The sequence below is a fragment of the Rattus norvegicus genome, chromosome 15 (genome assembly GCF_021556685.1).
Source record: "Rattus norvegicus strain SHRSP/BbbUtx chromosome 15, alternate assembly SHRSP_T2T, whole genome shotgun sequence".
Lineage (NCBI taxonomy): Eukaryota > Metazoa > Chordata > Mammalia > Rodentia > Muridae > Rattus > Rattus norvegicus.
Genome location: NC_141548.1, coordinates 27,721,916 through 27,794,004, shown reverse-complemented (window position 1 = coordinate 27,794,004; position 72,089 = coordinate 27,721,916). Strand labels below are relative to the sequence as shown.

The 72,089-nt window shown below is 39.3% G+C and overlaps 3 protein-coding genes and 3 pseudogenes across 4 annotated transcripts; 1 reads left to right on the top strand and 5 right to left on the bottom strand.

Annotated features, from left to right (window-relative positions):
* On the bottom strand, positions 2,322 to 3,263 carry Olr1623-ps (olfactory receptor pseudogene 1623; annotated as a pseudogene).
* Positions 18,986 to 22,920, bottom strand: Or11h23b (olfactory receptor family 11 subfamily H member 23B). 2 transcript variants are annotated; one of them, XM_087586360.1, is made up of 2 exons: positions 22,826 to 22,920; positions 18,986 to 19,934 (listed from the first exon to the last, which is right to left on the bottom strand). In XM_087586360.1, the coding sequence occupies exon 2, from the start codon at positions 19,922 to 19,924 to the stop codon at positions 18,986 to 18,988; it is 939 nt and encodes a 312-aa protein (XP_087442486.1). In that variant the 5' UTR covers positions 19,925 to 19,934; positions 22,826 to 22,920. The 2 variants fall into 2 exon arrangements, with proteins under 2 accessions (XP_087442486.1, NP_001000838.1); NM_001000838.1 differs by lacking the exon at positions 22,826 to 22,920 and having other exon boundaries at positions 18,986 to 19,924.
* A 10,961-nt stretch (positions 22,921 to 33,881) lies between these two features.
* Or11h6 (olfactory receptor family 11 subfamily H member 6) lies at positions 33,882 to 36,433 on the bottom strand. Its single transcript, XM_087587201.1, has 2 exons — positions 36,412 to 36,433; positions 33,882 to 34,828 (listed from the first exon to the last, which is right to left on the bottom strand). The coding sequence occupies exons 1-2, from the start codon at positions 36,431 to 36,433 to the stop codon at positions 33,882 to 33,884; spliced, it is 969 nt and encodes a 322-aa protein (XP_087443327.1).
* Positions 36,434 to 48,563: 12,130 nt separating this feature from the next.
* On the top strand, positions 48,564 to 48,860 carry Cycsl3 (cytochrome c, somatic like 3; annotated as a pseudogene).
* Positions 48,861 to 52,988: 4,128 nt separating this feature from the next.
* Rfk-ps2 (riboflavin kinase, pseudogene 2) lies at positions 52,989 to 53,644 on the bottom strand (annotated as a pseudogene).
* Positions 53,645 to 55,126: 1,482 nt separating this feature from the next.
* On the bottom strand, positions 55,127 to 56,101 carry Or11g2 (olfactory receptor family 11 subfamily G member 2). The gene has a single exon (NM_001000097.1). The coding sequence runs from the start codon at positions 56,099 to 56,101 to the stop codon at positions 55,127 to 55,129; it is 975 nt and encodes a 324-aa protein (NP_001000097.1).
* Between the last annotated feature and the right edge of the window lie 15,988 nt (positions 56,102 to 72,089).

Below are 72,089 nucleotides of genomic sequence, written 5' to 3'. Positions count from 1 at the left end.
TGCTTTGCTCACAGGCTTCATATGAAATGACTGCTTTCAATACCCAACTAGGTGTGTTATTAAATAATTGTATGCATTAAATAATTGGATAAAATATAAAAGTTAAAATTTATTTAATGTCTGAGGATCTAAAAATTGTTTATGGGTCTAGGAAAATGTTTGAGATTGAGAAGTGCAAGTGGTGAAGGTTGGACAACATAAAAAAACTTAAGTGGTGAAAGAAAAATCATCATTTGTGTCTTCCCTTGGTACTCTTTTGCTTTGGTTGGCTTGTTTTGTCCAACATTGATGTGATAGGTTTTAGGCACACACATGCATACAGGTATGTGCACACACATATAGACACACATGACATAATGCATCCCCCACAAACACACACACACACACACACACACACACACACACACACACACACACACACATTTAGGTGAGGAACTCAGACAGGGACAGTGCTTTTCTGGTTGGCCACTACTTGCTTCTTTCATTGGTCTTCTCTCTGGTGACCTACTCTGCATGAACTCTCTTTTGGGATTGCTTTATTTCTCCAAGTAAAACTTCTGGGTAGAATCCCTTTCAAGATGGTCAGATGGGGTGCTTTTTATGTTGTGGAAATGTGGCTGATTGTTTCTTGCTATGCCCTTAGAGCCAGCTCAACGCCTTCTTATTCCCAAAAAAGTATATGAACCTCAGACCATACAGTGATTCCTCAAACTATGGAGAACAATGTTGAACCATATGAGTGGTTAAAACATCTGAGCCTAGGGAGCAGTCTCAGTCTCATTCAAATCACCACAGAGGTTCTTTGGATGCACTCTTGTTTCATTAGGAAATCGCACACTTAAAAACTTTCACTAAAGTTTTTAAATAGTTAAAACTATTCTTATTTGTGGCTTCAGACTAATTCTGAATTCCTCTTACCTACTGTTGGTTAAGTTGAAATAATACATGTGAAATATATATATATATAGTCTATATATTTCACAATATTTTAATATTGAATCCAAAATGATGTTTGTTAGTTAAATATACTGTTGCTGCTGAAACACCTTGACCAAAGCAATTTAGGAAAGAAAGGGTTTGTTTGGCCTACACCTCTAACACTATAGTCTATCATTGAAGGAAATCAAGGCAGGAACAGCCCAGGAACCAGGAGTCAGGGGCTGATGAAGAGGGGGCATGGAGGGGTGCTGCTTACTGGCTTGCTCATCATAACTTGCACAACTTACTTTTTATAGATCCCAGGACCACCAGTCCAGGGACAACACCACCCACAGTGAGCCGTGCCACCCCCTCGATCACTAATTATGAAAAGCCGTACAGCTGGATCTTATAGAAATAATTTCTAATCTGGTTTCCCTCCTTTCAGGTGATTCTAGATTGTATCAAGTTGACATAACATTAGCTCACTCAACTGACCACGTGTCACCTTGACAAACAAACATATCACTGTTAAGTCAGAACCTCTCCTTTCTTGTTTATCCCCAGGATCACAATTAACATGAATGTTCCAATATTAAACACTTCATAAACATTTTTTTCTTTGTAACTTTTAATGTTCCACAGTCTTTAAATTGAAACACTTTTTTTTCCTTTTCTTTTTTTCCAGGGCTGGGGACCGAACCCAGGGCCTTGCGCTTGCTAGGCAAGCGCTCTACCACTGACCTAAATCCCCAACCCCTGAAACACTTTAAAATTCAGTCCCTTTCAAAATATGAAGTCTCATTTAAAATCTAAAATCTTTCTAAAAATTAGTTTCTAAACTGTGGGCTTCTGAAAAATGAAAAGTACGTTAATACTTTCTTCCTTCAAGAAGGAAGAACCCTGGCACAGTCACAATATGAAGACAGCCAAGTCAAACTCCAAAAGTGTAAATAACTCATTATCTAATATCTGGGATTCACTCACAATCTTCTGGGATCCTCCAAAGTGTTTGAGTCACCTCACTGACTCTACCCTTTGTAGCATATATAGATTAACTTTCAGATTCAGGATGGCTTCATTCTGAATATGCCTTCCTTGACAACTTTTATTTTTTTGGTCTTTTGAGACAGGGTTTCATTATCTATTCCTGTTTGACATTGAATTCACATACCTCTATCTTCTTCTGCTTTCAACCACTTAGATTAAAGGTACACACCACTATGACCCGCTTAGATTAAAACAACAACAACAACAACAGCAGCAACAACCAACAAGAAAACAAGATTAATTTTTATATTTATTTATATATATATGTGTATTGGTGAGTATGTGTCACATTCATAAAGGTGGCCTTGTAAGTATTGAGTGTCCTATAGTTGTATTTAAAAAAACTCTGTTTATTAGTTTTTCATAATCCTCTTCCCAAAGAAGACATTATGGAGAGCATATTTCATGTCCTTGTTACGCAGGCTATAGATGAAGGGATTTAAAGCTGGTGTCACCACAGAGTATATCAGTGTGATAGTTTTATGCATGTCAACTGAGTTGCCAGATGTGGGGGTCACATACATCACCATTATGGTTCCATAAAACAGAGACACCACCAGCAGGTGGGACCCACAGGTTGAGAAGGCCTTTTGTCATCCATCTGAAGAAGGAACCTGGAGAACAGCTCTGAGCACCAGGATATAGGATGCAAGGATGTACAAACCAGTGAGGGTAATGAAAAGAGTACTTATTGAATAGAACACATGTTTTACGATGGGTGTAGGGGTACAGGAGAGCGCCATTAGTGGGTCCACATCACAGAGAAAATGATCAATAATATTGGGGCCACAGAAAGGCAATCGAGAAATGAAGAAAATGGGAATCAAATATAGAGAGAAACCAATGATCCAACAGAAGGACATCAGAATACTGCAGAATTGCCCAGTCATGATGGAAGGATAGTGCAGTGGGTGGCAGATGGCTAGGTACCTATCATAAGCCATGGCACAGAGGAAGAAACATTCAGTTGTACCCAGGGAGAAGAAGAAGTAGAACTGAGTAAAGCATCCAGAGAAGGACATAGTCTTAGTTTTGGATAGAAAGTTGACCAGCATGTTGGGGACTGTGCAGGTCACATACCAGATTTCTAGGAAGGAGAAGTTGGCCAGGAACATGTACATAGGGGTGTGGAGTTGTTGGTTCCACCTCACCGCACAAATGATGGCCATATTCCCAGTCAAAGTTATCATGTAGACCAGCAGAATCAGTGAGAAAAGTGTGATTTGAATCTTCCAGGGACCAGGGAAGCCCAATAAGACAAAATATGTCACTGTGGATGCCTCTGACTTATTCATGACCACCAGACTGTGGGAAGAAGGTAGATCATAATGATATACTTTGTTGGTGAAATATCTTGAAGCTTTTCTTTGGACAAAGAGATTGACTCATGCAGACAAATGCATTGAATATTTTAGAACATTGAATAAGTTTTATCCTATTTCTGAGTATGTCCCTTTTGCTCCAAAGTTAATCTGTTTCTACAAAATAAATACTAAGTTTTGTGAATTTTCAGTGGCAGTAGAGAATCAATTAAATTTGATTTTTGTCATTTTAGTGATATACCACATTATAGCATAAGGCCCAGGGTTTGGTTTCTGCACCAGCAAAACAGGTGCAAAAAAAAAAAAAACAAAATCAAAATATTGAAATAATGGCACAAATGATCATCCCCCAGCTTGGTTTTCAGTGAAAGTTTTTCAGACACAACCAAAGTGCCATCTTTTTTTTTTATTATTATTAACTTGAGTATTTCTTATATACATTTCGAGTGTTATTCCCTTTCCCGGTTTCCGGGCAAACATCCCCCTCCCCTCTCCCCTTCCTTATGGGTGTTCCCCTCCCCATCCTCCCCCCATTGCCGCCCTCCCCCCAGCAGACAACTTCACTGGGGGTTCAGTCTTAGCAGGACCCAGGGCTTCCCCTTCCACTGGTGCTCTTACTAGGATATTCATTGCTACCTATGAGGTCAGAGTCCAGGGTCAGTTCATGTATAGTCTTTAGGTAGTGGCTTAGTCCCTGGAAGCTCTGGTTGCTTGGCACTGTTGTACATATGGGGTCTCAAGCCCCTTCAAGCTCTTCCAGTTCTTTTTCTGATTCCTTCAACGGGGGTCCTATTCTCAGTTCAGTGGTTTGCTGCTGGCATTTGCCTCTGTATTTGCTGTATTCTGGCTGTGTCTCTCAGGAGCGATCTACATCCGAAGTGCCATCATTTTTAATCTGAGGACATGCATGCTATTATTTTCAATAGACTTTGTATAAATTTCAATGGTTTATAATTTGACATTAATTTAGATTGTTTTTGGAACAGTTATTATTAAGAGAATTTATTTTTGATTATGTTGAATAATGACAGGAGAGGTAAGTAAATAATAATAAATAATTTTATGCAGCTTGCTTTTTCATATTTTAAGATATTGTATAAGGACTGTTCTTTTATAATTTTATAAATATTTCTTTGTTTTTAGCAATAAATGCCTCTATTTTTATTCAGTTTAATTTCACATGTCAATTTATCATTTTTAAAATATTTTTTAGTTTATCATTTTTTATTCATTTAACATTGTTATATTAAAATGGACATAATGTATGTATTTATGAGATTTTCCTCCATAAAGCACTTTTATTAGTTCTAGAATTTTCCTGAAAATTTATTGTTCACAGCCTATTTTCATTTATTAAGTTATATCTGATATTCAAAAAACAAGGCACAAAAATAAAAATAGTTGTTTCTAAATTTAATTTACTTACATCCCAAAATTTTCCCCCCTCTTTGTAGAACATAGTAATCACAGATAAATTTGTCTTCTTTATAAGAACATGTTAAATGTATATAATAAGATATTTTACTATGACACAGTCTCATGAATATAATACACCTCTATGGCTCTCACTTCTCCTCCTCAATTCATCTTTTCTCCGAATCTTCATTTTTTTCCTCTTTTATTATATTTTTCCAAGGAAAAATAATTTTAAAAATCAAGCTGGGATGTAGGTAGTACTTACCTAGCATAAATGATGTTGTGGATTTCATTAACCTATACCATAAAAAGATACAATAAAAAACTGGAAAAAAGAGAAAAACCGTCAAAGCTCAGGGGAAGAGCACAGGGATAGATTCAATGTATCAACAAAATCTTTTAAAATTCCTCTTTAAAGATGATGTTTTAGTACGTACAGTACTGGCTGGCCTGAAACTTGCTATTTAGCCTCTTAGGCTACATTTTGAACCTTTCATCTTCCTGTCTTAGCCTTTTGAGTGGTAGATATTGTTATGAGAACTATGCCTGGCTGAACAAAAACGATTTAAACTTTTTATGAGGAAGAGCATTATATATATATTTTAATAGAAATAGCACATATAGCACTTATAGTATTCATTGAACATAATATAAAAGAAAACATGGAGATGATATTAGATAAGATAGATATACTGGTGATGGTGTACCTGTCCCAGGAACAACAGTTTAGTAATAGCCCAAGTGAATGGTTCTAATTGAGCAACATAGCTTCTATATTTTTAGACAAGAAAGCTATGAAGAAAAGAAATATGAGAATGAAGAGATTTTAAGTTTTTCAAACTAAGATAATTATTAAGAATTAAACCAACCCATACTGATTCTCATTTTGATAGAACATCAAGAAAGACCCATAGCTTTCTACAGCCACACTACACATTTTCCACGTTTTCACATAAGAAACCTCTCTACAACAGGGTGCCGAGCCGTCCTTTCCCCTGGAATGAAGCAGCAGCAATGAGTCTGAACCCAGGTCATAGATTTTGATGCCAAATCGAAATATGTAAATCTGAGCCACATTACAGCAGCTGTAGATTACGTTTGTTGACATTAAAGACAACAGAGCAATGTGTGCAGATGAAATGTTAGTCCTAGGAGAGGATGGCAGATGAAACCACAGATAACTGCCAATGTTAATGCAAAGGCTCTTCCTTACATGGCTGTTGTTAAGCTCTACATGAATTTGTAATCTTCATCAGCACTGATTTCATCTTGCCGCACAGCCACATTCTCTTCTCATCCCCCTTTCCTTCCTCTTTTTGCTGCTCCCCTCAAAGAGAGAATCTCTATCTCTAAGGTCTCTCTATAGAGCTCATACTGGCCTCACCCAGGAACTCCTGGGTGCTATGATTACAAGCATGCAGCCCATTCCCAGATCCTTTCTTAATGAGCTGTGCAATGGATGGAGAGAGAACTGAGAAAGAAAACAGGAACTCCGATACTGTTTCCTATTGGCTTCCATTTCAGGGCAAAGAGCTATTCCCTCACTGTCCTGCACACATATCATAAAAAGACTCATCTTCCCTGATGCCTTAGCCACATTGTCCTGTGAATAAACTTGATACCCTTTAGCTCATTGACTTTGGAGTGGGCAAATTCCATGATGACCTAAACATTCTGGATAATGTTCTTTTTCTTTTAATGTTGAGCAGAAAGACACACTGACAGTTGTTGACAGCCTTTGAGCCCATTGAATAGGCAGATGTATTACTTAGTAGACCCACCTTCATGCAGAACAACAGTAGTGCCTGCCACATACTAGGTCATCCTGCAGTCAGAGTAAGGTCACAAAGATTCTCTCCTTTCCTGGATCGAGCACAGCTGCTGTGCATAAGCATTCCATACATTACTAATTCTGCTTCCTTTGCACTACAAGACTGTAGTGTTGTTTCTTGCTGTGCAAAGATTGTGTGTTGGTCCCTTTTTATGTCCTATGTGCCAACCGTTAAGATTTCTCAGCTCTCTGTACGAATGAACCTATTATTTTCCATGTTTTCCTTGAGGACCTCAGTGCTTCTTGTCATAGTGATTCAGTAATGATCTTTATAAATTGCTCTACAGGGATTATTAAAGATAATGTGTATAATCCATGGCCTCTTTAAGTTTATGTTACTCTAATAGGGTATGTAATTTTGTGTCATGAGATGTATAGAGTGCCCAATTAAATCTCATTTCTTTTTAAACATTTCTTTATTATATTTTATTTTTAAAATTATTTTTTCATTTTTTAAGATTACAATTATATCATCTTTCCCTTCCCTGTCCTCCCTTTAAACCTTTCTATGTACCCCTTCTTGCTCTTTTTCAAATTTGTGGCTTCATTTTTTTTATTAATTTTTGTTGCACAGGTGCACACCTTCCTCACTATATAAATACATCCTGATCAGTCTGATTAGTTCATCTTTATGCGTGATTTTATTGATAACTATTTGGTTTTGGTGTACTCTTCCCCAGGGAAGACTGTTAACTCCCTTGGCATCCTTCAGTTTCTTGTACTTTTATGCTTCCAGAAGGAACATGGAAGATTCCAAAGGAAGGAAACGACTAACTGTCCCGCCCAGGGGTGATGAGTATAAATCACCGCCACCACTTACATGACACAATAAGGATGCAACGGTGGCAAACATGTCTGATTGGTACACACCAGCTCTCTGTTTGTACCTACTCAACGTGAGAAAATCATTCCTGATATTGGAAACTTAACCACCTACCCAGGGCTAGTGAATTTATGGATCTTAGAGAAGAGCCTGCAAGTATCACTTTATTAAAGCAGCATAATCCCTAATAGCATCATAAATATCTGTCCCTTTTTTCTTTTTCTTTTTTATTAGATATTTTTTATTTACAATTCAAATACTATCCCCTTTCGCAGTTTCCCATCCATACTCCCCCACCCCACCCCTCCCCCCTCTCTTACATCTGTCCTTATGTATAGGTTAGTGCAATCTTCACCCCTCATCAAGAAAACTTCACTTTGCAGTAGATGAAGACCATTACAATTGTTTTTTAAAAGCTTGTTTAATTTTTGTTTCCCTTTATTTATTTAGTTATATATTCATCTATCTATCTATCTATCTATCTATCTATCTATCTATCTATCTATCTATCTATCTATCAATCATCTCTCTAGTCTATTTCTGCATGTGTTTGTATGTGTGCCCATAGGCATGTGCCATAGTATTACGCATAAGGAATCTCCATTTGAGTGTTGTTCAGTGGAGTGCAAGTGACTCTGCAAACAATACAGAGTACTGCTGCTTCTTTTGCTTGCTTCCCAAGGTTTGAAGGTAACGCCATACTGCTGAAGACAACACATTCTTCAAACATGGGACTCGGACAAGTTGTATAAAATCTGATCTTTTGCACAGAATAAAGAACTCTATTATTCTTGCTTATGGTTAATATCCACTTCTAAGTGAGTACATACCATGCATGTGAATTTGGGTCTGGATTGCCTCACTCAGGATGATATTTCTAGTTCTATCCATTTGCCTACAAGATTCATGATGTCTTTGTTTTTTTAATGTATTTTATGTATTTATATTTCTTTTTTGTTGGATATTTTTCATTTACATTTCAAATGTTATCCCCTTTCCCAATTTTCTGTCCATAAACGTCCTATCTCATCCCCATCCCCCTTCTTCTATGAGGGTGTTCCCCCACCCAACCACCCACCCCTTCCCACCTCCCTACCCTGACATTCCCCTACACTGCAGGGTGCAGCTTTGACTGGACCAAGGGCTTCTCCTCCCATTGGTGCCCAACAAGGCCATCCTTTGCTACAGATGCAGCTGGAGCCATGGGTCTGTCCATGTGTACTCTTTGGATGGTGGTTTAGTCTCTGGGAGCTCTGGTTGGTTGGTATTGTTGTTCTTATGGGGTTGCAAGGCCTTTCAGCTCCGTCAATCTTTTCTCTTACTCCTCCATCGAGGACCCTGTTCTCAGTTCAATAGTTGACTATGAGCATCCCTGTATTTGTCATGCTTTGGCAGAGCCTCTCAGGAGACAGCTATATCATTCTCCTGTCAGCATGCAATTCTTGGCTTCATCAATATTATCTAGTTTTGGTGGTTGTATATATATGGACTGGATTCCCAGGTGGGATAGGCTCTGAATGGCCATTCCTCATTCTCTGCTCCAAACTTTGTCTCAATATCCCCTCCTATGAATATTTTTGATTCCCCTATTAAGAAGGAATGAAGCATCTGCACTTAGGTCATCCTTCTTGAGCTTCATGTGGTCTGTGGATTGTATCTTGGGTAACTCGAGTTTTGGGCTAATATCTACTTATCAGTGAATGCATACTGTGTGTGTGTGTGTGTGTGTGTGTGTGTGTGTGTGTGTTTTCTGGTCACCTCAGTGAGGAAGATATTTTCTAGTTCTATCCATTTGCCTATGAATTTCATGAAGTCATTGTTTTTGATAGCTGAGTAGTATTTCATTGTGTAGATGTACCACATTTTCAGTATCCATTCTTCTGTTGAAGGGCATCTGGGTTCTTTCCAGCTTCTGGCTATTATAAATAAGGCTGCTATGAACATAGTGGAGCATGTATTCTTGTTATATGTTGGATATATGCATCTTTTGAGAATATGCCCAGAAGTGATATAGCTGGGTCTTCAGGTAGAATTATTTCTAATTTTCTGAGGAATTGCCAGATTGATTTCCAAAGTAGTTTTATCAGCTTACAATTCCATGAGCAATGGAGGAATGTCTATGTCTTTTTATTGTGGAGTTGAGTCCACTGATGTTGAGAGATATTAAAGAATAGTGATTGTTGCTTCCTGTTATATTCGACTTTGGATGTGAGATTATGTTTGTGTGCTTTTCTTCTCTTTGTTTTGTTGTCAAGATGATTAGTTTCTTGCTTTTTCTAGGGTGTAGCTTGCCTCCTTATGTTGGGCTTTACCATTTATTATTCTTTGTAGGGCTGGATTTGTAGAAAGATAATGTGTAAATTTGGTTTTGTCATGGAATATCTTGGTTTCTTCATTTATGTTAATGAGTTTTGCTGGATACAGTAACCTGGGTTGGCATTTGTGTTCTCTTAGGGTCTGTATGACATCTGTCCAGGATCTTCTGGTTTTCATAGTCTCTGGTGAGATGTCTGGTGTGTTTCTGATAGGTCTGCCTTTATATGTTACTTGACCTTTTTCCCTTACTGCTTTTAATATATTTTCTTTGTTCTGTGCATTTGGTGTTTTGACTATTATGTGATGGGAGGAGTTTCTTTTCTGGTCCAATCTATTTGGAGTTCTGTAGGCTTCTTGTATGTTTATGGTCATCTCTTTCTTTAGATTTGGGAAGTTTTCTTCTATGATTTTGTTGAAGATATTTACTGGTCCTTTGAGCTGGGAGTCTTCACTCTCTTCTACACCTATTATCCTTAGATTTAATCTTCTCATTGAGTCCTGGATTTCCTGCATGTTTTGGACCAGTAGCTTTTTCTGTTTTACATTATTTTTGACAGTTGTGTCAATGATTTCTATGGAATCTTCTGCTCCTGAGATTCTCTCTTCTATCTCTTGTATTCTGTTGGTGATGCTTGTATCTACGGCTTCTTGTCTCTTCCTTTGGTTTTCTATATCCAGGGTTGTTTTCCTGTGTTCTTTCTTGATTGCTTCTATTTCCATTTTTAATTCCTTCAACTGTTTGATTGTGTTTTCCTGGAATTCTTTTTTTTTTAAAAAGATTTATTCATTTATTATATATGAGTACACTGTAGCTGTCTTCAGATACACCAGAAGGGGGCATCGGATCTCTTTACAGATGGTTGTGAGCCACCATGTGGTTGCTGGGAATTGAACTCAGGACCTCTGGAAGAGTAGTCGGGTGCTCTTAACCGCTGAGCCATCTCTCCAGCCCTTTCCTGGAATTCTTTCAGGGATTTTTGTGATTCCTCTTCTATTATAGGCCTCTACTTGTTTATTTATGCTTTCCTGCGTTTCTCTAAGGGAGTTCTTCATGTCTTTCTTGAAGACCTCCAGCATCGTGATCAAATATGATTTTAAATCTAGATCTTGCTTTTCTGGTGTGTTTGGATATTATGTGTTTGCTTTGGTGGGAGAATTGGGCTCCGATGATGCCAAGTAGTCTTGGTTTCTGTTGCTTGGGTTCCTGCACTTGCCTCTCACCATCAGGTTGTCTCTGGTGTTACCTTGTTCTGCTATTTCTGACAGTGGCTAGGTCTGTGTGTCAGGAGTGCTGTAGACCTGTTTCCTGTTTTCTTTCAGCCAGTTATGGGCACAGAGTGTTCTGTTTTCGGGCTTGTAGTCTTTCCTGTCTACTGATCTTCAGCTGTTCCTGTGGGCCTGTGTCCTGAGTCCACCAGGCAGGTCACTTGGAGCAAAAAAGTTGGTCTTACCTGTGGTCCCTCGGCTGAAGTTGCTCGTGGGAGGCTGCTTTTGAGCTCTCCGTGAGGGCAGCAACCTGGAGGGCCTGTGCTGCCTTTTCCCAGAGGCCCCCGTTCACTAGGGTCCCAGATGGCATTAGGTGTTTTCCTCTGGAGTCAGCAATGTGGGCAGAGTGTAGTCTCTTCTGGCTTCCCAGGCGTGTCTGCCCCTCTGAAGGTTTAGCTCTCCCTCCCACGGGATTTGGGTGCAGAGAAATGTTAACTGGGTCCCTTCAGGTCCGAGAAGTGGACCGCAGGGGACCTGTCCCTCCAGTGCTCTTATCTTCTGGTTCCCAGAGGTCCTATACAATTTCCTCTTGGGCCAGGGACATGGGCAGGGGTGGGCAGTATTGGTGGTCTCTCCTGCTCTGCAGTGCTCAGGAGTGCCCACCTGTCCAGGCGGTGAGCTCTCTTTCCCAAGGGGTTTGGGAGCAGTGAGTTTTGGTCTGGGATCAGCGAGGGTTGGCAAGAATTTTATTGAGTATTTTTGCGTCAATATTCAAAAGGGAAATTTGACCTTTTCTTCTTAATGCTTTTAGTATCCTTTCTTTGTTTTGTGTATTTGCTGTTTTGATTATTATATGATTACAGGATTTTTTTTCTGGTCCCATCTATTGGGGGTCTGTAGGCCTCTTGTACGTTCATGGGCATCTCTTTTTTTAGGTTAGGGAAGTTTTCTTCTATAATTTTGTTGACAATATTTACTGGCCCATTAAGTTGGAAGTCTTTGCTCTCTTCTATACTTATTTTTAGGTTTGGTCTTCTCATTGTTTCCTTGATTTCCTGGATGTTTTGGGTTAGGAGGTTTTTGCCTTTTGCATTTTCTTTGACTATTGTATCTCCACCTAAAACCAGATACACTCAAACTAATAGAAGAAAAAGTGGGGAAAAACCTCAAACACATGAGCACTGGGAAAAATTTCTTGAACAAAACACCAAGGGCTAATGCTGTAAGATCCAGAATCATCAAATGGACCTCATAAAACTGCAAATATTCTGTAAGTCAAAGGACACAGTCATTAGTACAAAACAGCAACCAATAGATTGGGAAAAGATCTTTACCAATCCTACAACTGATTGAGGGCTAATATCCAATTTACACCTAGAACTCAAGAAGTTAGACCCCAAAGAGCCAAACTGCACTATTAAAAATGTGGTATAGAGCTAAACAAAGAATTCTCGGCTATGGAGTATTGACGGGCTGAGAAGTACCTAAAGAAATGTTCAACATCCTTAGCCATCATGGAAATGCACATCAAAACAACCCTGAGATCCCACCTCACACCAGTCAGAATGGCTAAGATAAAAAACTCAGGTGACAACAGATGCTGGTGAGGATGCAGAGAAAGAGGAACACTCCTTCATTGTTGGTGGAAATGCAAGCTGGTACAACACTCTGGAATTCAGTTTGTTGGTTCCTCAGAAAATTGGATAATGTGTACCTGAGGACCCAGCTACAGCACTCCTGGGCATAAACCCAAATGATACTCCAACATACAACAAAGACACATGCTCCTCTACATTCATAGCAGCCTTGTTTTCAATAGCCAGAAGCAGGAAAGAACCCAGATGCTCTTCAACAGAGGAATGGATACAGAAAATGTGGTACATCTACACAATGGTGTACTACTGAAATATCAAAATCAATGACATCCTAAAATTCAGAGGCAAATGGATGGAACTAGAAAATATACTTCACGAGGTAACCCAATCACAAAAACCATACATGATATGCACTCACTGGTAAGTGGGTGTTAATCCAAAAGCTCGAATTACCCAAGACACAATCCACAGACCCCTGAAGCTCAAGAAGAAGAACAACCAAAGTTTGGAAGCTTCAGTCATTCTTAAAGAGGGAACAAAAATATTCATAGGAGGAGATATGGAGACAAAATTTGGATTAGAGACTGAAGGAATGGGCATTCAGAGCCTGCCCTACCTGAGGATCCAGCCCATATATATACAGCCACCAAATCTAGACAATATTGATTCAGCCAAGACATGCAGGCTGACAGGTGCCTGATATAGCTGTCTCCTGAGTGGCTCAGTCAGGGCATGACAAATACAGAGGCGAATGCTAGCAGCAAACCATTGAACTGAACGGGGTCCCCATTGGAGGAATGGATTAGAGTAAGGATTGAAGGAGATAAAGGGGCTTGCAACCCCATAAGAACAACAATACCAACCAAGCAGAGCTCCCAGGGACTAAACCCCTACCCAAAGACTACACATGGACAGACCTTTACCACCTTTCATATATGAAGCAGAGGATGTCCTTTTTGGGCAACAATGAGGGGATAAGCCCTTGGTCCTGCCAAGGCTGGACCTCCTAGTGTAGGGGAATTTCAGGGCAGGGAAGGAAGGGGTTTGGTTTGGTAGGGGGAACACTGTTTTAGAAGTAGGAGTAGGGGGATGGGATAGCAGGCTTATGAATGGAAAAGTGCGAAAGGGAATAACTTTGAAACGTAAGTAAAAAATATCCAATTAAAAACAAAAAGAATTACTGACTCTTGAAATCCATACCTTCTTACTTTCAATTTGCCTGAGTTCTGGATAGGCTCAAGCAATCCAACCTCCTTTCAACCCAAGGAGCTGAACAGATAAAATCTACCTCAGCTAAGGTAAAATAAATTCCATCAAGTCTCTTGATGGAATATGTTTCTGGCTTAAAAAGTTTTGTTGTAATATTAAAAGTGCTTCAGTTCAAAACTATAATTTTTAAGGTCAAATCATAACAGAGATTGACAGTCAATAACCATGATGGAGATCAAATACATTGTGTTCAGAAATATATTTAAAGTAATAAGTAGGTACTGATGAAGTTAATTATAAGATTAAGCTTTATTTAGTCTCTTGTTTCAGGTTTGTAAGGTACAGTGTGGAGCAAAAAACTAGAAGCAGATAAAGGTTGTTTAACTTTGATATGTTACATAAGTACTAGCTCTCAAAACAGAGATCTGCTCAATATGACATTTAATGTATTTAAACTTAGGATGATCGACAGACACTGCTAAATCCTAATTGCGACCCACCCCAATGTCTCCAAGAAGATATGGGCACAAGGACAAAGGACACTACCGGGATTGTAGTATGATAACCACTGGGTGTAACTGCCCCAATGCCTTACCTGCTACAGAGAACAGGAGACTTGATTGCTACACATTGCTTGAGACAAGATGAGGTCAGTCTCTCCCATGTTCCTCCAGTACAGAAAAGGCCTCTTCAACCCCTTGGCCTAATGGCCAAGACTACCTCCCTCTGCCTTCGATGCCATCGAAATACAGGAGCCTGGTATAATGGTTTAGCAAATAAAATATGAACAGGTCTCTGTCATTTTAATTGATACATAGGCCATTTAGATTATAATTTATCCTTCTTTAGGTCTCTGATTAATTGATACTTATGCTAATTATAGCTTGACAGAAAACAAAAGGCAGCTAGCTCCTTACATCAAGGTAATCCACCACTGTGTTAGTTCATTAGTTGAACTAATTCATTAGTTAGCTAAAACTATTAGGCCTCTCATTAAAAGGGCAAATTTGCTTTGCTCACAGGCTTCATATGAAATGACTGCTTTCAATATCCAACTAGGTGTGTTATTAAATAATTATATGCATTAAATAATTGGATAAAATATAAAAGTTAAAATTTATTTAATGTCTGAGGATCTAAAAATTGTTTATGGGTCTAGGAAAATGTTTGAGATTGAGAAGTGCAAGTGGTGAAGGTTGGACAACATAAAAAAACTTAAGTGGTGAAAGAAAAATCATCATTTGTGTCTTCCCTTGGTACTCTTTTGCTTCTGTTGGCTTGTTTTGTCCAACATTGATGTGATAGGTTTTAGGCACACACATGCATAAAGGTATGTGCACACACATATAGACACACACGACATAATGCATACCCCGCAAACACACACACACACACACACACACACACACACACACACACACACACACATTTAGGTGAGGAACTCAGACAGGGACAGTGCTTTTCTGGTTGGCCACTACTTGCTTCTTTCATTGGTCTTCTCTGGTGACCTACTCTGCATGAACTCTCTTTTGGGATTGCTTTATTTCTCCAAGTAATACATCTGGGTAGAATCCATTTCAAGATGGTCAGATGGGTTGCTTTATATCTTGTGGAAACGTGGCTGATTGTTTCTTGCTATGCCCTTAGAGCCAGCTCACCGCCTTCCTATTCCCAAGTATATGAACCTCAGACAATACAGTCATTCCTCAAAATATGGAGAACAATGTTGAACCATATTAGTGGTTAAAACATCTGAGCCTAGGGAGCAGTCTCAGTCTCATTCAAATCACCACAGTGGTTCTTTGGATACACTCTTGTTTCATTAGGGAAATCGCACACTTAAAACTTTCACTATTTGTTCACGAAGTTTTCTCCAGTACCCATGTGTTAGAGATTCTTACCCACTTTTTCTTATATTAGTTTGAACGTATCTGGTTTGACTTAACTTAAACTTAAAGTTTGACTTGGACTTAAACTTTGTACAGGGTAATAAGCATGGATCGATCTGCATTCTTCTAAATGCTGATCTCCAGTTGAACCAGCACCATTTACTGAAAATGCTATCTTTTTTCCATTGGATAGTTTTGGCTCCTTTGTCAAAAATCAAGTGACCATAGGTGTGTGGGTTCATTTCTGGGTCTTCAATTCTATTCCACTGGTCTACCTGTCTGTGTCTGTACCAATGCCATACAATTTTTTATCACTATTGCTCTGTAATACTGCTTGAGTTCAGGGATAGTGATTCCCCCAGAAGTCCTTTTATTGTTTTTGATAGTTTTAGCTATCCTGGGTTTTTTGTTATTCCAGATGAATTTGCAAATTGTTCTGTCTAACTCTCTGAAGAATTGGATTGGAATTTTGGTAGGGATTGTATTGAATTTGTAGATTGCTTTTGGTAAAATGGCCATTTTTACTATATTAATCCTGGTAAAAACTACAAAGCTTCTGTAAGGCAAAGGACACTGTTGTTAGGAAAAAACGCCAACCAACAGACTGGGAAAGGATCTTAACCAATCATACAACAAATAGAGGGCTTATATCCAAAACATACAAAGAACTCAAGAATTTAGATCGCAGGGAGACAAATAATCCTATTAAAAATGGGGTTCAGAGCTAAACAAAGAATTCACAGCTGAGGAATGCCAAGTGGATGAGAAGCACCTAAAGAAATGTTCAACATCTTTAGTCATAAGGAAAATGTAAATGAAAACAACCCTGAGATTTCACCTCACACCTGTCAGAATGGCTAAGATCAAAAACTCAGGTGACAGTAAATGCTGGCGAGGATGTGGAGAAAGAGGAACACTATTCCATTGTTGGTGGGATTGCAGACTGGTACAACCATTCTGGAAATCAGGCTGGAGGTTCCTCAGAAAATTGGACATTGAACTACCTGAGGACCCAGCTATACCTCTCTTGGGTATATACCCAAAAGATGCCCCAACATATAACAAAGACACATGCTCCACTATGTTCATAGCAGCCTTATTTATAATAGCCAGAAGCTGGAAAGAACCCAGATGCCCTTCAACAGAAGAATGGATACAGAAAATGTGGTACATCTACACAATGGAATATTACTCAGCTATCAAAAACAATGCCTTTATGAAATTCGTAGGCAAATGGTTGGAACTGGAAAATATCATCCTGAGTGAGGTAACCCAATCACAGAAAAAAACACATGGTATGCACTCATTGATAAGTGGCTATTAGCCCAAATGCTCAAATTACCCTAAATGCCCAGAATACATGAAACTCAAGAAGGATGACCAAAATGTGAATGCTTCACTCCTTCTTTAAAAGGGGGACAGGAATTCCCTCGTGAGGGGATAGGGAGGCAAAGTTTAGAACAGAGGCAGAAGGAACACCTATTCAGAGCCTGCCCCACATGTGACCCATACATATACAGCCACCAAACTAGATAAGATGGATGAAGCAAAGAAATGCAGGTTGACAGTAACCAGATGTAGATCTCTCCTGAGAGACACAGCCAGAATACGGCAAATACATAGGCGAACACCAGCAGCAAACCACAGAGCTGAGAATGCGACCCCTGTTGAAGTATTCAGAGAAAGGACTGAAGAGCTTGAAGGGGCTTGAGACCCCATATGAACAACAATGCTAACCAACCAGAGCTTCCAGGGACTAAGCCACTACCCAAAGAATATACATGAACTGACCCTGGGCTCCAACTGCATAGGTAGCAATGAATAGCCTAGTAAGGGCACCAGTGGAAGGGGAAGCCCTAGATCCTGCCAAGACTGAACCCCCAGTGAACATGATTGTTAGGGGGAGAGGGGTGATGGGGGCAGGATGGGGAGGGGAACACCCACATAGAAGCGGACGTGGAGGGGTTAGGGGGATGTTTGCCTGGAAACCAGGAAAGGGAATAACAATTGAAATGTAAATAATAAATACCCAATTTAATAAAGATGAAGAAAAAAAAACCTTTCACTAAATGTATTCTTATTTATGGCTTCAGTTTAATTCTGAGTTCCTCTTACCTACTGTTGGCTAGTTGAAATAATAGATGTGAAATATATGTGTTTCACAATCTTTTAATAGTGGGTCCAAAATGATATTTGTTATTTAAATATACTCTTGCTGCTGAAACACCATGTCCAAAAGCAATTTGGGGAAGAAAGTGTTCATTTGTCCTACACTTCCAACACTATAGTCTATCACTGAAGGAAAACAAGGCAGGAACATCGCAGGAACCAGGAGGCAGGGGTTGATGAAGAGGGGCCATGGAGGAGTGCTGCTTACTGGCTTGCTCATCATCGCTTGCTCAGCTTACTTTTTATAGGTCCCAGGACCACCAGTCCAGGGACAACACCACCCACAGTGAGCCGTGCCACCCTGCCTCGATCACTAATTATGAAAAGCCGTACAGCTGGATCTTATAGAAATAATTTCTAATCTGGTTTCCCTCCTTTCAGGTGATTCTAGATTGTATCAAGTTGACATAACATTAGCTAACTCAACTGACCACGTGTCAACTTGACAAACAAACATATCACTGTTAAGTCAGAATCTCTCCTTTCTTGTTTATCCCCAGGATCACAATTAACATGAATGTTACAATATTAAACACTTCATAAACATTTTTTTACTTTGTAACTTTTAATGTTCCACAGTCTTTAAACTGAAACACTTTAAAATTCAGTCTCTTTCAAGATATGAAGTCTCATTTAAAACCTAAAATCTTTTTAAAAATTAGTTTCTAAACTGTGGGCTTCTGAAAAATGAAAAGTACGTTAATACTTTCTTCCTTCAAGAAGGAAGAACCCTGGCACAGTCACAATATGAAGACAGCAAAGTCAAACTCCAAAAGTGTAAATAACTCATTATCTAATATCTGGGATTCACTCACAATCTTCTGGGCTCCTCCAAAGTGTTTGAGTCACCTCACTGACTCTACCCTTTGTAGCATATATAGATTAACTTTCAGATTCAGGATGGCTTCATTCTGAATATGCCTTCCTTGACAACTTTTATTTTTTTGGTCTTTTGAGACAGGGTTTCATTATCTATTCCTGTTTGACATTGAACTCACATACCTCTATCTTCTTCTGCTTTCAACCACTTAGATTAAAGGTACACACCACTATGACCTGCTTAGATTAAAACAACAACAACAACAACAACAACAACAACAGCAACAACCAACAAGAAAACAAGATTAATTTTTATATTTATTTATATATATATATGTGTATTGGTGAGTATGTGTCACATTCATAAAGGTGGCCTTGTAAGTATTGAGTGTCCTATAGTTGTATTAAAAAAACTCTGTTTATTAGTTTTTCATAATCATCTTCCCAAAGAAGACATTATGGAGAGCATATTTCATGTCCTTGTTACGCAGGCTATAGATGAAGGGATTTAAAGCTGGTGTCACCACAGAGTATATCAGTGTGATAGCTTTATGCATGTCAACTGATTTGCCAGATGTGGGAGTCACATACATCACCACTATGGTTCCATAAAACAGAGACACCACCAGCAGGTGGGACCCACAGGTTGAGAAGGCCTTTTGTCGTCCATCTGAAGGAACCTGGAGAACAGCTCTGAGCACCAGGATATAGGATGCAAGGATGTACAAGCCAGTGAGAGTAATGATAAGAGTACTTATTGAATAGAACACATGTTTTACGATGGGTGTATGGGTACAGGAGAGTGCCATTAGTGGGTCCACATCACAGAGAAAATGATCAATGATATTGGGGCCACAGAAAGACAATTGAGAAATGAAGAAAATGGGAATCAAATATAGAGAGAAACCAATGATCCAACAGAGGGACACAAGAATACTGCAGAATTGCCTAGTCATGATGGCAGGATAGTGCAGTGGGTGGCAGATGGCTAGGTACCTATCATAAGCCATGGCACAGAGGAAGAAACATTCAGTTGTACCCAGGGAGAAGAAGAAGTAGAACTGAGTAAAGCATCCAGAGAAGGACATAGTCTTAGTTTTGGATAGAAAGTTGACCAGCATGTTGGGGACTGTGCAGGTCACGTACCAGATTTCTAGGAAGGAGAAGTTGGCCAGGAACATGTACATAGGGGTGTGGAGTTGTTGGTTCCACCTCACTGCACAAATGATGGCCATATTCCCAGTCAAAGTTATCATGTAGACCAGCAGAATCAGTGAGAAAAGTGTGATTTGAATCTTCCAGGGACCAGGGAAGCCCAATAAGACAAAATATGTCACTGTGGATGCCTCTGACTTATTCATGACCACCAGACTGTGGGAAGAAGGTAGATTATAATGATATACTTTGTTGATGAAATATCTTGAAGCTTTTCTTTGGACAAAGAGATTGACCCATGCAGGCAAATGCACTGAATAGTTTAGAACATTGAATAAATTTTATCCTATTTCTGAGTATGTCCCTTTCGTTCCAAAGTTAATCTGTTTCTAAAAACTAAATAGTAAGTTTTGTGAGTTTTCAGTGGCAGTAGAAAATTAATTAAATTTCTTTTTTGTTATTTTAGTGATATACCACTTTTTTAGCATAAAGCCCAGGGTTTGGTTTCTGCACCAGTAAAACAGGTGCAAAAAAAAATTCAAAATCAAAATATTGAAATTATGGCATTTTTTCCCCCCTCTGGCTTGTTCAAACACAACCAAAGTTCCATCCTTTTTAGTCTGAGGACATGCATGCTATTATTTTCAATAGCCTTTGTATAAATTTCAATGGTTTATAATTTGACATTAATTTAGATTGTTTTTGGAACTGTTATTAAGAGAATTTATTTTTGATTATGTTGAATAATGACAGGAGAAGAAAGTCAATAATAATAAATAATTTATGCAGCTTGCTTTTTCATATTTTAAGATATTGTATAAGGATTATACAATATCTTAAATTATCTTATAATTTTATAAATAATTTTTTGTTTTTAGCAATAAAAGCCTCTATTTTATTCAATTTAATTTCACATGTCAATTTACCATTTTTTAAAATATTTTTTAGTTTATCATTTTCTATTCATTTAATATTGTTATATTAATGGACATAATGTATGTGAATACTTATGAGATTTTCCTCCATAAAACACTTTTATTAGGTCCAGAATTTTCCTGACAATTTATTATTCACAGCCTATCTTCTTTTATTTAAGTTATATCCAATATTAAAAAGCAAGGCAAAAAAATAAAAATAGTTGTTTCTAAATTTAATTTATTTACATTCCAAAATTTGCCCTCCTTTTGCAGAACATAGTAATCACAGATAAGTTTGTCTTCTTTATAATGACATGCTAATTGTATATAATAGATATTTTACTATGACAATCTCATGAAGTTAATACACTTCTATGGCTCTCACTTCCCTTCCTCAATTCATCTTTCCTCTGAATCTTCTTCATTTCTTTCCTCTTTTGTTACATTTTTCCAAGGAAAAATAATTTTAAAAATCAAGCTGGGATGTAGGTAGTACTTACCTAGCATATATGATGTTATGGATTTCATTAACCTATACCATAAAAAGATACAATAAAAAACTGGAAAAAACCTGGTAACCGGGAAAGGGAATGATAATAAGAAATAAATAAATAAGAGATACTCAAGTTAGTAAAGATAAAAGAAAAAACCTGGAAAAAAGAGAAAAACCATCAAAGCACAGGGAAAGAGCACAGGGATAGATTCAAAGTATCAACAAAATCTTTTAAAATTCCCCTTTAAAGATGATGTTTTAGTACGTACAGTACTGGCTGGCCTGAAATTTGCTATTTAGCCTCTTAGGCTACATTTTGAACCTTTCATCTTCCTGTCTTAGCCTTTTGAGTGGTAGATATCATTATGAGAACTATGCCTGGCTGAACAAAAAGATTTAAACTTTTTATGAGGAAGAGCATTATATATATATTTTAATAGAAATAGCACATATAGCACTTATAGTATTCATTGAACATAATAAAAAGAAAACGTGGAGATGATATTAGATAAGATAGATACACTGGTGATGGTGTAGCTGTCCCAGGAACAACAGTTTAGTAATAGCCCAAGTGAATGGTTCTAATTGAGCAACGTAGCTTCTATATTTTTAGACAAGAAGCTATGAAGAAAAGAAATATGAGAATGAAGAGATTTTAAGTTTTTCAAACTAAGATAATTATTAAGAATTAAAGCAACCCATACCGATTCTCATTTTGGCAGCACATCAAGAAAGACCCGTAGTTTCTATAGCCACACTACAAGTTTTCCACATTTTCACATAAACCTCTCTACAACAGGGGGCTGAGCAGTCCTTTCCCCTGGAATGAAGCAGCAGCAGCAGCAGCAGCAGCAGCAGCAGCAGCAGCAGCAGCAGCAGCAGCAGCAGCAGCAATGACTCTGAACCCAGGTCATAGATTTTGATGTCAAATCGAAATATGTAAATCTGAGCCACATGCATAGCAGCTGTAGATTACATTTGTCGACATTAAAGACAGTAGAACAACGTGCAGATAAAATGTTAGTCCTAGGGGAGGATGGCAGATGAAACCACAGATAACTGCCAATGTTAATGCAAAGGCTCTTCCTTACATGGCTGTTGTTAGGTTCTACATGAATTTGTAATCTTCATCAGCACTGACTTCATCTTGCCGCACAGCCACGTTCTCTTCTCATCCCTCTTTTCTTCCTCTTTTTGCTTCTCCCCTCAAAGAGAGAATCTCTATCTCTAAGGTCTCTCTATACAGCTCATCCTGGCCTCACACCCAGGAACTCCTGGTTCCCCTTCCAGTGCTATGATTACAAGCGTGCAGCCCATTCCCAGATCCTTTCTTAATGAGCTGTGCAATGGATGGAGAGAGAACTGAGAAAGAAAACAGTAATTCTGATATTGATTCCTATTGGCTTCCATTTCAGGGCAGAGAGTTATTCCCTCACTGTCCTGCACACATATCATAAAAAGACTCATCTTCCCTGATGCGTTAGCCACGTTGTTCTGTGAATAAACTTGATACCCTTTAGCTCATTGGCTTTGGAGTGGGCAAATTCCATGGTGACCTAAACATTCTGGATAATGTTCTTTTTCTTTTAATTTTGAGCAGAAAGACAAACTGACATTTGTTGACAACCTTTGAGCCCAGTGAATGGGCAGATGCATTACTTAGTAGACCCACCTGTCACGCAGAACAACAGTAGTGCCTGCCACATACTAGGTCATCCTGCAGTCAGAGTAAGGCTACAAAGATTCTCTCCTTTCCTGGATCAAGCACAGCTGCTGTGTATAAGCATTCCATACATTGCTAATTCTGCTTCCTTTGCACTACAAGATTGTAGTGTTCTGTTTCTTGCTGTGTAAAGATTGTGTGTTGTTCCCTTTTTATGTCCTATGTTGCCAACTGTTAAGATTTCTCAGCTCTCTGTACAAATGAACCTATTATTTTCCATGTGGTCCTTGGGGACCTCTTTGCTTCTTGTCATGGAGTTTCACTAAGGATTTTGATAAATTGCTCTACAGGGATTATTAATAATGTGCCACAAATCTCATGTCCTTCCCTCCTTAAGTTTGAGAGTCTCTAAAAGGGTATGCAACTTTTGTGATGAGATACATAGAATGTTCAATTAAATCTCATTTCTTTTAAACATTCCTTTATTATATTTTATTTAAATGGTTTTAGTGTTTTAAGTTTATAATAATATCATCTTTCCATTCCCTATAATGCATTCAAACCTTTCCACATTCCCCTTCTTGCTCTTTTTCAAATTTGTAGCTTCATTTTTATTAATTGTTGTTACACACGTGCACAGACATTCCTAAGTATTGAAACACAACCCAACCATTTGGTTTTGAGTAACTCGTGGGTGTACTCTTCCCAGGAAAGCCAGTTTCTCCACTCTTAGCCTCCCTTAGTTGCTTGCACTTTGGTGCTATCAGAAAGTGACATGAAGAATCTCGTGCTCCCTGCCTCCAACTCAATGCTCCCAAACCCCGTGGGAGAGAGAGCTCACTTGCACAGGTGGGCACTCCTGAGACTGCAGAGCGGAAGAGACCACCAACACTGCCCACCCCTGCCCACATCCCTGGCTCAAGAGGAAACTGTATATGGCCTCTGGGTTCTCTTGGACAAGGGCACAGGAGCAGCAAGTACGGTGCGTTTGAGACACCGCCAGAACCTGAATGGACCGACCAGATAAACAGTTCTCTGCACCCAAATCCCGTGGGAGGGAGAGCAAAACCTTCAGAGAGGCAGACACGCCTGGGAAACCAGAAGAGACTACACTCTGCCCATATCTCTGACTCCAGAGGAAAACACCAAATGCCATCTGGAACGCTGGTGCACGGAAGCTCCCGAAAAGGGCAGCGCAGATCTTCCTGGTTGCTGCTCCCGTGGAGAGCTCATAAACAACACCCCACGAGCAAACTTGAGCCTCGGGACGACAGGTAAGACAAAACTTCCTGCTCCAAGCGACCTGCCTGGTGAACTCAAGACGCAGGCCCACAGGAACAGCTGAAGACCTGTAGTTAGGAAAAACTACACGCCCGAAAGCAGAACACTCGGTTCCCTTAACTGGCTGAAAACAGGAAAACAGGTCTACAGCACTCCTGACACACAGGCTTATAGGACAGTCTAGCCACTGTCAGAAATAGCAGAACAAAGAAACACTAGAGATAATCTGATGGTGAGAGGCAAGCCCAGGAACCCGAGCAACAGAAACCAAGACTACATGGCATCATCGGAGCCCAATTCTCCCACCAAAGCAAACACGGAATATCCAAACACACCAGAAAAGCAAGATCTAGTTTCAAAATCATATTTGATCATGATGCTGGAGGACTTCAAGAAAGACATGAAGAACTCCCTTAGAGAAACACAGGAAAACATAAATAAACAAGTAGAAGCCTACAGAGAGGAATCGCAAAAATCCCTGAAAGAATTCCAGGAAAACACAATCAAACAATTGAAGGAATTAAAAATGGAAATAGAAGCAATAAAGAAAGAACACATGGAAACAACCCTGGATATAGAAAACCAAAGGAAGAGACAAGGAGCCGTAGATACAAGCATCACCAACAGAATACAAGAGATAGAAGAGAGAATCTCAGGAGCAGAAGATTCCATAGAAATCATCGACTCAACTGTCAAAGATAATGTAAAACGGAAAAAGCTACTGGTCCAAAACATACAGGAAATCCAGGACTCAATGAGAAGATCAAACCTAAGGATAATTGGTATAGAAGAGAGTGAAGACTCCCAGCTCAAAGGACCAGTAAATATCTTCAACAAAATCATAGAAGAAAACTTCCTTAACCTAAAATAAGAGATACCCATAGGCATACAAGAAGCCTACAGAACTCCAAATAGATTGGACCAGAAAAGAAACACCTCCCGACACATAATAGTCAAAACACCAAATGCACAAAATAAAGAAAGAATATTAAAAGCAGTAAGGGAAAAAGGTCAAGTAACATATAAAGGCAGACCTATCAGAATCACACCAGACGTTTCGCCAGACACTATGAAAGCCAGAAGATCCTGGACAGATGTCATACAGACCCTAAGAGAACACAAATGCCAGCCCAGGTTACTGTATCCTGCAAAACTCTCAATTAACATAGATGGAGAAACCAAGATATTCCATGACAAAACCAAATTTACACAATATCTTTCTACAAATCCAGCACTACAAAGTATAATAAATGGTAAAGTCCAACGTAAGGAGGCATGCTACACCCTAGAAAAAGCAAGAAACTAATCTTCTTGGCAACAAAACAAAGAGAAGAAAAGCACACAAACATAACCTCACAGCCAAGTATGAATATAACAGGAAGAAATAATCACTATTCCTTAATATCTCTCAGCATCAATGGTCTCAACTCCCCAATAAAAAGACATAGATTAACAAACTGGATATGCAATTAGGACCCTGCATTCTGCTGCCTACAGGAAACACACCTCAGAGACAAAGACAGACACTACCTCAGAGTCAAAGGCTGGAAAACAACTTTCCAAGCAAATGGTCAGAATAAGCAAGCTGGAGTAGCCATTCTAATATCAAATAAAATCAATTTTCAACTAAAAGTCATCAAAAAGATAAGGAAGGACACTTCATATTCATCAAAGGAAAAATCCACCAAGATGAACTCTCAATCCTAAATATCTGTGCCCCAAATAAAAGGGCACCTACATACGTAAAAGAAACCTTACTAAAGCTCAAAACACACATTGTACCTCACACAATAATAGTAGGAGATTTCAACACCCCACTCTCATCAATGGACAGATCATGGAAACAGAAATTAAACAGAGACGTAGACTAAGAGAAGTCATGAGCCAAATGGACTTAACAGATATTTATAGAACATTCTATCCTAAAGCAAAAGGATATACCTTCTTCTCAGCTCCTCATGGTACTTTCTCTAAAATTGACCATATAATTGGTCAAAAAACAAGCCTCAACAGCTACAGAAAGATAGAAATAATCCCATGCGTGCTATCAGACCACCACGGCCTAAAGCTGGTCTTCAATAACAGTAAGGGAAGAACTCCCACATATATGTGATAGTTGAACAATGCTCTACTCAACGATAACCTGGTCAAGGAAGAAATAAAGAAAGAAATTAAAAATTTTTTAGAATTTAATGAAAATGAAGGTACAACATACCCAAACTTATGGGACACAATGAAAGCTGTGCTAAGAGGAAAACTCATAGCTCTGAGTGCCTGTAGAAAGAAACAGGAGAGAGCATATGTCAGCAACTTGACAGCACACCTAAAAGCTCTAGAACAAAAAGAAGCAAATACACCCAGGAGGAGTAGAATACAGGAAATATTCAAACTCAGAGCTGAAATCAGCCAAGTAGAAACAAAAAGGACCATAGAAAGAATCAACAGAACCAAAAGTTGGTTCTTTGAGAAAATCAACAAGATAGATAAACCCTTAGCCAGACTAATGAGAGGACACAGAGAGTGTGTCCAAATTAACAAAATCAGAAATGAAAAGGGAGACATAACTACACATTCAGAGGAAATTCAAAAAAATCATCAGATCTTACTTTAAAAGCCTATATTCAACAAAACTTGAAAATCTGCAGGAAATGGACAATTTTCTAGACAGATACCAGGTACCGAAGTTAAATCAGGAACAGATAAACCAGTTAAACAACCCCATAACTCCTAAGGAAATAGAAGCAGTCATTAAAGGTCTCCCAACCAAAAAGAGCCCAGGTCCAGACTGGTTTACTGCAGAATTCTATCAGACCTTCATAGAAAACCTCATACCAATACTATCCAAACTATTCCACAAATTGAAACAGACGGAGCACTACCGAATTCCTTCTATGAAGCCACAATTACTCTTATACCTAAACCACACAAAGACCCAACAAAGAAAGAGAACTTCAGACCAATTTCCCTTATGAATATCGACGCAAAAATACTCAATAAAATTCTGGCAATCCGAGTCCAAGAGCACATCAAAACAATCATCCACCATGATCAAGTAGGCTTCATCCCAGGCATGCAGGGATGGTTTAATATACGGAAAACCATCAACGTGATCCATTCTATAAACAAACTGAAAGAACAAAACCACATGATCATTTCATTAGATGCTGAGAAAGCATTTGACAAAATTCAACACCCCTTCATGATAAAAGTCCTGGAAAGAATAGGAATTCAAGGCCCATACCTAAACATAGTAAAAGCCATATACAGCAAACCAGTTGTTAACATTAAACTAAATGGAGAGAAACTTGAAGCAATCCCACTAAAATCAGGGACTAGACAAGGCTGCCCACTCTTTCCCTACTTATTCAATATAGTTCTTGGAGTTACAGCCAGAGCAATCAGACAACAAAAGGAGGTCAAGGGGATACAGATCGGAAAAGATGAAGTCAAAATATCACTATTTGCAGATGACATGATAGTATATTTAAGTGATCCCAAAAGTTCCACCAGAGAACTACTAAAGCTGATGAACAACTTCAGCAAAGTGGCTGGGTATAAAATTAACTCAAATAAATCAGTAGCCTTCCTCTACACAAAAGAGAAAGAAGCCGAGAAAGAAATTAGCGAAATGACACCCTTCATAATAGACCCAAACAATATAAAGTACCTCGGTGTGACTTTAACCAAGCAAGTAAAAGATCTATACAATAAGAACTTCAAGACTCTGAAGAAAGAAATTGAAGAAGACCTGAGAAGATGGAAAGATCTCCCATGCTCATGGATTGGCAGGATTAATATAGTAAAAAATGGCCATTCTACCAAAAGCCATCTACAGATTCAATGTAATCTCCATCAAAATACCAATCCAATTCTTCAAAGGGTTAGACAGAACAATTTGCAAATTCATCTGGAATAACAAAAAACCCAGGATAGCTAAAGCTATCCTCAACAATAAAAGGACTTCAGGGGGAATCACTATCCCTGAACTCAAGCAGTATTACAGAGCAATAGTGATAAAAACTGCATGGTATTGGTACAGAGACAGACAGATAGACCAATGGAACAGAATTGAAGACCCAGAAATGAACCCACACACATATCGGCACCTGATTTTTGACAAAGGAGCCAAAACCATTCAATGGAAAAAAGATAGCATTTTTTCAGCAAATGGTGCTGGTTCAACTGGAGGTCAACATGTAGAAGAATGCAAATCTATCCATGCTTATCACCCTGTACAAAGCTTAAGTCCAAGTGGATGAAGGACCTCTACATCAAGCCAGATACACTGAACCTAATAGAAGAAAAACTATGGCAGCATCTCGAACACATGGGCACTGGAAAAAAATTTCCTGAACCAAACACCAATGGCTTATGCTCTAAGATCAAGAATCAACAAATGGGATCTCATAAAACTGCAAAGCTTGTGTAAGGCAAAGGACACTGTGATTAGGACAAAATGGCAACCAACAGATTGGGAAAAGATCTTTACCAATCCTGCAACAGATAGAGGCCTTATATCCAAAATATACAAAGAACTCAAAAGCTAGACCGCAGGGAGACAAATAACCCTATTAAAAAATGGGGTTCATAGACTGTTGGGGGGAGGGCGGCAATGGGGGAAGGGTTGGGAGGGGAACACCCATAGGGTAGGGGAGGGGGGAGGGGGATGTTTGCCCGGAAACCGGGAAAGGGAATAACACTCGAAATGTATATAAGAAATACTCAAGTTAATAATAATAAAAAAGAAAAACATAAATGTTAAATATACTATAAAAAAAGTATAAGCAGAAGCAACTTCCTCACTTAATAAACATTGTATACAAAATTCAGAGCTAAACAAAGAATTCACAGCTGAGGAATGCCGAATGGCTGAGAAACACCTAAAGAAATGTTCAACATCTTTAGTCATAAGGGAAATGCAAATCAAAACAACCCTGAGATTTCACCTCACACCACTGAGGATGGCTAAGATCAAAAACTCAGGTGACAGCAGATGCTGGCGAGGATGTGGAGAACGAGGAACACTCCTCCATTGTTGGTGGGATTGCAGACTGGTACAACCATTCTGGAAATCAGGCTGGAGGTTCCTCAGAAAATTGGACATTGAACTGCCTGAGGATCCAGCTATACCTCTCTTGGGCATATACCCACAAGATGCCCCAACATATAAAAAAGACACGTGCTCCACTATGTTCATAGCAGCCTTATTTATAATAGCCAGAAGCTGGAAAGAACCCAGATGCCCTTCAACAGAGGAATGGATACAGAAAATGTGGTACATCTACACAATGGAATATTACTCAGCTATCAAAAACAACGGCTTTATGAAATTCGTAGGCAAATGGTTGGAACTGGAAAATATCATCCTGAGTGAGCTAACCCAATCACAGAAAAACACACATGGTATGCACTCATTGATAAGTGGCTATTAGCCCAAATGCTTGAATTACCCTAGATGCCTAAAACACATGAAACTTAAGACGGATGATCAAAATGTGAATGCTTCACTCCTTCTTTAAAAGGGGAACAAGAATACCCTTGGCAGGGAATAGAGAGGCAGAGATTAAAACAGACACAGAAGGAACACCCATTCAGAGCCTGCCCCACATGTGGCCCACACATATACAGCCACCCAATTAGACAAGATGGATGAAGCAAAGAAGTGCAGGCCGACAGGAGCCGGATGTAGATCTCTCCTGAGAGACACAGCCAGAATACAGCAAATACAAAGGCGAATCCCAGCAGCAAACCACTGAACTGAGAATAGGTCCCCCATTGAAGGAATCAGAGAAAGAACTGGAAAAGCTTGAAGGGGCTCGAGACCCCATATGTACAACAATGCCAAGCAACCAGAGCTTCCAGGGACTAAGCCACTACCTAAAGACTATACATGGACTGACCCTGGACTCTGACCTCATAGGTAGCAATGAATATCCTAGTAAGAGCACCAGTGGAAGGGGAAGCCCTGGGTCCTGCTAAGACTCAACCCCCAGTGAACGTGATTGTTGGGGGGAGGGTGGCATTGGTGGGAGGATGGGGAGGGGAACACCCATAAAGAAGGGGAGAGGGAGGGATTAGGGGGATGTTTGCCCGGAAACCGGAAAGAGAATAACATTCGAAATGTAAATAAGAAATACTCAAATTAATAAATAAATTAAAAAAATAGAAAGTGACATGAAAATTCCCCAAGGAAGCAACAACCATCCGTCACATACCGGCCTGCTTACTGCAAACTCGTACAGCCGCCAACATGGAGAAATAACCTCAGGGTGCAGCAATGGCACACACTGCTATTGGTAACTAATAGCTCTCTAAGTTTACTCAAGACCTGCTCAGTAGGAGGGTCATCATACCAGGTGTTTGAAACGTAACCAACTACCCAGTGCTAGTGAAGTTAGAGGTCTTATTGAAGAACACGAAACTACCACTTTATGAAAGCTGTATAGTAGCTGACTGTATTCTTAATATCTGTCTCTACATACAAGAAAGTGTGATCCTCACCTTCAATTAAACTTCACTAGGTCATAGACACAGACCATTACCATTCTTCCTAAATAAGGTTGTTTAATTTTGGGGGATTTATTTATTTATTTATTTATTTATTTATTTATTTATTTATTTATTTATTGTCTATTCATCTATTCACACACCTGCACATTATCTATGTATCATCTATGTATCTATGTATCATCTATGTATCTATGTATCTATGTATCTATCTGTCTGTCTATCTATCTATCTATCTATCTATCTATCTATCTATCTATCCATCCATCCACCCACCCACCCACCCACCCACCCACCCACCCACCCATCCATCCATCCATCCATCCATCCATCTATCTATCTATCTATCTATCTATCTATCTATCTATCTATCTATCTATCTATCTATCCATCCATCCATCCACCCACCCACCCACCCACCCACCCACCCACCCACCCACCCACCCACCTATCTATCTATCTATCTATCTATCTATCTATCTATCTATCTATCTATCTGCATTTGCACTCTCATCTGTGAGAGTGTGCCATGGTGTGTATGTGAAGTCAGGTGATGCTCGTGGGAGGTGGCTTCCTCCTATCATGTGGATTCCAGGCATCACACTGAGGATGTCAGGCTTACAGCAGGTGCCTTTACTCACTGAGCCACTCACTGGCCCCTAATGCCATCCTGAAGGGCCGAGTTTACCCAGAAAGATGATGTTAAATATAGTGGGTTAAACCAGGAAAGGGAATAGCAATTGAAATGTAAATAAGAAATGCCCAATTTAATAAAGATGGAGGAAAAAAAGGTGATAAATTATAGGGGAAAAAAAAGTACAGTTTAGGGCAATGGTGGCTACGTATTGAAGCTCTGCTTGGCATTGCATGTACTTCCCACCCAACACCACCCCATACCCATAAAGAAGGTCAGCATGGACACAGCGGGAGAAGGTGGAGCCCAAGCACTGCTCTCTGAGGCTGTCAGCCAAGCCTTTCCCAGCCAAAGTGTGTGCGATGCCAAAACAGGTCTCAGGAGCATCTAAATCATCAGATAGAAAAGAACAAGCAAAAGGTAAGAGGGAGCAAAGGGCAAACAGGTTGAAGTGACTGACCCGTAAACTACAATCTGCTTTCAGACAATGGGGGACAGAAAACCAGAGTTCATCCTCTGAAGGAGAAGAGAAGGAAGCCACAGCTGACTGGCCATCCACCATGTCTGTGGTCCCCACCTTCCTTCTCTGCATTCCAGAGGGATTTTTTTTATCAACTATTGTGTAAATGAGAGATTTTTGTTAGTTCTAGTAACATTTTTAAAGGAGTTTATGGTTTTCTTAGAATGCAATTAAAAAAAAAAGAGTTAAAACATTTTTTTGGGGTACAACCAGAAAATACCAGGATACTGAATCAGGAAAGGCTGTAACATTCCACAGAGTGGGTTAGTTTTATATCCTATGATAACAGAGCACACAAAAAGGCGATTTGGAGCCTCACCCATGGATCTGTATCTGGGATAGTTTCAGTTATATCTGGTTTCATGTTTCTAGTAGAGAAGCTTCCTAAAATGCCGTACTCTGCTGTCCTCACCCTGTCAGAACTGTAAGATCTTTGGTCATGGCATCCCCTTTCCTACAATGTGGCAGTGTGTTGTAAAGGATGGTAAGCATGTGCTGTATGTGGCACAAAATCGTGAGTCAGCGAGATTGAGGACTATAAGTGTTTGGCTGCTACGTGAGGACTTAAGAGAAGCTTGCCAAGTTTGAGGTTGGAGCATCCCTGGAATACATTCAAAGAGAGACAGCACATGGCTCTTCAGTTGAACACGATGTGTGACTCTCAGAGCTAAGAAGTAAAATGTCTGTCTATGCTCTCAGCCTGTAAAATCTCATTTGTAAATGAGAAAACGGAGTACTTGCAACTTGCTATTTTTAATATAGAACTTGGGATTTAGAGTATTATCCTCAAATGACCATGTAATTAGAGAGAGTGTTGTATGTGTGTGCTCGTATGTGTGGTGTTTTTACTCATCTAAGAAAATTAATTTTCTGACTATTAGAGATTAAAAAGCCTCAAATAAGTATGTAATTGATTTCTTCCACCAGAGAATGTTCAACACACACAAACACACACAAACAGACATATTGCTTGTATATATGCTAACACCATGTAAGTATTTAGTAAGGCTACAAATACAAAGCTTTGTTATTGAGCATCTGTCACCCATGAGCTGAACTTACACTTGAGCTCTTAAGGACTGTGAATGATGAGTCTTTTCCTCTGTTTCAATGTAGGTTAGCAGATACTTAAAAGAAGCAATTCTTTACTGCTATTATTCATACGTTACATGTGACTCATTTGCAATGTATCAGTATAACCAGAACAGAAAACAGTATTCAAAAAACTAAAACTAGAATTACTATATGATCCAGCTATAACACACACACACACTCATATACACACTCATATACACACACACATATATACATACACACACACACATATATATACAGACAGACACACACACTCACATATATATGTATATATTTATACACACACAGACAGACACACACATGCATATATATATACACAGACGACAGACACACACACACATATATACAGACAGACACACACACATACACACACACATATATATATACAGACAGACACACACACATACACACACATATATCTATACAGACAGACACACACACTCACATATATGTATATATGTATATATATATACACACAGACACACACATGCATATATATATATACACAGATGACAACAGACACACACACATACACACATGTAAACACACACATATATATACATACACACATATATATATACATATATATATGAATTAAAGTCAATGTACAAAAGTGATACTGATGACACTGTTTATGATAGTTAAGGTATGGAACAGCTTATGTGCCTGTCAGTGTCGATGGATAAATAGAAAAAAATAAATATCATGCAACATGGATTTTCCCATGAAAAAGAATGAAATTTTATTACAGGCAGCAAATGGATCAAACTGGGGAATATCATGTATGAACCAAAGACAGAAAGCCATGCTTATTCATCTGTGTAGAAACTAAATTAAATTAAAGTGCTAGTCTGAAAGAAGAGGCACTATTAAAGACTCAGAAATATATGGGGATATGGCAAAGATAAAAGGTGTATGGACATGATGAATTCAGAGATGGCTGAGGCAAGATCGCCATAGATCCTATTAATCTGAATCATAAAAATAATTATTAATTATTAATTATTAATTAATGTTGATATAAAAAGTAACCCATGCCTTTTCAAAATTGTCTCAGTTTTGGATAGTTGTTAGTTTTAGCACTTTCTTTAAGGCATTTTTCATGTCTTTGTTTCGGAGACTGTAGATGAGGGGATTTATGAGGGGTGTCAGGGCTGAATAAATCAGAGTGACGATCTTCTGCATGCCTGCTGGGTTCCCTGATGTTGGGCTCACATACATCACCATAAGCGTTCCATAGAACAGAGACACCACCACTAAGTGGGATCCACATGTGGAGAAAGCTTTAGTTCGACCAGCACCAGAAGGAACTCGAAGCACAGCTCTGAGCACTAGAGTGTAGGATCCCAAGATAGAGCAGAAGGGTCCAAAGATAATCATTGAGTTGAAGGTATAACAGAGAAGCTCGGTGGAAGGAGCAGGTACGCAGGATAGTGCGAACAATGGTCCTGGGTCACACACAAAGTGGTCAATGATGTTAGGTCCACAGAAAGGAAGTTGGGAGATGAGGATAATGGGGACTGGATAGCACAGGAATCCACTCACCCAGCAGATACAAATCAGGATGACACAGAACTTCCTAGTCATGATAGAGGGGTAGTGTAATGGTCGACAGATAGCCAGGTATCGATCGTAAGCCATAGCTGACAGGAAGAAACACTCTGTTGTACCAAGTGAAAAAAAGAAATAGAATTGGAAGAAGCAGGCAGAGAAGGAGATGGTCTTACTCTCAGAGAGGATATTGACCAGCATGTTTGGGATGGTGGAAGAGACATACCATATCTCTAAAAAGGCAAAGTTTCCCAGGAAGATGTACATGGGTGTGTGGAGCTTCTGATCCCATCTAACAGCACACACAATAGCTCCATTCCCCAGCAAGGTCAAGAGGTAAAGAACCAGAACTGAAGAGAAGAAGAAACTTCGCATCTCCCCCTGGATACTGAAACCCAGGAGGATAAACTCAGTCACAAAGTGTATCGTATTGTTCTTGGATCCCAACGCTGTTGGAAAAACAGAAACAACAGAGGAATGAATGATAATGGATATTTTTCACATTTTTCAAACATACTGCCAGTAAATGTACCTGTAATTTTTCATTGGTTCCTCCTGATGATCCTTTGAGCAATAGGAGGAACACTCTTTTCTTGTTTACAAAGGAGAAGAAAATGACATTCAGACATTGAAAGAGTTTACTTAATGGTATCTGCAAAGCCAGTTATTTTCATACATACCAGGTTATTTGGACTTTTGATATCTGTACTGGTAGAAACCATTGTCCTTTGTAGGAACTTTGAACACGTTTTTAATTCTGAAGCACAATTAGGTATAAATCTGAAGGAAAACAGTGCTAAATTGTCCTCTTAGTCAGTTTACAGACGGGCATCTGATAAAAACAGATAAGATTGAAACTGTGGGGTAGACTTCAGACCTGTTGCATTTCTATTTTTAGGTAGGCTCTGCACAGTAAGTATTCAGACATCTTTACAATATTTTGGGAGCAACCTACATAGTTTCTTTGTGATCTCACCCTTTCTGGTCTTATCTGGATTAGCTCAGCCATCCAGTTGTTTCCCTTGAGTGCTGGCTTTCTTAAAGCACTTTTTTTTATATTGAGCATACTTTATTACTTCTATGCATGATCCTGGCATTCCCTAAGTCGATTTTATCTTTGTTGAATATACACAAAATAAGTCAATTCTGTTTCCTGTGAAGATCATAGTGAAATCTAAAATTAAATGCAGACAGGCATTTATTCCCTACACAAGATTTCTTCTGTGGGTCATTGCTTCCCCAGCTTTCCTCTCCTTCTCCTGTCTCCTGAGCTGTGCTTCATTAGCATGGCTTGACTTTTAAGGTAACTTGCTGTTGGGCGTGTCAAATTCTCTAGTATATAAAACAATTTTATTTTTGGCACGAATTAAGCCCTACCCTGTGTAACTAGTTCCTTTACAATCTTGCCTTATTTTTACTATTTAAAATTAAAATATAATTAATTGTAATAATGAACAGAAGGATCACCTTAGGATGTGTAGAGACTGGTAAGTTCTTTTTACTATTGATTGAACCAGTAGTTGATATCAACTGAAAATTTGAATATTTCTTCCTGAGTCAGCCACCATCAATATTTTATTTTTTCCTTTCCTCCTTTTTAATGAGACTAGATAATTTTCTCAGACAATGTAATTTGACTACAGATTTTCTTTCCCTTTACTCCTCCCAATTCCTCCCTTCCCCTCCTTCTTTCTAGAGCACCCCTCTTTCTGTCTCTCATTAGAAAAGAACAGGCTTCTAAGTGATAACAACCAAACACAACAAAATAAAAGGTATAGATGCAAAACCCCCATCACCTTGCAGTTAGACAAAGCAAACCTGCAGAAGGAAAAAAGCCCAAGAGAAGGCACATGAATCAGACACCCACTTGTTCCCACACGTGGGAATCCCTTGGACACTAAACTGAAGGCTCATATCTATATCCAGAGGATTTGGTGCAGACCTGTACATCCACTATTTTAAAATGACCAATATTTTGACTCCAAAATAAAATTATTGATAATGTATCAATCGCGGATACTAAGATACTCACCGGATTCCGTCCTCATGGCCATTGATGTACTTTCTAGAGAGGTCAGTGGCGTAGTGCTTGTCAAACCTGGAGTAAAACTCAGTGATAGATATTATATTGCCAAGTTAAATTTGGATATTAGGAGTGATAACATTTTTATAATGAAAATTCTTTTATTTTTATAATTATTTTTGGAGATAGGGTCTCAAGTAAACCTCTAACCAACTCTGTATATAAGGGTTACCCTGAACCCCTGATCCTCCTGCCTCCACTTCATCAATAGATTTGAAAGATCACAGGAATGTGAAACCATGGCCAGCTGTATGCAGGGACAGGGCTTGGTGCCCCCTAGGCTACCTCTGTCCCCCAACTAAGTGAGCTACATCTGCAGCCCTAACTTACATGGTTTTTATGAAATGTGCATTTATTCAAGTGATTTAGTTCAATATAGTATAATTGTGACTAAAATTAAAATTTCTAAGAGAATTGCAATTTCAGATATATTTTCATACTTATATGGGTCAGGCCACATATTGTGTGATTCTTGTCTGGAAACACAGTTACTAGGTTTGCAGTAAAGATAAAAGATTGCATACTGAATTTAAATTGTAGCACTCCAGCAACTTCTCATTTATTCAGTCATTTAACAATGTCCATCCTGTCAGCGTGTTAAGTTCTGGGAATAGGCATTAATATGAAATATAAGGCTTCTTTCTCTTTAGAAGATTTGCTTTATCAAATCAAGGAAGAGTATGATCCTATCTGTTTGCTCATGTGTACACAGTTTCTTCAGCTCTGTAACTCTTCAGTTTTCTGTGTGCTTGGAGCAGAATGACATCTATTCCAGTGAAGGTTAGAGTGAGTAAATCTGGGTAGTATAAACCCCATGATGAATTTAATTGGGCATAGCATAGATCCTTTGGAATTCTCTCTATAGTAGACAGTAATTGTTTACCCTATTCTTGGCACCAAAAAAAAAAAAAAAAAGAAATAGAATTACACGTCAGTGTGTGGCTTTGAAATAGACTCCATATTTCTTAATTCTTAACTTTTAATGCTTTGATTTTATAATGCACCAGGTTTTGCTGACATTATTTGTGCTGAAGTGGAGTTATGATTATCTGTGGAATGGGAAGAAGGTAAACCACAGATACATTAAAAATTATTGCATTTTTTTCAGTTGAAACCATCTCAAAAAATACACTGATCAGCAAGTTACACTTACCTTTTCGATCTTTCTGCTCATCTTCAGGGATGCACAAATGGGCGGCTGGGTTGAGGAGGAAGACAAAGAACCTAGGAAATCTGTTCTGTAAAGTTAATATGGGAGCCAGACTCTCCTCTTTACCCCAGTCACTTGTGAAAATTAAAGCAACTTGCCCAGGGAAGTGATTTAAAAAATTATAAGAGCAAGGGCTCTTCTTTTTTTTTTTTTTCCGGAGCTGGGGACCGAACCCAGGGCCTTGCACTTGCTAGGCAAGGGCTCTACCACTGAGCTAAATCCCCAGCCCCCAGGGGCTCTTCTTTAAAGAATTTATGTTTTACGTGATCAAGTCTAAAGGAAAGGAGAATCTACCGGATTACTTCTTTCTCAGCTTGCACACACTCATTTGTCACCCCTAACAATGCTGACAGACAGCAGCCCTCCTCAGCTGCTCCTCCGAAATGTAATCTGTTAACCAAGGCATCACTATTTTACAAAACAGTACAAGTCTGAGGCCATGTTTTGACAGGGATTTGATGACCTCTTTCCCAGTATCAACACATCCAAACACTATTTTTTTCCTGGAACTTTTATGGCACGAAGTCTATATTGCCTGGAGAAACACCAGTGTAAATATATTGTTGTGCACACACTTTAAGAGTGTGTTGGGAGAAATGAAAAATCCCGTATCTTTTGCTACACAGAGGAAAACAGAGTTACGGGATCCCCAGACTGCCACGCTTTGAACTGCTGACAGACAGCCCTGAAGCTACAGAGCAGCAGTGCTGTGCATGCAGGCTTCTGAACATACCTGCTGGCACTTCCGGCTCCACAAGGAAGGTCTTAGAGAAACTGCTGTCATGAGAATCTCTTTTCCTTACACAGACTAAAAGCTGAGTTATGGACAGAAACTGCTACCTGTGGCTTCAGTGACTTATGTCCTTCAGTAGTCTGCACCAAATAAAACATGTTTATCAAGTCAGAGATTATTAAGACTTGGCAAATCTCTTCTGAATAAGGCCCATAGTTCTCCAGTGTGTGCGCTGGGAGGTACCTACTTCCTTCCCTGTGCCTCTGTTTCTGTGAGTGCATTTAATTCTACCTGGATCCCTTTATATTTTCCCAAGTGACATCATGAGGAAATGATGTACTGGGTACAGTGGGGAGGCTAATGATGTACTGGGTACAGTGGGGAGGCTAACAAGGAAGAGAGGAAATCCCACACGTGTATTTAAGTGTGTGAACACAGGGCCACATGTCTTGGTGATTACTCAATTTAGACTCTCCGGAATAGACTTGCTTAATCCCCTTTGAAAAATCATTGCTCAACAAACATTTATTAGTACTCACTATATGTCATATTGCCAGGTAAACACTGATTACATGTGGGTGATGAGAACAAACAAGGTACGAATTTCATGGAGATTGCATGCTATTTTGGGCTTCAAATATAAAGATACTAAAAACTGGTAAACTTAGACTGGTATGATTTGAAGTTTTATTTTCTTTCAGCTTGTTGTACCAACCTAAAAAAAATTCCAAAGTCACTAATGTATGTGTTGACATAAATTATACTATTTGAAAGCTCATTCAGGTGATGCTGTACTGGCCACTCATCTCAGAGAGTGTCTTAGTTAGGGTTATTGTTGAGACAAAACACCATGACCAAAAAGCAAGTTGGGGAGGAAAGCATTTATTTGGCTTACACTTCCATATTGCTGTTCATCATGAAGGGAGTCAGGACAGGAACTCAAATTGGGCAGGAAACTGGAGACAGGAGATGACATTGAGGCCATGGAGGGGTGCTGCTTACTGGCATGTTCCTTATGGCTTGCCCAGACTACTTTCTATAGAACCCAGGACCACCAGCCCAAGAATGGCACCACCCACAATGGGCTGGGCCCTCTGGTATTGATGACTAATTAAGAAAATTCCTTAAAGCTGGTTGTTATGGAGGCATTTCCTCACTTTTGTATATTTTATATATTTATATTTCAAATGTTATCCTCATTCTTCCCTCTCCCGTCATCTCTCTGCCCTCCTCCTGCTTCTATGAAGATGCTCCCACTCCCATCAACCCTCTCCCACATCAGTGCCCTGGCATTCCCCTAACTGGGGAAATGAGCCTTCAGAGGACCAAGGGCTTCTTTCTTGTCAATGCCTGACAATGCCATCCTCTGCTACATATGCTGCTGGAACCATGGGTCCCTCCATAAGTACTCATTGATTGGTGGTTTAGTCTCTGGGAGCCCTGGGGGTGGGGGTTTGGTTGGTTGATATTGTTGTTCTTCCTATGGGGTTGCAAAACCCTTCAGTTCCGTTCTCCTACTCCACCATTGGGATCCCCATGCTCAGTTTGATGGTTAGCTGCAAGCATCCTCATCTGTATCAGTAAGGCTGTGGCAGAACCTCTCAGGAGACATCCATATCTGGCTCCTGTCAGCAAGCACTTCTTGGCATCGGCATAAGTGACTGGGTTTGGTGGCTGCTTATGGAATGGATCCCCAGGTGGGGCAGTCTCTGGATGACCTTTCCTTCACTCCCTGCTCCACTCTTTTTCTCTGTATTTCCTCTGGTGCGTATTTTGTTCTACTCTCTAAGAAGGACTGAAGCATCCACATTTTGGGCTTCCTTCTTCTTGAGGTTCATATAATCTGTGATATTTTTCTTAGATATTGAAGCTTTTGGGCTAATATCCACTTATCAGTGAATGCATACTGTGTGTGTTCTTTTGTCACTGGGTTACCTCACTCAGGATGATGTTTTCTAGTTCCATTCATTTGCCTAAGAATTTCAGGAAGTCATTGTTTTTCATAGCTGAGTAATACTCCATTGTGTAAATGTACTACACTTTCTGATCCTTTCCTCTGTTGAAGGACATCTGGATTCTTTCTAGCTCGTGGCTATTATAAATAAGGCTGCTATGAACATAATGGAGCATGCGTCCTTGTTATATGTTGGAGCATCTTTTGAGTATATGCCCAAGAGAGGTATAGCTGGGTCCTCAGGTAGTTCTATGTCCAATTATCTGAGGAACTGCCAGACTGATTTCCAGAATGGTTGTACCAACTTGCAATCCCACCAACAATGGAGGACTGTTCCTCTTTCTCCACGTCCTTGCCAGCATCTGCTATCACCTGAGTGAGAACTTTATGGGGACTGCATTGAATCTGTAGATTACTTTTGGCAAGATGGCCATTTTTACTATATTAATCCTGCCAATTCATGAGCATGAGAAATCTTTTCATCTTTTGAGATTTTCTTTGATTTCTTTCTTCAGAGACTTGAAGTTTTTGTCATACAGATCTTTCACTTGCTTGATTAGAGTCACACCAAAGTATTTAATTTTATTTGTGACTATTGTGAAGGATGTCATTTCACGAACTTAATTTTCCTCAGCCTGTTTATGCTTTGAGTAGAGGAAGGCTACTGATTTGTTTGAGTTAATTTTATATCCAGTCACTTTGCTGAAGTTGTTTATCAGGTGTAGGAGTTGTCTGGTGGAATTTTTGGGGCTACTTAAGTATAATATCATCTGCAAATAGTGATATTTAGACTTCTTCTTTTCCCATTTGTATCCCTTTGACTTCTTTTTGTTGTTCAATTGCCCTGGCTAGTATTTCAGTACTTTATTGAATAGGTATGGAGAGAGTGGGCAGTCTTGTTCAGTAACTGATTTTAGTGGGATAGCTTCAATGCTGGCTACTGGTTTGTTGTATGTTGCTTTTACTATGTTTAGGTATGGGCCTTGAATTCCTGATCTTTCTAAGACTTTTAAGATAAAGGGTTGTTGAATGTTGTCAAATGCTTTCTGAGTGTCTAATGAGATGATTATGTGGATTTTATATTTGAGTTTGTTTATATAGTGGATTGCGTTGGTGGATTTAAGTATATTGAACCATCCCTGAATCTCTTGGATGAAGCCTACTTGATAATGATGGGCAATCATTTTGATGTGTTCTTGGATACAGTTTGTGAGAATTTTATTGAGAATTTTGAATTGATATTCATAAGGGAGATTGATCTGAATTTCTCTTTCTTTGTTGTGGGCATTTTGTGGTTTAGATCCAAGCATGATTGTGGCTTCATAGAACAAATTGGGTAGAGTTCCTTCTGGTTTTATTTTGTGGCATAGTTTGAAGAGTATTGGTACTAGGTCTCCTTTGAAGGTCTGATAGAATTCTGCACTAAATCCATCTGGTTCTGGTCCTTTTTGGTTGAGAGACTTTTATCGACTGTTTCTATTTCTTTAGGAGTTATGGGACGACTATGTTTAGATGGTTTATCTGATCCTGATTTAACTTTGGTACCTGGTATTTGTCTAGAAAAATTGTTTGTTCCCTCCAGATTTTTCAATTTTGTTGAGTATAGGCTTTTGTAGTACTATCTGATAACTTTTTTTCATTTCTTCAGTTTCTGTTGTTATGTCTCCATTTTCATTTCTGATTTTGTTAATTTGGATACTTTTTCTGTGACCTCTGGTTAGTCAGGTTAAGGGTTTATCTATGTTGTTGATTTTCTCAAAGCTCCTGGTTTTGTTCATTATTTGTATAGTTCTTTTTGATTCTACGTGGTTGGTCTCAGTTCTGTGTTTGATCATTTCCTGCTGTCTACTCCTCTTGGGTGTATTTGCTTCTTTTTGTTCTAGAGCTTTCATGTGTGCTTTCAAATGTATGCCTTCTCCAGTAATTGTATGTATGTATGTATGTATGTATGTATGTATGTATGTATGTATGTATCTATGTATGTATGTATTTTTTGGAGGCACTTGGAGCTATGAGTGTCCTCTTAGCACTGCTTTCACTGTGCCCCATAAGTTTGGGCATGTTGTACCTTCAGTTTCATTAAATTCTAAAAAGTCTTTAGTTTCTTCCTTTATTCCTTCCTTGACCAAGTTGTCATTGGGTACAGCGTTGTTCAGCTTCCATGTGTATGCGTATGTGGCTTTCTGTTGTTTTTGTTGCCATTGAAAACCAGCCCTAGTCCATGGTGATCTTATAGGATTATTTCAATCTTCTTGTATCTGTTGAGACCTGTTTTGTGACCGAGTATGTGGTCAGTTTTGGAGATGGTACCATGGGGTGCTGAGAACAAGGTATATTCTTTTGTTTTAGCATGAAATGTTGTATAAGTTTGTGTTCATTTGGCTCATAACTTCTGTTAGTTTCACTGTGTCTCTGTTGGATTTCCATGATCTGTCCATTGATGAGAGTTGGGTGTTGAAGTCTCCCACTATCATTGTATGAGGTTTGCTTTGAGCTTTAGTAGTTTCCTTGTGAATGTGGGTACCCCCAATGGTAGGAGAAACCCTTGGTACTGTCCAGGCTCGATGCCTCAGTGTAGGGGAATGTCAGGGGAGGGAGTTGGGAAGGGCTGGGTGGGGGAACACTCTCATAGAAGCAGGGGAAGAGGTTATGGGATAGGGGGTTTATGTTCAGAATACTGGGGAAGTGGATAACTTTGGAAGTGTAAATAAAAAATATCTAATAAAAATGCAAAAAAATTCAAAAATTAAAAAAAGAATGTGGGTGTCTTTGCATTTGGAGTATAGATGTTCACAATGGAGAGTTCATCTTCGTAGATTTTTCCTTTGATGAGTATGAAGTGTCTTCCTTATCTTTTTTGATAACTTTTTGTTGAAAGTTTGATATTAGAATCACTACTACAGCTTGTTTCATGGGACCATTTGCTTGGAAATTTCTTTTCCAGTCTTTTACTCTGAGGTAATATCTGTCTTTGTCACTGAGGTGCATCTCCTGTATGCAGCAAAATGCTGGATCCTCTTTTTGTATCCAGTCTGTTAGTCTATCTCTTTTTATTGGGAGAATTGAGTCATTTGATGTTAAGAGATATTAAGGAGTAGTGATAGTTGTTTCCTGTTAGTTTTGTTCTTAGAGGTGGAATTATGTTTGTGTGTCTCTTTTTTTTTTTGGTTTCATTGCAAGGAGATTACTTTCTTCCTTTTTCTAGGGGGTAATTTCCATCCTTGTGTTGGAGTTTTCCATCTATTATCCTTCGTAGGGCTGGGTTTGTGGAAAGATATTGTGCAAATTTCATTTTGTCTTGGAATGTCTTGGTTTCTCCATCTATGTTAATTAAGAGTTTTGCTGTATATAATAGCCTGGGCTTGCATGTGTGTTCTATTAGGGTCTGTGTGACATCTGTAAAGGATCTTCTAGCATTCATAGTCTCTGGTGAGAAGTCTGGTGTAATTCTGATAGGTCTGCCTTTATATGTTACTTGAACCTTTTCCCTTACTGCTTTTAATATTCTTTTTCTTTGTTTTGTTTCGTGCATTTGACCTTTTGACTATTTTATATGACAGGAGGAATTTCCTATCCAGTCCAATCTATTTGGAGTTTTGTAGGTTTCTTTTATGTTCATGTGCATCTCTTTCTTACATTAGGGAAGTTTTCTTCTATAGTTTTGTTGATGATATTTACTGTCATTTTAAGTTAGGAATCTTTGCTCTCTTCTACATCTGTTTCCTTAGGTTTGGACTTCCCATTGTGTCCTGAATTTCTTGGATGTTTTGGATTAGGAACTTTTTGCATTTTGCATTTTCTTTGACTACTGTGTCAATGTTTTCTATGGTATCTTCTGCCCCTGAGATTCTTTCTTTTCTCTCTTATATTCTGTTGCTGATGATTGCATCTATGACTCCTGATCTCTTTTCTAGGTTTTCTGTCTCCAGGGTTGTCTCTCTTTGTGATTTCTTTATTGTTTCTATCTCAATTTTTAGATCCTGAATGGTTTTGTTTAATTCCTTCACCTCTGTGTTTTCCTGTCATTCAGAATTTTTGTGTTTCCTCTTTAAGGGCGTTTTACCTGCTTTTCTGTGTTTTCCTGTATTTCTTTAAAGGCATTATTTGTGTCCTTCTTAAAGTCCTCTATTGTCATCATGAGATGTGATTTTAAATCCAAATCTTGCTTTTCTGGTGTGTTGGGGTATCCAATAATTGCTGTGGTGGAATAACTGGGTCCAAAGATGCTACGTTGTCTTGGTTTCTGTTGCTTAGGTTCTTGTGCTTGACTCTCATCATCTGGTTATCTCTAATGTTAGTTGGTCTTGCTGTTTCTGCCTGGAGCCTGTCATGTGACCCTGTGAACCTGTGATCTTAGGTGTGTCAGCACTCCTTTGAGGCCAGCTCTCTCTGGGCAAGATTTGCCTAGTTGCTCCGTAGTTGCTGAGTCTTATGGTCTCCTGGTAGGTGCTTCTTTTGCCAGTTATTGGAGCAAAGTGTTTGTATCACCTGTGGACTTAGGAGTGGCAGCACTCCTTGGAGACCAGCTCTCTCTGGGTGGGATTTGGGTCCGGAGAACTGTGCCTCAAGGTTAATTCTGGGGTGCAGATGGAGACTGGAAGGATTTTGTCCCCAGTTGCTCCATAGTTCCCAAGCCCTGTGGTCTCCTGGCTGGTCCTTTTTTGGCCAGTTATCAGAGCAGAAGTTTTTGTCTCACCTGTGAACTTAGGAGCATTCTGGGATACCAGCTCAATCCTGGTGGGATTTGTGTCCGGGGAGCTGTGCCACCTGCGGGCAGATGGAGGTTGCAAGGATCCCTCGTTGTAATCTATAGGTTGATTGTTGATTGCTTTTTATCTCTTCACAGCACGCATAGCACCAGGGATCCAACTGTGGACTATCCAGGCACATACACTTCTATCTACACGATAGCTTCTAGCTAAGCATTTTATGGGATTCCTGACTGTGAGAACCAGTAGATCTTTGACTCTAGTGTTGGCTCTTGAGACTCTTCCTCCTGTTGGGTTGCTGTGTTCTACGCTGATATGTTCGTTTTTGCTTCATCTTTTTATATTTTATTTTGTAATATTTGGTTGTTATGTTTTAGAAGCCTGTTCTTTTCTAATGAGAGACAGAAAGGGAGTGGAACTAGAGGGGAAGGAGGAACTGGAAGGAGTGAAGGGAGGTGAAGCTATAATAAGAATATATTGTATGAGAATTAAATTATTTACAATAAAAATAATAAAATGTTAAAAAATTTGGTGTTTGCATTGGTAAATGTTTTTGTAAGTTAATTAAAAGTTATTAATTCAAATTAATTTTTTGAAAGATTCATAGTTTGATTGTTCTCATCTCCACCCATCTTTTTTAATCTACCCTCTTATTCCCTACAAGTCACTTTCCCACATTCATGTGTTTATGGTCTTGTTTATGCCCTTCTGGTTTTGATTGGGCTGTTGGTATAGCATTGTGATTGGGATCTGTTAGAGTCTAATGGTTACACTCAGGATTTTATAGAATTCTTGTTAACTTTGCTTGAAATGCTACTTTTTGGGCTTTCTACCTGTTTCAGATGCTCATCTTCTTTAAGACTTTGCTTCAATGTAACTCCTTTGCATACTTCTGTGATATCCTCCTACTAAACATTTAAGGTCTGTTTTCCAGATTTCTTTCTCTTCTTCTTTCTGCACATTATATGTAACTCTGACATTATGTGTTTTATTTACATTTTACTGCTTTACTCTCCCCACTACAATGTCACTTCATGTAGAAAGTAGCTGTCTTCTCTGTGTCCTTGTGGATTGCCCATGCCTTTCTTCCACTAAAATGTCCTTCCATATGGATAGTGGATATTTTTGTCTCACTAAATTGCAACTTTTTGTTGATGGTTGATTTAGATTATTTTGATAACAGCATAGCATTACTGCTGAAAAAGTACTTTTTATATAGTATATTCTTAATATTTATTTAAAAATCATTAATATTTTATGTGATGTTAAAAACCATACCAGTTACACAAACATGAAAATTTAAGTCTGACACTATTCTGACGGAATAACTGTCATCAAGAGCCAGACAGATTAGAAAACTGTTGCCTTATTAAATATTTTAGTTCTATATCCATTGGGCATTTAACATTGATTCCCTATTCATTCAAAAATATTACATTGTTTAAAAAAACTCTCAAATATACAATTTATGTTTCATCTGGAATTTACTGTCCTCTTCTTCCCCTCTAAATAATTAAAACTGAAGTAGTATAAAAACATGAATAAAATGCCATCCTATATTATCACTGCAATCATCAAAGATGAATATATGGTTGTCATATTTGGAAAGTAATATCAATCAATTTGGTTTGCCCTGCCAGGTTAGTTATGGCATAAAATCATGAAAAATTTCGCTGAGAAGATAATCTCCTTAAATTGCATATTGAGATATAGTAGAAAATCAAGTTTTCTTAATTGAACATGTATGTCTAAATGGTTTTTCTTGGTCTTATACAGATCACTTTATGTCGAGTCTATTCTCAAGACTTTTCTCAATGCTGTTTTTATCTCTTTGTTTTGTAAAATGTAAATCAGGGAATTTCAGAAGGGAGTCACTGAAGAAGAAAATATCAATCTTTGGCATTGTGGCTGCGTTGTCAGTTGTGAAGCTCACAAATATTGCCAAAAAACCTTCAGAGAATAAAGACACCACCATAGGCAAAGAAGGTCTTCTGCTGTTTAGCTATTGATGGCCTTTTCAATGCAGTTATTAATAAAAGGCTACATGAGTCCAGGATATAGAGAAGAGAGAAGATATTAACAAGGGAACTCAGAATATAGAAAACCGCTGCGTTGTCAGTTGTGAAGCTCACAAATATTGCCAAAAAACCTTCAGAGAATAAAGACACCACCATAGGCAAAGAAGGTCTTCTGCTGTTTAGCTATTGATGGCCTTTTCAATGCAGTTATTAATAAAAGGCTACATGAGTCCAGGATATAGAGAAGAGAGAAGATATTAACAAGGGAACTCAGAATATAGAAAACCATCTCAGTATTAGAAACTGGGGCACAGTACAGAGATAACAGTGGGTCCGTGTCACACACACAGGAATTAAATAGGTTGGACTACAGAAAGGCAACTGTGAGAGTTGTACATTAGGAACAGTATAGCTAAGTAATCCTAAATCCAGCAGAGAGACATCAAGATATAACAGCTATGAAGACAAGAATGTTGCATGTTCATTGGCAAATAGCAAAATACCAACCACATACCATGGCACAGAGAAAATATGCTACCATTGTACACAAGGAAGGAAAAAAAACCCTTAAAAACAACTGGAAGAAACAACTAACAAAAAGATAATTTTTAGCCTTTATGAGGAAATTCACTTGGACATTCAGTATAGTGGAGGTAATGTATCAGATTTCAAGGAAACCTAAGAGAATATACATTAGGTTATGAAACCATTTTCAGATGCATGGGTCTAATTTTAAGCAGATAAATTTGAGTCACACATAAAACAAGTCTCTGCCAAAAATGAGTTACTCATCATAATTTTACCCTAACAAAACTGACTTAGATGATGTGTAAGACAAGGACTTCAAAATAGCAACAATAGACATGATTAAATAACTGAGTGAATATGAATACGTACTGGAGTGAAGACCAAAAAGCACAAAATAGTTGAATAAAGTGATGAAAACAATTTAAGATATAAAATATAATTTAATAAACAGAATTTCTAAAAGAAAACCAAAATGAAATAAACTTAAAATGAGAAAATTCAATAACTGAAAACAAAATTTCAGAGGAAAGCTTTACCAGTAGAGTGGGTCACATAGAAGAGCAAATATCAGGTCTTAAATAAAAGAATTGGATCAGTCATCAAAAAAAAAATCAATGTAAACCACTATCACCATTACCCAAGAATAGAACATGAAGGATCTCTAGAACACTATAAAAATGTTAACTTATGAATCAATCATATAAAAAGCAGAAAATAATTAGCAGAATAGTAAAAGAAAATTCTCCTAATATAAGGAATGATATGTTTATCAAGAGCTAAGAGGTACACAGAAGACCAAATGCATAGAACTGGAGGAAAACTAACTCTCCAATATTAGATGATAGTCATAATAATAAATGTACAGAACAAAAAAGTGTATTGAGAGAGCTGAACATCTGTCTAAGAGTCTGAATATTTGTGGTGTTAACTGTCCCGTACCAAATTTAAAATGGGTGATGTCGAAAAAGGCAAGACTTTTATTCAGAAGTGTGCCCAGTGTCACACTGTGGAGAAGGGAGGCAAGCATAAGACTGGACCAAACCTCCATAGTCTGTATGGGCAGAAGACAGGCCAGGTTGCTGGATTCTCTTACACAGATGCCAACAAGAACAAAGGCATCATCTGGGGAGAGGATGCCCTGATGGAGTATTTGGAGAATCCCCAAAAACACATCTCTGGAATGAAAATGTTCTTCGCTGGAATTAAGCAGAAGGGAGAAAGGGCAGATCTAATAGATTATCTTTAAAAGGCTACTAATGACTAATCCCAGTGTCTTATTTGCTACAAAACAAGTGTTTCATGACTTTTAGTGTATACCATGATTTAATTCATACACCAAATTCAGATCATGAATGGCTAACAATGTTTTTGTTGGACAGCCCTGATTTAGGTAAAACTGACTTGTCATAAAGTGGATACGATTTTTTTTAAAGTAACCCTTTCAGTTGTATACATGCTTTCACTGCTCTCCCTTTCTCAAGATATGATTGGACTTAATTAGTAATGTGTTACCATAAATATGAGGGTGTCTCCTCAAACCTATTGAATGGTTTTATACTTGGATTTATATAACTGGGTTATGAATATGTTTAAACACTGGGGAAATTCTATTACTGTCTCAGAAACAAGAAGACTCACCTGTGTTTCAGTTTGTGTTTGGCTTAGTATAGGCAATGCTAACCACCAGGAAGGAACTATTCTTGACGATGCTGTTCTAATTAGAATCCCCGACATCAAGGATGCTGGTTTTTACCACTGAAAGGCATTTACTATGGTTTATGTATGATATCAAATAAAGAGTATTTAACACCAAAAAAAGGATATCAAAATCTACAAGAGAGATCAAATAACACGTAAAGGCAGGCTCAGAATAACAGCTGAGTTAGATACTATGAAATAGTTGGATACTATGAAATTCAAAATGAATTGGACCAAGATTCTTTAAGTTTTGAAAGACTATTATACCTACAAAGTCATAATCAAAGGAGAAGGGAAAAGTTCACATGATAAAATCAGATTTAATGAATATATGACCACTTAAACAGTGCTACAGAGGTTTGTGGAGGGAGTATTTAAGAGTAACTTAACAGTTAAGATTAAACTTTTCCAAGAAGGCGCAAGGAACAATCATTGAATGCTGACTCAAAAGAGGTCTAATAGAACACCACAAAAGCAAGAACATGCCAGGAATTAGTATGCATTGTTCAGTAATAACTCTTTGTATTAATGGTGAAGGAAGGAAGGGTTAAAGGGGTGTGAAAGAAAAAGTAGTCATATCATTTGCAAAGAAATAACTTGAATTTCTTCGTTTCTTTATTACCTTACTGTGCCATCTAGTGCTTACAGCACTATACTGAAGAGGATAATGAACAACCCCTTTTTCTTCTTGATTTCAGAGAGTTACTTTGCGTTTTTCTCCGTTTGGAATAATGTTGGCTGTGTTTTATTTATCATATAAAGACTTTATTATGTTGTGGTATTATCCTTCCAATCCTGCTTTCTCTAGGACCTTTATCATAAAACCATGTTGGATTTATTAAAGGATTTTCTGCATCCATTGAATTGATGTATTTTTTTAAAAATTCCATTTATATGATTATTGTGTTTGTTTACTTACATGTGTTGAACCATCCCCATGTTTTCATGATAAAGCCAACTAGGTCTGGGTTGTTTATTGATACCTTATTGAGGATTTTTGCATGTCTGATCATCAGGGATATTTGTTTGTAGTGTTTGTTTTATTTTGGTTTTGGTTGTATCTTGGAGTTTGAATAATACTGGTTGCACAGAGTATGCTTGGAAGTGTTCCTCTTATTTATCTTTTTAATGACTAATTTGGGAAGTATTGGTTATAGACATTTCTTTGTAATTCTGGTAGAATTATGTTGTGAATCCATTTGGACCTTGGTTTTTGTATAGAAGGCTTTTTATTACTCTTCCCATCTCCAAATTTGTTATGGGTCTATTAGGCTGTTAATTTCTTAGTTTAATTTTGGTGGTTCAGATAAATCTAGAAATTCACCCAGTTCTTTTAGACTTTCCAACTTAATGGAGTACACATTTTAAAAGCATTCCCTTATAAACATTTTTGTGTTCATTGTACTGTTTCCTTGCTCATTCCTGATTCTGTTAATTTGAATTTCCTATTTCTTTCTTTTTGTTAGTTGAACCAATGGTCTGTTGATCTTTCAAAAAATTACCTCACTTTATTATGTTGTGTGAATGGGTGTTTTGCTTGTGTATGTGTCTGTGCACCGGGTGCATGCCTGCTGCCCTTGGAAGACGGATATTAAGGCAATCGTGAACTACCATGTGAGTTCTGGGATATACCCAGGAGTGGACTAGCTGTGTCGTATGATAATTGTATTTTTAAGTTTTTGAAAAAGCTACCTACTTTTTCCATAATTGCCATGTTAAATGGGACTCCCAGTAGCAAAAGTGTTCCTCTTTCCCTACATGTTCTCTAACGTTTGTCAGATATGATAATATTTATTCTGATTGAAGTGGGACAGTATCTCAAAGTAGTTTTTATTTGCACTTCCCTGATGACTGGGATTTTTGAATATTTTAAAAGATATAATTGGCTATTTGTGTGTTTTTGTTTTTGAAATCTGTCTACTCCATTCTTTGTTTCAATGGTTGTCAGTTTTATTTCCTTGGTATTGAATTTATATAGTACTTTGTAAACTTTGCTATTTTTTTCTTGTCTAAAGTATAGCTGGTAAAGATTTGCCCTAATTCTGTGTGCTCTGCGGATAGATTCCCTTATTGCACCCCATCTTTTAAATTTCATCTATGTTGGTTTCTCTACTATTGATGTTCTTCTGTTCAGAAAGTCCTTACCTACCCCAGTGTCTTCAATTTTTTCTATGTTTTTATCTAGAAGTCTGAATGTTTTCAGTTTTGATATATTTTGAATATATCCAAAACCACGCAATACCTCCTCTCTCATTAGAAAACAGATATCTAATAAACAAACGAAGAGGGGAAAAAAGTCAAAAAAGGGCAAGAAATACATGCAGACAGACAGACAGACAGACAGACAGACAGACACACACACACACACAGGTGAACTGAATGACTCTTAAGATTGGGTGTCCTATTTGTCAGCACCACTTGTTGCATAGGCTATTTTTTCACTGCCTGTTTTTTCCCCTTTCTAAAGAATTAGATTGCTGTAGTTTTGTTGGTTTATTTCCAGAACATCCATTCTACTACCCTGGTTTACCTGCCTGTTTTTATGCCAGTACTAGGCTGTTCCCCCCATCCTCACTATTTCTGTAGCATAATTTGAGTTCATGTATTGGGTTCCTTCTGGCTGTGTTGCGAGTATTGTTTTAGATATTTTTTGATCTTTTGTGGTTCCGTATGGATTACTGAATTTTTTTTCTAGATCTGTGATGTATAACATCAGAATTTTTAAAATTAAAAATGGATTTTTAAACACAATATATTTTTATAGTTTCTCCTCCCCCAACTCTTCCTAGATCTGCCCACCTCCAAACCCACCGAAATCAATACCCCCTCTCCTAAAACCAATATCTAATAAACAACAACAACAAAACAAAGAGTATAGGGCAAAACAAACAGACGGAGAAATGAATGTCCAAGAAATAGTGCATGAAACACATGCAGATTCAGACATATGCTCATTTTCACACAGATATTTCCAAAACATTTACTCTTCAAAAGGCAAAGTGTAGACATCATATGGGTTAAAACTTAAAGGGGGCCAGGAGCCTAGTTCAGTGGTCACACTTGCCTAGCATGTAAGGCACTGGGTTGGATCCCCAGTATTGTGCATAAAAGCAAAAATCCCGGATGCGAGGCGATCAAGGCCACTTTAACCTGACGTAACTCCACACAGAGCATTGGGACACTATCATGAAGTGTCTTCATGGGGAATGAGTGACTCAAGGCTCATGAAAGTTTGCAGGATTATAAAAATATATTAATGAACAAAATAATAAAAGTAACTAGAGTTTTCTTCTTGGGTAACCTCCCCTCCACCCTCACCCTCTCTGTGCTTGTTTTTGGTGCATTCTGTTCAGCAGTGCGTGCTTGCTGGGCTCACCAGAGCTAACACACACTGTCACAAGAACGACATTTTCCTCAGTAACTTGTTTTTCCACCCATACTCACAGACTTTATTTTCTTTACAAGACACTAGCTTTCTGGTGCTACATTTTAATCAATATATTACATTTAAAGTCTTGATTTCTGAATGAATCTTTAGTACTATGCAACACGGTGGAGTTAAGTTCTGGAGACCTCTTGACAGCTACAGGGAAACACTTGATTTAAAATATCATCAAGAGGACACTGTATCAGAAGCACTGAGACACTAGTGGGTAGACAGGCAAGGGACTTTTCATCAGTGGCCATTCATAATTTTGCCTTTAGAAACTTGGAAGAAATTGTGATCAATTTCAAATGTTCTGGTAAATCCAGTTTTTTTTAGCTTCTTCAATATCACAGAAATAAGTGGCTCTAAAACAATATCCAAGTTCTTTTCAGGTCTGAGTTAGCCAACAATGGCCACACTGAGAATTCCCCCATAGAAGTCCTCTTTGAAGGTATGGATGACGTGGGTTTCCATGGACTTTTTCACATTCTTGTAGTATGGATTCCATCCTATGCTCACCACCATTTTATGGTCCTCTCCACTCCCAACGCTGGCCCAGCCATAATAGATGCCAGTGGACACATCAGCTGTAAGATTGTCTACTACTTGTTCAGGAATATTGGCTGTGGGGATGCCTGGTTGCTTGGAGCCGTGGCCGAAGCCATGCACCAGGCAGGCTCCTCATGACGCTGACCTCAGAGGACACAGGCTGCTCCTTGCTCCATGCCTGTGACAGAGCCGCTGGGATCTGGACCAGCCCGAGATCCTGCAGGAGCTGGGCCAGCAGAGCAGGACACCTGCTGCTACTACCAATGCCTGTCCTAGGACAGCCACCAGTGTAACCTTATGAGAGTTGAAGTTGGGTGTATCAAAACAAAAAAAATAGATCTATATCCCAGACTCATGATTAGAAATTACGTTATGAATACTGTTACTCTGATTTATAAATATTGGCACACTAGTGTTACAATGTAATCTGAAATGGAGAGAAATATGAATGGAATTTGTATATAAAAGAAAAAAAATCTTCTGGTTATGGTCAAGGGTGAGTAGCAAAAAGCAACTATAAAATCTGGACAAGATACATAAAAAATGAAGGTATTGGAAAGAGAGTGACACAATCCAGACTTTAGGATTTACATTTCCAAGATAAAACGAAAAACAGCATGTGGTTATCCCTGTGGATTAAATTTTCAGTGGACATTTGACAGTCACTGGGTAGAGAGAATATTATTAATGGAGATATGAGAAATAAAGGGAGAAAGAGGAAGGAATATAATCTGAGCAGAGATCAGCAGTTTTTCTGAACCAGGGATCCAGAGTATTTTGAGTTGGTAGCTGTTAAAGCAATCAGTATTTGAGAAACAGATTGTAGGTAGAGAAGGGCCACAGAGAAATAACACGAACAATCATTATGTTCCTCTGTGATGCCTCATCTTGGTTGTCACCTTGACTAGATCTGACAATAATTAAAAGGTAAGATGCTGGACACTCCTTTGAGGGATTTTCCTGAACAGATTGAAGCAGGAGGACCTATTCTAAATCTGGGTGGCACTTTCTGGTGGAAGAAAAGTTTCTCTCTCTCTCTCTCTCTCTCTCTCTCTCTCTCTGTGCGTGTGTGTGTGTGTGTGTGTGTGTGTGTGTGTGTGTGCCCGTACATGCACGTATGTGTGAGTGGGTGCATGTGTATGTGTGTTGGCCTTAATTTTTTCTGGAAAGTTCATCTGTCTTATACCTGTGGCATTCATTCACCCATATTAGAACCAAATTCTTTGGAATTCAATGTAGACTGAAGACCAGCAGATTTCTAGCCTCCTGAACTGAGTAGTTACTGGATTATTGACCTTTCCAGTGTGAGCCATCAATTGATTACCCAGACCTAGTCTAACCCCTCTACTCTTTTACTGTCTGTCTGTCTGTCTGTCTATCTATCTATCTATCTATCTATCTATCTATCTATCTATCTATCTTCTATCATCTATCTATCTATCTATCTATCTTCTATCATCTATCTATCTATCTATCTATCTATCATCTATCTATCTATCTATCTATCATCTATATATGTATATCTCTTCAGATATTCAGTTCTGTTCCTTTAGATAGTCCAGATGTACCTTCTGAGATACAAATAGATTTCTGAGATGTTTATATACAGAAAAAGATTTCAAGAATGTCGGAAGAAACAGTCTAAATAGATGGAAATTTAAGAGTAATGCTGCCCAGAAACATTAAATAAGGTAAAAAAAAAACCCTGCCTTCATCTGAAACCTGACAAGTAGCAGGACACATGTCAAAAGACCAAGAAAAAAATAATGCACTAATTCTAGATGCTTTTGATTTTGGTCAGCTATTTAAATAACACCAGTTAAAATCTCAAAATAAATTCAATATAAATTTAATTGCTCAAGGTCCTTTTTTGTTGACCAAGTTTTAATCCTTTTCAGAATTTCCTTCAGAGCTACCTTCATATGTTTGTTCCTGAGACTATATATCACAGGATTGAGGAGCGGGGTCAAGACAGAGTAAAACAGAGTCACAATCTTCTGCATCCCAGATTCATGTTCAGATGTTGGGCTCCCATACATGACCAGTACTGAGCCATAGAATAATGCAACCACTGCCAGATGAGACCCACAGGTTGAGAAAGCCTTTCTTTTTCCAGAGGCTGAAGGGACCTTCAATACAGCTGCTAAGACCAGAGTATACGATCCCATGATGAAAACAAAAGGAATAATGAGAGGCAGAGGACTTAAGATGGAGAAGGCCAACTCTATTAGGGGAGATTTTGTGCAAGTCAGTGCTAGCAGAGGACCTGGGTCACACAGGAAGTGGTCTATAATTCTGGACCCACAGAAGGACATCTGGGAGATGAAGATGATGGGAACAGGGAACCAGAGGAAACCAAGCACCCAGCAACTGATCACAAGGATGTTGCAGAGGCGCCCGGTCATGAGGGCAGGGTAATGTAGAGGCCTGCAGATGGCAAGGTAGCGATCAAATGCCATGACTGCCAGGAAAAAGCATTCTGTAGAACCAAAGGAGAAGAAGAAATAGAACTGCAGGAAGCATCCAGAGAAAGAGATGACTTTGGTTTCAGACAGGAAGTTGGCCAACATGTTGGGGACTGTGGAGGTGACATACCAGATCTCCAGGAAGGAGAAGTTGGCCAGCAGGAGGTACATGGGGGTCTGGAGTCTCGAATCACAACACACAGCACAGATGATGGAAGCATTGCCCATGAGGGTAAGGAGGTAGACCATGAAGAAAAGCACAAAGAGGAGGATTTGCCCCTCCCTGGGGCAGGGGAAGCCCAGGAGGATGAAGCCAGTGATGGTGCTGGAGTTGCTGAGGGCTTTCATTTGTCTGTGTTCTGAGAAAGCACCAGAAATTATCAAATAGACAAAGCCAGTTGAAGACTCAGATTTATACTTAAGTCAAAAGAGATAACTCACATATATATATTACTTGCCACTTACAAAATGTATTGACCTGAATTGGTTGTTTACTCTCATTCTTTGCTTACCTACACTGCTACTGGTGGCACAAGAAAATTATTGGTCTTAATTGATGAGTGCTCTCCTCTTCTTTGTCCTCATCTCCCCACTCTCCACATCCTTGTACTCTATTAAGTTAAATTCTAACATAATTTTCAAACATACTTGCACTTTTCTTCAAGACCTTACACATGTGCGTATAATCAAGAATCTATCTATCTATCATCTATCTATCTATCTATCTATCTATCTATCTATCTATCTATCTATCTCTATATCTATATCTATATACAAATCCATATCTATATCTATATCCCTATTTATCTATATTTTATATCCATATCCATATCCATATCTATATCTATATCCATATCTATATCTATATATATCTTGCACAACAGGATTATCTCACATTTTTAAAGAAGAAATGAAATCTGTGTATCTCTTAGTGTATCTTGATATCTCTAATTATTACTGGCTTTAAAAATCACTATCAGGTTAAATTAGGAAATGCCCTTACATATATACTCCATTTAACTTCCCAACATACTTGGAATAAATTTCCAAGCTGTGGATTTTAACTTGATTCCTTTAAAAATCTCTGATAATCTTTTCTCCCTCTATTCTTCTCTCCATTCTTCCCTTTTCTTGTACATGAGGCAAACACACACAGCCCGCAGAAGAATATAAAACAAGGATTATTGGACACAACACTGCCAAGAGAGAGTAACATTGGATATTGTCTGTAGAGGCATATTTGAGTAGAAAGAGATCCCATCTTTCCACCACTGTAAAGTTTTCTAGTAGAGGTTGGCAAATACTGTGTTAAATAGCTTGTGCATGTAGGTAATATAATTTCTATCATAGCTACACAGCTCTGGTGCAGTAAGGCCAAAATTGATGAGCTTTAGATGAATGGATGTGGCCATACTCAAGTAAAACATTAAGTCCAGTGAGAATTGAATTTTATGCAGTTTTCTTGTGTTACAAAGTATGTTTCTTCATCTATTATAAAGCTTAACGATATGGAAAAACAGTGCACAGCTTAGTGCCCATAGTAAAATGAGGAGAAGCCTAGATTCAGTTCACTGGCTCCTGCTCTGAACAGTTATAGGGAAAATGAGAGCAAGAACAAGTGTATTAGCTTAGAATAAAAGACATTTCTCTTGTTAGAAAAGGAGTGGGCTTCTGGAATTCAACAGTTGAAACTATTCTGTTTTGCTGGGACACTAAAGATATTCTGGGCCAACCTTGAGGTAAATCATAAAAATGAACTTTCAAAGCCATGAGGATTTGTTTGTCTTGATGCACACATGCACACGTGCATGCATGCACACATGTGTCCACATGCACACACACACGCATGCACACATGCGTTCACATGCACACACACACATACACACACACACACACACACACACACACACACACACACACACACACACACCAGTACAGGCTTGCCTACATAGTGGTGCACTACATACCTTTCCTATACAGTGCTTGCATTAGATCACACCAACGCCTTCAGTTTTGAAAACAAGAAAGGTATGAAACAAGTCTCAGTGGGCTAGCACCATTTATGCCCCAGCAAAGCCAACTGTCACATGTTGGGAGATATTTCTGACAGGAATGCTTCCTACTTACCTTTTATTACTCAGCTTCTAGGTTTGAAGAGCAGCAGTGGAGTTTTCCTGATACATGCTATTCTCGAATTGTCCGAATGCCAGGCGTATTATTCAGAATTGGCAGCAGAAATTACTATGAATATGGATGGCTACAGGGGGTTCAGTGATAATGTGTACGGGATGAATATTGTGGTTAACTAACATTGAAAATAAAGCACTCAAACCTTTCCATCCCAATTCTATGTTAAGAAAGTTGAGATAGACCACTTAACATGTGAGGTGAAAGATGTTTTGATTTTCTGATAATGTACTTTTGTTTCAAGGTTAGACTAAGAAGTCACAATCCTGTGAAACCGTCATCGGCTCCATCTCCTCAGCATATCCATTTCCTTTGATAGGAGGGGAAATTGCCATACATGCCCCATTTTTGCAAAACAACTTTCCCATGGAAGTTTAGATGGGGTGAGTAGTTAAGGAATTGGAGGAGAGCAATAGATTTGGAGTAGGAAACCTAGCATCTGAATTATAATCCATATATTAGTAATTGCAGGCACTCCATCCATTTAAATACATACACTACTTTCTAGTATCTTCAGCTGTAAAGTGGTCACATACCACTTTTACAGAAAGGTTGAGCACTTTGACTGAAATGATTTATATAGAAATACTCTGTCAAGGGCCTGATGCCATAACAGATTATTGCCTATGGAACATGTAGTTGGAAAAAAGCAAAAAAAAGAAAGCCTTGTCAATAGGGAAACTTTTCTAGCTTTTTTTGTTCATTGTCTTCTCTAAGCAGTAAAATTACCTTCTATCTTGGACTAGAAGGAATCTGAACCCAGGGTTCCTTGGGCAGTGTCTAATTTTCCTAAATAGGAAAGATGTTCTCTTGAATAATAACCATCAAGAGTAAAGAAGTAGAATGAAGACATCTGATTGATTACTGGAGCCTACAGGGTTTATAAATAAAGTCTCTGAGGAATCATCTCTGTTCCTTCAAATTTATTATATCCAAAACAAGAATTTCCTTCTTGTCCCGTGGGGCCTGTATTCTCTGGAGACACTTTGCATCATCTGCCTTTATTTTCCAGTAGATAAAATATCCCTTTATCCCCACAGTGCTGTAGGATGACATAAGATATAATCAATTTTTAATCCTGCTCAGAACACCTACTCTGCACCCAATGGGAAGTTCGTGAAGAGGCCTTATGTGTTGCTGCTATGATGCCAGTCTCTAAGGAGTAGTGCAGTTGATTGGCATTTGGGACAGAGCTAGAAAGAAGAAAGGGCTAAAGGTGAGATCTTATTCACAGGAAGGTGTATAGTCACATAAAAATCAGTTTTTCCTTTGGCACACCATTTTTTTAAAAGATGTTTTTTTTTCTTTTTTCCTTTTTTTAAGGATCAAGTCCTTTGAGTTTCAAGGATTTAATCTTGGGAGCATCTGAGATATATATCAGCTTCTCTGTGCCTATACATAAAGGCTTCTTCTCTATACTTGATGGAAGAGCATACAGGTCTCCAAGCATAGTTTATTGGATATTCCTTTTTTCTCAACAGCAGAAGGAGTCTTACTTCAAAGCTAGGAGTTTATTTTACTTCTTTGTTGAATTATCTTCTTTCAACAATGCAAGATTCAAAATTGGTAAACAAAAATCCTAATTTATGATTATCACAATTACTCTTGTCACCTTATAGCCTTTTCATTTGTGGCAGATGTCCTTATATCATAGCTACATCACATTTCTAAGGAAGTGGAAGATCAGCGCATGTTTATTGTGTAAAGGATCCTTCTTACCCACACCCCCAGAGAAGCGGAAAAGAACATGCGAAGAGAGGAGTTGAATTCTTTGGTGTACAGTGGAAGGGGAAGCCCTGGGTCCTGCTAAGACTGAACCCCCAGTGAACTAGTCTATGGGGGGAGGGCGGCAATGGGGGGAGGGTTGGGAGGGGAACACCCATAAGGAAGGGGAGGGGGGAGGGGGATGTTTGCCCGGAAACCGGGAAAGGGAATAACACTCGAAATGTATATAAGAAATACTCAAGTTAATAAAAAAAAAAAAAAAAAGAATTCTTTGGTGTAAGGCACCTAGAAGATCCATTTGCTCATAATGATATGAAGTGCCCTCTTTTCTTCCCTTTCCAAGTTAAAAAATTATAGTCCTCCTTTATTGAAAATATATTATTTTCACACTGTATATTCTGATCATAGTTTTCCCTCTGCCATCTCAGATTCTCCTCATCTTCCAACTTTACTAACTCCATGTCTTCTTTCTCTCCCTTTAGAAAACACAAACAAAAAACCCCCAAACAATCAAACAAACAAAAAACAAAGAAAAAACACAAGAAAGACATCACACAGAAACACAAAAATTCAAACCGTACTTGGCTTAGAGTTTTATTTCTGTGAAGAGACACCATGACCATGGCAACTCCTATACCAGAAAATATTGAATTGGGGCTGGCTTAGTTTCATAGGTTTAGTTCATTGTCACCATGATAGAAAGCATGGTGGCATGCAGGTAGACATTGTGTTGGAGAAGGAGCTGAGAGTTCTTTTTTTTTTAAAAAATTAAATTCTATTTTCTATTTATTCATTATATATCCTGCTCACTGCCCCTGATCTGGTCACTTCTCCCACACAAACCTTCTCTCTTCCTCCCTCCTTTTCTCCTCTGGGCAGGTGGGGACCTCCTGGGTATCACTCCCACCCTGGCATTTCAAGCATCTGTGAGGCTAGGCACTTCCTCTCCAACTGAGACCAGACAAGACAGCCTAGGTAAAAGAATATATCTCATAGGCAAAAGCTTTTGAAATAGTCCCTGCTCCAGTAGTTCAGGACCCACATGAAGACCAAGCTGCACATTTCTTACATATGAGCAGGGAGGCCTAGGCTCAGCTTGTATATGTTCTTTGGTTGGTGGTTCAGACTCTGAGAGCCCCAAGGGTCCAGGTTAGTTGACTCTGTTGGTCTTGTGGAGTTCCTATCCTATTCCCTTATTTGGTTTCTTGGGGTCTAATTTTTTGAGTTCTTTATATATTTTGGATATTAGCTCTCTATCAGATATAGGGTTAGTGAAGATCCTTTCCCAATCGATAGGTTGCTGTTTTATCCTATTGACTGTCCTTTGCCTTACAGAGGCTTTTCAATTTCAAGAGGTCCCATGCATTAAATCTTGAATTTAGAGCCTGAGCCATTGGTGTTCTATTAAGGAAAACTTCCCCCATGATAATGAATTTAAGGATATATCCAACTTTCTCCTCTATTAGATTTAGTGTGTCTGGTTTTATGTTGACACCTTTGATGCACATTGACGAGCTTTGAGCAGGGTGACAAATATGCAGACCACCAATTAGACCAACATCATTTGTTGAAGTTGCTCTCTCTCTCTCTCTCTCTCTCTCTCTCTCTCTCTCTCTCTCTCTCTCTCTCCCTGTTTTCATCTTTATTAACTTGGGTATTTCTTATTTACATTTCAATTGTTATTCCCTTTCCCAGTTTCCGGGCCAACATCCCCCTAACCGCTCCCCCTCCCCTTCTATATTGGTGTTCCCCTCCCCATTACCCCTCCTCATTACCACCTTCCGCCCAACAGTCATGTTCACTGGGGGTTCAGTCTTGGCAGGACCAAGGGCTTCCCCTTCCACTGGTGCTCTTACTAGGATATTCATTGCTACCTATGAGGTTGGAGCCCAAGGTCATGTATAGTCTTTGGGTAGTGGCTTAATCCCTGGAAGCTCTGGTTGGTTGGCATTGTTGTTCATATGGGGTCTCAAGTCCCTTCAAGCTCTTTCAGTCCTTTCTCTAATTCCTTCAGCGGGTGTCCTGTTCTCAGTTCAGTGGTTTAATGATGGCATTCGCCTATGTATTTGCCGCATTCTGTCTGTGTCTCTCAGGAGAGATCTACATCCGGCTCCTGTCAGCCTGCACTTCTTTGCTTCATCCATCTTATCTAGTTTGGTGGCTGTATGTGTGTGGGCCACATGTGGGGCAGGCTCTGAATGGGCTTCCCTTTCCACTGGTGCACCAACAAGACTATTCTCTGCTACATATGCAGTTGGAGCCTTGGGTCAGTCCATGCATATAAATAGTCTTTCAGTAGTGGTTTAGTCCCTGGAAGCTCTAGTTGGTTGATATTGTTGTTCTTATGGGGTTGAAAGCTCCTTCAACTCTTTCAATCCTTCCTCTAATTCCCCTCAAGGGGGTCCTGTTCTCAGTTCAGTGGTTTGCTGCTAACATTGACCTCTGTATAGGACATACACTGGATGTGTCTCTCAGGAGAGAGCTATATCTGGTCCCTTTCAGCATGCATTTTTTTAGCTTCATCAATCTTATATAGTTTTGGTGGCTGTATGTATATGGGTCACATGTGGGGCAGGCTGTGAATGTTCATTCCTTCAGTTGCTGCTCTAAACTTTGCTTCCATATCCCCTCCTATGGATATTTTTTCCCCTTTTTTTTATTTTATTTTATTTTATTTTTTATTAACTTGAGTATTTCTTATATACATTTCGAGTGTTATTCCCTTTCCCGGTTTCCGGGCAAACATCCCCTCCCCCCTCCCCTTCCTTATGGGTGTGCCCCTCCCAACCCTCCCCCCATTGCCGCCCTCCCCCCATAGACTAGTTCACTGGGGGTTCAGTCTTAGCAGGACCCAGGGCTTCCCCTTCCACTGGTGCTCTTACTAGGATATTCATTGCTACCTATGGGGTCAGAGTCCAGGGTCAGTCCATGTATAGTCTTTAGGTAGTGGCTTAGTCCCTGGAAGCTCTGGTTGCTTGGCATTGTTGTACTTTTGGGGTCTCGAGCCCCTTCAAGCTCTTCCAGTTCTTTCTCTGATTCCTTCAATAGGGAACCTATTCTCAGTTCAGTGGTTTGCTGCTGGCATTCGCCTCTATATTTGCTGTATTCTGGCTGTGTCTCTCAGGAGCGATCTACATCCGGCTCCTGTTGGTCTGCACTTCGTTGCTTCATCCATCTTGTCTAATTGGGTGGCTGTATATGTATGGGCCACATGTGGGGCAGGCTCTGAATGGGTGTTCCTTCAGTCTCTGTTTTAATCTTTGCCTCTCCCTTCCCTGCCAAGGGTATTCTTTTTCCTCATTTAAAGAAGGAGTGAAGCATTCACATTTTGAACATCCGTCTTGAGTTTCGTTTGTTCTAGGGATCTAGGGTAATTCAAGCATTTGGGCTAATAGCCACTTATCAATGAGTGCATACCATGTATGTCTTTCTGTGATTGGGTTAGCTCACTCAGGATGATATTTTCCAGTTCCAACCATTTGCCTACGAATTTCATAAACTCGTTGTTTTTGATAGCTGAGTAATATTCCATTGTGTAGATGTACCACATTTTCTGTATCCATTCCTCTGTTGAAGGGCATCTGGGTTCTTTCCAGCTTCTGCATATTATAAATAAGGCTGCGATGAACATAGTGGAGCACGTGTCTCTTTTATATGTTGAGGCATCTTTTGGGTATATGCCCAAGAGAGGTATAGCTGGATCCTCAGGCAGTTCAATGTCCAATTTTCTGAGGAACCTCCAGACTGATTTCCAGAATGGTTTTACCAGTCTGCAATCCCACCAACAATGGAGGAGTGTTCCTCTTTCTCCACATCCTCGCCAGCATCTGCTGTCACCTGAGTTTTTGATCTTAGCCAATCGCATTGGTGTGAGGTGAAATCTCAGGGTTGTTTTGATTTGCATTTCCCTTATGACTAAAGATGTTGAACATTTCTTTAGGTGTTTCTCAGCCATTCGGCATTCCTCAGCTGTGAATTCTTTGTTTAGCTCTGAACCCCATTTTTTAATAGGGTTATTTGTTTCCCTGCGGTCTAACTTCTTGAGTTCTTTGTATATTTTGGATATAAGGCCTCTATCTGTTGTAGGATTGGTAAAGATCTTTTCCCAATCTGTTGGTTGCCGTTTTGTCCTAACCACAGTGTCCTTTGCCTTACAGAAGCTTTGCAGTTTTATGAGATCCCATTTGTCGATTCTTGATCTTAGAGCATAAGCCATTGGTGTTTTGTTCAGGAAATTTTTTCCAGTGCCCATGTGTTCTAGATGCTTCCCTAGTTTTTCTTCTATTAGTTTGAGTGTGTCTGGTTTGATGTGGAGGTCCTTGATCCACTTGGACTTAAGCTTTGTACAGGGTGATAAGGATGGATCGATCTGCATTCTTCTACATGTTGCCCTCCAGTTGAACCAGCACCATTTGCTGAAAATGCTATCTTTTTTCCATTGGATGGTTTTGGCTCCTTTGTCAAAAATCAAGTGACCATAGGTGTGTGGGTTCATTTCTGGGTCTTCAATTCTATTCCATTGGTCTATCTGTCTGTCTCTGTACCAATACCATGCAGTTTTTTTCACTATTGCTCTGTAATACTGCTTGAGTTCAGGGATAGTGATTCCCCCTGAAGTCCTTTTATTGTTGAGGAGAGCTTTAGCTATCCTGGGTTTTTTGTTATTCCAGATGAATTTGCAAATTGTTCTGTCTAACTCTTTGAAGAATTGGATTGGTATTTTGATGGGGATTGCATTGAATCTGTAGATTGCTTTTGGTAAAATGGCCATTTTTACTATATTAATCCTGCCAATCCATGAGCATGGGAGATCTTTCCATCTTCTGAGGTCTTCTTCAATTTCTTTCCTCAGTGTCTTGAAGTTCTTATTGTACAGATCTTTTACTTGCTTGGTTAAAGTCACACCGAGGTACTTTATATTATTTGGGTCTATTATGAAGGGTGTCGTTTCCCTAATTTCTTTCTCGGCTTGTTTCTCTTTTGTATAGAGGAAGGCAACTGATTTATTTGAGTTAATTTTATACCCAGCCACTTTGCTGAAGTTGTTTATCAGCTTTAGTAGTTCTCTGGTGGAACTTTTGAGATCACTTAAATATACTATCATGTCATCTGCAAATAGTGATATTTTGACCTCTTCTTTTCCGATCTGTATCCCTTTGATCTCCTTTTGTTGTCTGATTGCTCTGGCTAGAACTTCAAGAACTATATTGAATAAGTAGGGAGAGAGTGGGCAGCCTTGTCTAGTCCCTGATTTTAGTGGGATTGCTTCAAGTTTCTCTCCATTTAGTTTAATGTTAGCAACTGGTTTGCTGTATATGGCTTTTACTATGTTTAGGTATGGGCCTTGAATTCCTATTCTTTCCAGGACTTTTATCATGAAGGGGTGTTGAATTTTGTCAAATGCTTTCTCAGCATCTAATGAAATGATCATGTGGTTCTGTTCTTTCATTTTGTTTATATAATGGATCACGTTGATGGTTTTCCGTATATTAAACCATCCCTGCATGCCTGGGATGAAGCCTACTTGATCATGGTAGATGATTGTTTTGATGTGCTCTTGAATTCGGTTTGCCAGAATTTTATTGAGTATTTTTGCGTCGATATTCATAAGGGAAATTGGTCTGAAGTTCTCTTTCTTTGTTGGGTCTTTGTGTGGTTTAGGTATAAGAGTAATTGTGGCTTCGTAGAAGGAATTCGGTAGGGCTCCATCTGTTTCAATTTTGTGGAATAGTTTGGATAATATTGGTATGAGGTCTTCTATGAAGGTTTGATAGAATTCTGCACTAAACCCGTCTGGACCTGGGCTCTTTTTGGTTGGGAGACCTTTAATGACTGCTTCTATTTCCTTAGGAGTCATGGGGTTGTTTAACTGGTTTATCTGTTCCTGATTTAACTTCGATACCTGGTATCTGTCTAGGAAATTGTCCATTTCCTGAAGATTTTCAAATTTTGTTGAATATAGGTTTTTATAGTAAGATCTGATGATTTTTTGAATTTCCTCCGAATCTGTAGTTATGTCTCCCTTTTCATTTCTGATTTTGTTAATTTGGACACACTCTCTGTGTCCTCTCGTTAGTCTGGCTAAGGGTTTATCTATCTTGTTGATTTTCTCAAAGAACCAACTTTTGGTTCTGTTGATTCTTTCTATGGTCCTTTTTGTTTCTACTTGGTTGATTTCAGCTCTGAGTTTGATTATTTCCTGCCTTCTACTCCTCCTGGGTGTATTTGCTTCTCTTTGTTCTAGAGCTTTTAGGTGTGCTGTCAAGCTGCTGACATATGCTCTTTCCTGTTTCTTTCTGCAGGCACTCAGCGCTATGAGTTTTCCTCTTAGCACAGCTTTCATTGTGTCCCATAAGTTTGAGTATGTTGTATCTTCATTTTCATTAAATTCTAAAAAGTTTTTAATTTCTTTCTTTATTTCTTCCTTGACCAGGTTATCATTGAGTAGAGCATTGTTCAATTTCCACATATATGTGGGCATTCTTCCCTTATTGTTATTGAAGACCAGTTTTAGGCCGTGGTGGTCCGATAGCACGCATGGGATTATTTTTATCTTCCTGTACCTGTTGAGGCCCGTTTTTTGACCAATTATATGGTCAATTTTGGAGAAAGTACCATGAGGAGCTGAGAAGAAGGTATATCCTTTTGCTTTAGGATAGAATGTTCTATAAATATCCGTTAAGTCCATTTGGCTCATGACTTCTCTTAGTCTGTCGACATCACTGTTTAATTTCTGTTTCCATGATCTGTCCATTGATGAGAGTGGGGTGTTGAAATCTCCCACTATTATTGTGTGAGGTGCAATGTGTGTTTTGAGCTTTAGTAAGGTTTCTTTTACGTATGTAGGTGCCCTTGTATTTGGGGCATAGATATTTAGGATTGAGAGTTCATCTTGGTTGATTTTTCCTTTGATGAATATGAAGTGTCCTTCCTTATCTTTTTTGATGACTTTTAGTTGGAAATTGATTTTATTTGATATTAGAATGGCTACTCCAGCTTGCTTCTTCTGACCATTTGCTTGGAAAATTGTTTTCCAGCCTTTCACTCTGAGGTAGTGTCTGTCTTTGTCTCTGAGGTGTGTTTCCTATAGGCAGCAGAATGCAGGGTCCTCGTTGCGTATCCAGTTTGTTAATCTATGTCTTTTTATTGGGGAGTTGAGGCCATTGATATTGAGAGATATTAAGGAATAGTGATTATTGCTTCCCGTTATATTCATATTTGGATGTGAGGTTATGTTTGTGTGCTTTCATTCTCTTTGTTTTGTTGCCAAGACGATTAGTTTCTTGCTTCTTCTAGGGTATAGCTTGCCTCCTTATGTTGGGCTTTACCATTTATTATCCTTTGTAGTGCTGGATTTGTAGAAAGATATTGTGTAAATTTGGTTTTGTCATGGAATATCTTGGATTCTCCATCAATGTTAATTGAGAGTTTTGCTGGATACAGTAATCTGGGCTGGCATTTGTGTTCTCTTAGGGTCTGTATAACATCAGTCCAGGATCTTCTGGCCTTCATAGTTTCTGGCGAGAAGTCTGGTGTGATTCTGATAGGTCTCCCTTTATATGTTACTTGACCTTTTTCCCTTACTGCTTTTAATATTCTTTCTTTATTTTGTGCGTTTGTTGTTTTGACTATTATGTGACGGGAGGTGTTTCTTTTCTGGTCCAATCTATTTGGAGTTCTGTAGGCTTCTTGTATGTCTATGGGTATCTCTTTTTTTAGGTTAGGGAAGTTTTCTTCTATGATTTTGTTGAAGATATTTACTGGTCCTTTGAGCTGGGAGTCTTCACTCTCTTCTATACCTATTATCCTTAGGTTTGATCTTCTCATTGAGTCCTGGATTTCCTGTATGTTTTGGACCAGTAGCTTTTTCTGCTTTACATTATCTTTGACAGTTGAGTCAATGATTTCTAGGGAATCTTCTGCTCCCGAGATTCTCTCTTCCATCTCTTGTATTCTGTTGGTGAGGCTTCTATCTACAGCTCCTTGTCTCTTCTTTTGGTTTTCTATATCCAGGGTTGTTTCCATGTGTTCTTTCTTGATTGCTTCTCTTTCCATTTTTATTTCCTTCAACTGTTTGATTGTGTTTTCCTGGAATTCTTTCAGGGATTTTTGCGATTCCTTTCTGTAGGCTTTTACTTGTTTATTAATGTTTTCCTGTGCTTCCCTAAGTGTTTTCATATCTTTCTTGAAGTCCTCCAGCATCATGATCAAATATGATTTTGAAACTAGATCTTGCTTTTCTGGTGTGTTTGGATATTCCATGTTTGTTTTGGTGGGAGAATTGGGCTCCGATGATGGCATGTAGTCTTGGTTTCTGTTGCTTGGGTTCCTGCGCTTGCCTCTCGCCATCAGATTATCTCTCGTGTTACTTTGTTCTGCTATTTCTGACAGTGGCTAGACTGTCCTATAAGCCTGTGTGTCAGGTGTGCTGTAGACCTGTTTTCCTCTCTTTCAGTCAGTTATGGGGGCAGAGTGTTCTGCTTTCGGGCGTGTAGTTTTTCCTCTCTACAGGTCTTCAGCTGTTCCTGTGGGCCTGTGTCTTGAGTTCACCAGGCAGCTTTCTTGCAGCAGAAAATTTGGTCTTACCTGTGGTCCCGAGGCTCAGGTTCGCTCGTGGGGTGCTGCCCAGGGGCTCTCTGCAGCGGCAGCAACCAGGAAGACCTGTGCAGCCCCTTCCGGGAGCTTCAGTGCACCAGGGTTCCAGATGGTCTTTGGCTTTTTCCTCTGGCGTCCGAGATGTGTGTGCAGGGAGCAGTCTCTTCTGGTTTCCCAGGCTTGTCTGCCTCTCTGAAGGTTTAGCTCTCCCTCCCACGGGATTTGGGTGCAGAGAACTGTTTATCCGGTCTGTTTCCTTCAGGGTCCGGCGGTGTCTGTGGCAGGGGTCCTGCCGCTCCTGGGCCCTCCCCCACGGGAGCCCAGAGGCCTTATACAGTTTCCTCTTGGGCCAGGGATGTGGGCAGGGGTGGGCAGTGTTGGTGGTCTCTTCCGCTCTGCAGCCTCAGGAGTGCCCACCTGACCAGGCGGTTGGGTCTCTCTCTCACCGGGTCTGGGAGCAGAGAGCTGCTGCGGGCCAGGATCCGCGGGTGTGGATTTTTTCCCCTTTTAAGAAGGATTGGGAGCATCTGCATTTTGGTCATCCTTCTTCTTGAGCTTCCTGTGGTCTGTGGATTGCGTCTAGGGTAGTTTGAGCTTTTGGGTTAATATCCACTTATCAGTGAGTGCATACCATGTGTGTTTTTCTGTGATTGGGTTACCTCACTCAGGATGATATTTTCTAGTTCATTCCATTTGCCTATGAATTTCATGAAGTCATTGTTTTTGATAGTTGAGTAGTACTCTATTGTGTAGATGTACCACATTTTTTAAATCCATTCCTCTGTTGAAGGGCATCTGGGTTCTTTCCAGTTTCTGGCTAGTATAAATAAGGCTGCTATGAACATAGTGGAGCATGTGTCTTTGTTGTATGTTGGAGCATCTTTTGGGTATATGACCAGGAGAGATATAGCTGGGTCCTCAGGTAGTGGAATGTCCAATTTTCTGAGGAACCTCCAGACTGATTTCCAGAGTAGTTGTACCAGTTTGCAATCCCATCAACAATGGAGGAATGCTCCTCTTTCTCCACTTCCTCACCACATCTTAGCCATTCTGACTGGTGTGAGGTGGAATCTCAGAGTTGTTTTGATTTGTATTTCCCTGATGACTAAGGACGCTGAACATTTCTTTAGGTGCTTTTTTGGCCATTCGAGAATCCTCAGCTGGGGATGTTTTGTTTAGCTCTGTACCCCATTTTTTAAATCTTTTTTTCTCTATCTTTATTAAATTGGGTATTTCTTATTTACATTTCAATTGTTATTCCCTTTCCAGGTTTCCAGGCAAATATCCCCCTAAACCCTCCCCCTTCCCTTCTATATGGATATTCCCCTCCCCATTTTCCTCCCATTACTGCCCTCCCCCCAACAATCACATTCACTGGGGGTTCAGTCTTGGCAGGACCGAGGGCTTCCCCTTCCACTGGTGCCCTTACTAGGCTATTCATTGCTACCTATGAGGTTGGAGCCCAGGGTCAATCCATGTATAGTCTTTGGGTAGTGGCTTAGTCCCTGAAAGCTCTGATTGGTTGGCATTGTTGTTCATATGGTGTCTCAAGCCCCTTCAAGCTCTTTCAGTATATGTATGTATATATGTATGGACCACATGTGGGGCAGGCTCTGAATGGGCATTTCTTCAGCCTCTGTTCTAAACTTTGCCTCCCTATTCCCTCCCAAGGGTATTCTTGTCCCCCCCCTTTTTTTTTTAATTAACTTGAGTATTGCTTATATACATTTCGAGTGTTATTCCCTTTCCCAGTTTCCGGGCAAACATCCCCCTCCCCCCTCCCCTTCCTTATGGGTGTTCCCCTCCCAACCCTCCCCCCATTGCCGCCCTCCCCCCCAGAGTCTAGTTCACTGGGGGTTCAGTCTTAGCAGGACCCAGGGCTTCCCCTTCCACTGGTGCTCTTACTAGGATATTCATTGCTACCTATGAGGTCAGAGTCCAGGGTCAGTCCATGTATAGTCTTTAGGTAGTGGCTTAGTCCCTGGAAGCTCTGGTTGCTTGACATTGTTGTACTCTTGTTCCCCTTTTAAAGAAGGAGTAAAGCATTTGCATTTTGGTCATCCTTCTTGAGTTTCACATGTTCTGTGCATCTAGAGTAATTTGAGCATTAGGGCTAATATCCACTTACTAATGAGTGCATACCACGTGTGTTTTTCTGTGATTGGGTTACCTCACTCAGGATGATATTTTCTAGTTCCATCCATTTGCCTATGAATTTCATAAAGTCTTTGTTTTTGATAGCGGAGTAGTATTCCATTGTGTAGATGTACCACATTTTCTGTATCCATTCCTCTGTGCTTTACTCCTTCCTAAAAGGGAGAACAAAAATATCCATAGGAGGGGATATGAAGCAAAGTTTAGAGCAGAGACTGAAGGAACAGCCATTCAGAGCCTGCCCCACATGTATATATACAGGCACCAAAACTAGATAAGATTAATGAAGCTAAGAAGTGCATGCTGGCAGGGACCAGATATAGATGTCTCCTGAGAGGCACAGCCAGACCTGTCAAATACAGAGTTGAATGCTAGCAGCAAAATACTGAACTGAGAATGAGAACCCTGTTGGAGGAATTAGAGAAAGGATTGAAAGAGCTGAAGGGGCTTGCAACCCCATAAGAACAACAATGCCAACAAACCAGAGCTCCTAGGGACTAAACCACTACCCAAAGACTATATATGAACTTATTTGTGGCTCCAGCTGCATGTGTAGCAGAGGATGGCCCTTTTGGGCACCAATGGAGGGAGAAGCAGTTGGTCCTGCCAAGGTTGGATTCCCCAGTGTTGGGGAATGTCAGGGGGGTGAGTGAGAAGGGGAGGGGGATGTGGAGGGGAATACCCTTATAGAAGGAGGAGAGGGGGATGAGATAGGGGGCTTATGTCTGGGAAGCTGGGAAAGGGAATGCATTTGAAATGCTAAAAAAATAAAATCCAATAAAAGTATTTAAATAGAGTGATTAAAGTGTGGATAGCAGAGATCCGTGAGACCACCATGTAGGCTGTTCCTTGTCTCCCCCTTGTGTGACATACCTCTGGGGTGATACCTCTTTGAGGGTTGGTAGCCAATGATAGGTAAAATCCTGGAAGACAGGACAATCTAAGACAGGCACAGTTCAGTATACTGGGAATCCTTTGAGGTGGAGTCAACAACGTTGAAGCAATGGCACCCTGGATTCCACTAGGCTATCAAAATGTAAAAGCAGAAGCATGGATATGTAGCAGTGTTGCCTTTATGTAAAAACACTGGAGACCATGTAGTTGCAAAAGTATCTTCTGCAGGAGGACCAAATTGAGAACTGCCTGAGATACCAAGGATTGCTGGTGCAGGCAATGGCAGTCAATTGGGAACTGGTGTTTAGAAGAGATGCTTTCTCGGGACCAATGAGATGCAGGTAGAGGGTATTAAAGGAGCTTGCAACAGTGTTCTGATGAGCTTACTGTGGGCATTTCTCACCTGCTCCTGGAGTCTGTGTCATTGGCTCTGTGCTCCAACCCCCAAGGGAAGGTACGGTCAGGTGGCGAGTAATCCAAGGTAGCATGTACCTAAGACTCAGGGAGCATTGCAGAAGAGGGGGTTGAAATTTTGTAAGAGAAGATTAGAGAGTTTTCTGTGAGATTGGTTTCCTAGCAACAGCGGAAGTTATACTCATAAAACTCATCCGAATGACTACTCAAATGTGAGGTGAAGAAGGATGATATCAATGATCATTCCAAACTGTATAGATAAAAGCTCATGTGGCTTCAACCGTACACAAGAGCTGATTAAGGATTGGAAGGGGAAAGGTAGTGCTTCCCAGTAACAAGTGCAGCAATTCGTTGTCCATTGCTTTTG

Excerpts from the sequence above, each read along its gene's own strand:
- Or11g2 (NM_001000097.1), bottom strand. The coding sequence starts at position 56,101 with ATGAAAGCCCTCAGCAACTCCAGCACCATCACTGGCTTCATCCTCCTG.
- Or11h23b (XM_087586360.1), bottom strand. The coding sequence starts at position 19,924 with ATGAATAAGTCAGAGGCATCCACAGTGACATATTTTGTCTTATTGGGC.
- Or11h6 (XM_087587201.1), bottom strand. The coding sequence starts at position 36,433 with ATGGCCATGAGGACGGAATCCG. Across the intron at positions 34,829-36,411 it reads GGCCATGAGGACGGAATCCG|CGTTGGGATCCAAGAACAAT; the intron begins GTGAGTATCTTA and ends TTTTTCCAACAG.